The sequence below is a fragment of the Emys orbicularis genome, chromosome 24, assembly GCF_028017835.1.
Source record: "Emys orbicularis isolate rEmyOrb1 chromosome 24, rEmyOrb1.hap1, whole genome shotgun sequence".
In the NCBI taxonomy this organism is placed as follows: domain Eukaryota; kingdom Metazoa; phylum Chordata; order Testudines; family Emydidae; genus Emys; species Emys orbicularis.
The window spans coordinates 18,078,013-18,136,638 of NC_088706.1; the positions used below are offsets into that span (position 1 = coordinate 18,078,013).

Genomic DNA, 58,626 nt, shown 5'->3' on the forward strand with positions numbered 1-58,626 from the left:
GGTTTAGCCCACAGTCCAAACTCTGGAATCCATATTCTGCAAAAGCCTGCCATGCCCAGGAATGCTCTAAGCCGTTTACGATTGCTGGGGATGGGAACTTGGCAGATAGCCTCCTTTCTTTCGTTTGAGAGCTGTCTCTCTCCCTGCCTGATGTGAAATCCCAGATATTGAACCTCTGTAAGAGCAATTTGGGCTTTGTTTTGAGATACCCTGTATCCTCGCAATCCAATAAAGTTTAGGAGACTCACAGTAGCTCTGAGACAAGGGATTAGACCCACAGCAGCAATTAACAAGTCATCTACATATTGCAGCAGGAGGGCTCTGTCTGAATTATCCCACTCCTCCAAGTCTCTGGCCAAAGCCTGTCCAAACAGAGTGGGGGAATTTTTAAATCCTTGAGCCAATACGGTCCAACAAAGCTGCTTTTTAACCCTTCTGTTGTCCTCATTATGCCTTGCAGTATTTTGCTGATCTCACATTGCTTGGGCACATTCAGGCCCCCCCCCCCTTTCTCTTGGTGGTCAGCCAAGTTTTCGCTGTCCTTGGATGAGCTTGCTAGCTGTATTTTCCTCTCAGTTAACTCATTTTGTGCTTTTTCCTCTTCTTCCTTTCTCGGCTTCTTCTAACTTCCAAAGGAACCTTCCACTCTTCACTCATACACCTTTCTCCAACCATTAACACATACTCATTGCCATCATACACCTTTCCAGTAACATAACTTCTGTACAGAGCCTTGAAGCAACAAACCAGGACGAGCACACTCACTTCTGAGGATTCCACTCTGTACAACCTCTGGAGTCCAATAGCTTTCCCTTTAAACCTTAAATGCCTTCTCTGTCTTCCTTCTTAGCCTTGGCTATAACCTGAATCCGCTCCACTTCAGACAACAAGGTTCTCATAAGTATATTACAATCTTCCCAGTCAGGCTTATGGCTAGCTAGACATCCTTCAAAGATTTCTTGTGTTCCTGGACGGGCTACCACACTCTCAGTAATCAACGGATACAATCCCACGGGGGGGGGGGGTACTCTCTAAAGCCTGTGGGGGTGGAGGAGCCGAAGGGGACACCGATTCTGGCATTACAACAGTGGGAGGGTTCTGGGGTTTAGCAGCGCATACTACCGAGCCTGTCGGAGTCAAATGGCACTTGAGCAAAATATCAGTCCTATTTCTTAACACCATAAACGTATACGCATAGAGATGTTCATTCCATTTACCTGTTCTCTGACAAAACAAAAGCAACTGAAGGATCGTGTTGTAATTAAGTGATCCTTCCGGTGGCCACCTTTCTTGGCACTCCAGCTGGTACTGAGGCCAATCAACTGTACAGAACCTTTTCAATTTACTTTTAATCAACTGATCAGATCCAAACACCTTCCAGTTCACCAGAATGCATTCTAAGGGTGTACACTGTACCCTGACGGCTGTACTCTGTCCCTGCCCCATACTGAGGGAGACTCTGGGCGTCCCCAAGTCACAACAGGTAGACCTCTGGGCGTCCCCAGGTCAAGACAGATAAAGTCCCCACTGGACTGTTCCTACCTTATCCACGGGACCGGTTCCTCACCATCGCCCGCAGCTGCTTCTCCACTGTCTGTGTGCGTTGCACCGTTGTGCCCTCCGGGGTTGAACAAACCACGTCTCTGCCGAGGCCCCCGATGAAGTCACCGGTGAGCGCTCTGGGCGTCGGTCGTCGTCGTAATCCGTCGGCCACCAGGAGGGATCCGGGCAAGGCTAAATTTCAGCCTCGAGCCCACCCAGGGACGCCAAAACTGTTACCGCCCAAGTGCTCGAGGCGGACTTCAAATGGTCCGTCGCCCGGTGTGCTTGGCACCAATAAAGACACCGAGGGGAGAAAGCAAGCCAAGTTTATTTCAGAGCTCTGAAATGGCACTAGACCAGCATGTCTCAAATCCAGTGCAACAAATACAAATAACTTCTTTTATACCCCAAACTGTTTCTGTGTAAGCCTTTGTCTGTTACTCCCTCTTACACCTCCCACCCCTCCCTTCTCTAGCAGTTACAATTAGAAAAGTTCCCATACGTCTGCTTATCTTTTGGCCTTGCAAGGCCTGTTTACAGCAGTCTGCCTGCTAGAAAAGCTGACCCTTACATTTCTGCTTCAGCTTGCTACAAAGCCTGTAAGCAGTGAACACAGAAGTAGGTGAGAGTTCACAAGATGGGGTCTGGGGGTTTCAGATAGGCCCAGAGCAAAAGAGCTTCATCGACACTTTGGCCTTCCACTCTCCCGAGTTACCTGGTAGCTATGCCTAGTGGCCCCCAACAATCGTGTCCCAGGGTTTTTATACATTTCCAGCAGCCTTTCGGCCTGAGAAAACAATAGGCCTAACTCTCCTTCTCCCAAACATCCTGGCAATTAGCACAGGGTCATTTATCCATTAAACAGTTCAGATACAGGTTACCACAACCTTCAAAGAGACATAGAGACAATAATACTATTTCACTCAAGTGTCTTCCTAAATGTTAATATTCCTTTTTTGATCTTTGAATTTAAAACTATAGCAATAGATAAGACTTGTTTGCTTACATCACAAGCCCTGAGCAAACATCTACCCTTCGATCTCTAACAATGCAGACTTGCATTTCAAAGGTCTATTCATTTACAGATCTTCCTAACCAGTCTAGGTTCACCCATGGGTCAGGTCAGTCTGAGTTAATTAACTCTTTCTGGCCCTGTCACCCTCCAATGAAATATTATATTACATTCATAACGTCACAGGGGGCTGGACTGAAGGTGAAGGATATTTACTGATCTTTGTGCAGGGAGAAATCTCAGCTGCAAAGGACACGGCCAGCAGCTCGGACGGGATCAGGCAGGACCCAGCCTGCGCCTTTGGCCAGGGAACCCTGAGCCAGCACCCCCAGAAACCAGCCTGCTCCCCCGGCTACATCCCCCAGCACCCCCAGAAACCAGCCTGCTCCCCCGGCTAGGAATCCCCCCTTGCAGGATCCCAAGGGGCCCCTATCCCGAAGCAGGACTCCCCACCCCGCACCTTGGCATGGCAGCGCCAGAGAACTACACTAAGGTCTTGCAGGAATCCCAGGACGTCTTCCACCGCTTCCCCCTCCAGCTGGTCCACAGGATCCCGCTCATGGAGCCCATCGCCCAGCAGTGGGGCCCCATCGAGAACTTCCAGGCCCGGCCTGATGACCTCCTCATCTCCACCTACCCCAAGGCAGGTAAGAGACCTGCCTCGGCCTCACCCACAGGGGGTGCTGTGGGGAGGGGGAGGGGCACGGGAGGGGCACTGGCTGTGGGGGGAGCTCCCGGCTACTCCAGCCCTGACCTCCCCCAGCAGGGGGCGCCGTGGGGAGGGGGAGGGGCACTGCTCCCCTAAGAACATAAGAATGGCCGTGCCGGGTCAGACCAAACGTCCATCCAGCCCAGTATCCTGTCTACCGACAGTGGCCAATGCCAGGTGCCCCAGAGGGAGTGAACCTAACAGGCGATGATCAAGTGATCTCTCTCCTGCCATCCATCTCCACCCTCTGACAAACAGAGGCTAGGGACACCATTCCTTACCCATCCTGGCTAATAGCCATTAATGGACTTAACCTCCATGAATTTATCCAGTTCTCTTTTAAACGCTGTTATAGTCCTAACCTTGACAACCTCCTCAGGCAAGGAGTTCCACAGGTTGACTGTGCCCTGTGTGAAGAACATCATCCTTTTATTTGTTTTAAACCTGCTGCCCATTAATTTCATTTGGTGGCCCCTAGTTCTTGTATTATGGGAACAAGTAAATAACTTTTCCTTATCCACTTTCTCCACACCACTCATGATTTTATAGACCTCTATCCTATCCCCCCTTAGTCTCCTCTTTTCCAAGCTGAAAAGTCCCAGTCTCATTAATCTCTCCTCATATGGGACCTGTTCCAAACCCCTAAACTCCCAGCAGGGGGCGCTGTAGCATCATAGCCAACAACTGCCCCTTGCCAAGGGTTCTGGACCATGCCGCCTGGGCGTGAGCGCGGATTGGGGTGTCTCTCTCTGTGACTGTCTCTCTGCAGGGACCACATGGATGCAGGAGATCGTGGACCTGATCCTGGTCCAAGGAGATGTGGAAAAAGCCTGTCGAGCCCCGACCCACATCCGGATCCCCTTCCTGGAGATCTGCTCCCCTCCCCCAGTGCCCTCAGGTGGGTGCCTCCGATCTGCCTGCCTGGGGGCAGGGCAAGGCTGCAACCCCACCACGGCCTTGCTGGGCTCCCCCCCAGGGCTGACGCCCCCTCTGGTCCCATCTCTCACAGGCGTGCAGCAGCTGGCGAATGTTCCTTCCCCCCGAGTCATCAAGACCCACTTGCCCTTCCAGCTGGTTCCCAAGTCCTTCTGGGAGAACAGATGCAAGGCAAGAGACCCCCCCCTGTCCTCCCTCACAGCCCTGCCGGTGCCCCTCACTCCCGACCCGCAGTCCCCTGCTGTCCCAGCCCTGGGCTCCCCCGTCACAGCCCTGCCGGTGCCCCTCACTCCCGACCCGCAGTCCCCTGCTGTCCCAGCCCTGGGCTCCCCCCTCACAGCCCTGCCGGTGCCCCTCACTCCCGACCCGCAGTCCCCTGCCGTCCCAGCCGTGAGCTCCCCCTCACAGCCCTGCCGGTGCCCCTCACTCCTGACCCACAGTCACGTTGTTCTCTCTTCCCCAGGTGATCTACGTGGCCCGAAATGCCAAGGATAACGTGGTCTCTTATTACTTCTTTGACCAGATGAACAAGACGCAGCCCGAGCCGGGGCCCTGGGAGCTCTATCTGCAGAAGTTCATGGATGGGAAACGTTAGTAGTGGGCCAGAGGGTTCAGAGCTCCACCTCCCTCCCCACCCCTTCCTAGGCTGTGGGGGGCCTAAGGGATTGTGGGTGTGATGAAGCTCCATTGGTTCCAGACCTGAGGTTTCCCCCATCAGAGTATACGGACCGGTCCTTACCTGCTGGGGGAGGCTAGCAAGGCATTCTGGCAGGAGTCCATACGGTGACCACATCCTGTGACCTCTGCCCCAGGGGATTATGGTCATGTCAGCTTGCCCTCTCTCCCCACAGTGGCCTGGGGCTCGTGGTATGACCACGTCTGTCGATACTGGGCCGAACGGGCCAATCACTGCATCCTCTACGTCTTCTATGAGGACATGAAAGAGGTGAGTGTGGAAGGAGGGGACGGGGGGCGAGGAGCAGTGACGCTGCCCAGGGGTCTGAGTCACCTCGCTGCCGCCTGCCCTTAGCATGACGGAGTCGTGTCTGGCCCCGCCGTGGGTCGGCTCCCTGAGACCACCAGCCTCTATCAGCACAAGCTCTGCCGTCCCAGCCTCCGCCGGCCGCACTCTGTCCAGGTTAGCGAGAGGCCGGCGCAGACCCTGACCCCTTAGAGCACCTCTCTGGAGTTACCAGCCCCGATCCCCTGCACACTCCCAGCGCTTACCGACCCCCGAGTCAGAACCCCCCGGCTTGTCAAATCCCCTCCGGCTCCCCGCTCCGCTCCGCTCCGCTTCGCTCGGCTCGGCCCGTGTAGACACAGCGATAGTGAGAACAACTTTAGCATCGAAGACGAGAGAGTCGTGATAGAATGAGAATATTGGAAACAGCTACAGACTGAAAAAAGCATAACCTGCTTTCTCAGGGGCGGCTCCAGGCACCAGCAAAGCAAGCACCTGCTTGGGGCAGCCCATTTGCAGGGGCGGCAGGGATCCAGCCTGGGAGCTGAGAACCAACAGGGGGCCCTGGGAGCTGTAGTTCCTTGGTTAGCTCCCTGCCTATAGAGCCAGCCCTGGAGCAGGGAAAGAACTACATTTCCCAGCATTCCCTCGGCCACTACCAACAGGAAAGAGGGGGAGGGAGGGAGGAAGCTGAGACCTCATGCTGCACTGTGAGTAGGGATACCATATTTTAACATTCAAAAAATAGGACACTCCACGGGGAGGGAGGGTAGCCCCACCCTGCCCCCATCCACTCCCTCCGACTGCCCCCCACAGAAACCCCAACCCATCCAACCCCCCCTGCTCCCTGTCCCCTGATCACCCCCTCCCGGGACCCCTGCCCCAACTGCCCCCCAGGCCTCCACCCCCTATCTAAGCCTCCCTTCTCCTTGTCCCCAACTGCCCCCTCCTGAGACCCCCCCCAAGTTCCCCCCAGGACCCCACCCCCGACCTGTCCCCTGACAAACCCCTGGGACTCCCATGCCTATCCAACTGCTGCCTGTCCCCTGACTGCCCCCCCAAACCCCTGACCCATCTAACCCCCCCTTCTCCCTGCCCCTGACTGCCCCCCTGAACCTCCGCCCCATCCAACCCCCCCCCTTCTCCCTGTCCCTTCGCGCAGCGCCAGACACGCTGCTGCATACATTCTGCCGTGCTCCCCTGCGGAGCCACAGCCCCCTCCCCCCCCCAGCACCTGCCTTCCAGATTTGAACACCTCAAAATTCAGGAGTGCTCAAGCTCAGTTACTTCATTTCTCCCAAATCAACTATACTGATCCACTGTAACTTGCTGTAGAAAAAGTAGGCTAAAACTGAGCAAGAAATGCTTCCCAGTGGTTATTAGGACTGGAATTGCTATTTTCAACAGCCATTGCCTTTTGTTTGTTTGGCAAATTCCCCATAGAAAGAAAGAATGGAACAAAAGAATAATAAAGGCATTTTCCTCATTTATGTAGGACAGTCTTATAATATGCATCCAGACATCCTCCAATCACACAATCTGAAAATTGTTCCACTTTACTGCAGTTCTGTAACCATATGGGAACCGATCCTGTCTGTGTTCTGTGCACATCCAAAATTCCTGCTGAATGATCCACCCTGGGAGCGAGTTACCAGTGACCCAGGGCTGCGGCGGAAGGAGGGTGCAGGTGGCGGGGGAGGAGAGAGCCCAGGGCTGGGGCGGCAGGAGGTGTGTGTGGGAGGCAATGGTGGGGGGGAATGAGGGAGCCCAGAGCTGGGGCAGCAGGGGGTGTAGGTGGTGGGAGGAGAGCCCAGGGCTGGGGCAGCATGGGGGTGCGGCGAGGAGCCCAGGGCTGGGACGGGGGGCAGCCAAAATATTTTTTGCTTGGGGCGGCAAAAAACCTAGAGCCGGCCCTGTGCTTTCTAGCGCCTCAGTTGACCTCACAAGGCATTCCCCTGCCTGTCCCCTGCAGGGTCGTTAATTCCAAGTCCTTCTCCCCGCACTTTCAATCAGTTTGGCATCACCCAAGAGTTCTGAAGAAACTCAAATATGACATTGCAGAACTGCTAAATGTGGCAGGTCACTTACTGCTTAAATCAGCCTCTGCCCCAGCTGACTGGAGGGTAGCTAACGTGACGCTGGTTTTTAAGAGAGGCTCCAGAGGCGATTCTGGCAATCACAGGCCGGGAAACCTGACTTCAGTACCAGGCAAGCTGGTTGAAACTATAGTAAAGAACAGAATTTATCAGACACACAGATGCACATGCTCTACTGGGGAAGAGTCAACATGGTTTTAGTAAAGGGAAATCATGCCTCACCAATCTACTAGAATTCTTTGAGGGGGTCAGGAAACATGTGGACAAGGGGGAGCCAGTGGATCTGGGACCTGGACTTTCCGGGTAGTTCTGCACTGCAATAAAATACCCCTGGGTGGCTCGTGTCGCTGACTCGGGCTCATGGGGCTTGGGCTCCAGCCCAGGCTCTGGAACATCCCCCCCCCCCCCCCCCCCCGTGAGGCCCAGAATCCGGGTGTGACGAACTGGGACTGTTCTTAATGTGGTCTTTGAATGCTGACAGGGGAGTGTGGCTAGGATAGTCTGCACTGGGGAATGGGAGACTGACCTACGGAGAATACCTGAGCATGTAACATGAGAACCCAGGAAGGGGTTAAAGGCCAGGTGACACCTTTCCCCGGGGAAACTGAACAAAGGCTGTGGGAGGGGTCGCTGAAGGCAGAGTTTCAGGAGCTGGCTGGTGATGTGGCTGGGAGGCAGACAGGGCTCTGACCTCCCAAGGGGGCTGGGGCGCCCTGGGACCCCAAGATGGACCTAACTGAGGGGGGTCCTGTTGTCTGTGCCTGCAAGACCTGTCTCGGACTGTATTCCCGTCGTCTAAATAAACCTTCTGCTTTACTGGCTGGCTGAGAGTCATGGTGAATCGCAGGAAGCCGGGGGTGCAGGGCCCTGAGTCCCCCATACTCCGTGACACCGGGCTCCAGCCCGAGCCCGAATGTCTCCGCTGCAGCTTTATAGCCACAGCCCGAGCCCTGCAAGCCCGTCAGCAGATGCAGGTATTTTACTGCAGCGGAGACATGCTCAGAAAACCTTTCACAAGGTCCCTCGCCAATGGCTCTTACACCAAGTGAGCTGTGATGGGATAAGAGGGAAGCTCCTCTCATGGGTTGGTAACTGGTTAAAAGACAGGAAACAAAGGGCAGGAAGAAATGGTCAGTTTTCACAGTGGGGCGGGATGAATAGTGGGGTCCCCCAGGGGTCTGTACTGGGACCAGCGCTGCTCAATATATTAATAGATTATCTGGGAAAAGGGTAACCAGTGAGGTGACAATGTTCAGTGTCTATACATATCTCGTTACCTATCTCCATACGCCCATGGCCAGTGCAACACAGGCATTCAGTAAAGACCTCACACCACGTCCCTGGGCGAACTCGTATGTAGCTACCAGACCCAAGGGACCCCTGTAACCCCATATGCCCCCCTGGGCCCTTGGCCAGTTGCCATCGGGAGGCCGCTGGGTCAGCATCCTTCTCCCCCACCAGGACCCGGCCCGGGAGATCCGCAGGGTCATGGACTTCTTGGAGGTGGAGCTGCCCCTGCAGGTGCTGGAAAAAATTGTCCAGCAAACGTCCTTCCAGATCATGAAGGAGAACCCCATGACCAACTACAGCAGTGTCCCCAGCACCATCCTCGACCAGACCGTCAGCCCCTTCATGCGCAAGGGTGAGTGGGGGGAAAGGGGACCTGGGGGTTGTGGGGAACCCGCCCCGCCCCCACCACTGGCTTTGTCTGGAAAGTTCCCTGTACCCTCGTCTGTAGCCCGTTGGTACAGGGCCTGGGCGACTTGAGCAAGGTACTGTGGGTAATGCCTGCTTGGTCTGAAGCCATGCCTCATTACCCATAGTCCCTTGCAGGGGGCCATGCTCACTTGGCATTAGCTCCCCCTAATGTCACAGGCGGGGGGCGAGGGGGGGTGTCGTGTCCTTGCGGCTCTTCCCAGGGATTCTGGGTAAGTCCTGTTGGGCTGGGTCCCCATGGCGTTCTTCCCGGCGGTCCTGTCCTGGGCCCAGTCGGCTGCGGCGCATGGTACGGGGGGGGGGGGGGGGGGCTCCCTGGAGCTGGGGTCCCCTGCCTGGGGGTGGAAGGCACTTCCTGGGGAAGGGGCAGCTGCTGCTGCTGGTGGGGGGGGGGTCTCACCACTAATACCCCCCTCTCCTCCCCAGGCCAGGTTGGCGACTGGAAAAACCATTTCACCGTGGCGCAGAGCGAGGCGTTCGACGCCCATTACCAGCGCCGCATGGAGGGGACCGGCCTGCACTTCCGGACCCAGATCTAGGCCCCGCCCTGCGGGTGCGGACAGCCCCCCATGAACAGTGCTGCAATAAAAGTTTACCTCCTGACCACGGACATTGTGATACCTGGGAGGGGGTATCACAGGGTGGGGGTGGGGGTGGGGGCTGGTGCCGCAGGAAACTTCCCCTTCAGCCCGAGACAGGATGTCCCACCAGGGCCACCCTGGCCCCAATGGCGCCCCCCCTCCAAGTGTCCATCCCCCTTCCCCCCCCCGGGGCACAGGTGCTGCTGGGAGCGTGAGTCGCACCGCAGAGCTCACACGCCAGGAAGGGAAGTCCGGGGCACACTGTGGGGGTGGGGTCAGTGTACACACAGATCGATATGGGGGTGGGGGGGCCGAGCTGCATTTCCTCCATGGTGCTGTGTAAATAGCAGTGAACTCAAGGTTGTTCTCTGTGAGCCAGGGAAAGGGAAAAGGGGCTTGGCTGGGAGGCCCTGCCAGCCCCACAGGAAAAGAGGGCGACTCTGGGGGGACAGATTCCATGGGGCTGGGGATCTCCGCAGCCCCCTCGTCCCCAGACCCGCTAGCAAGCACAGGAGTGTAACCCTTTGACCTGAGCAGCTAGCCCCAAATCCAGCAGCTTGTTCCCGTTCGGAGCAGAACTCGGCGGCCGTCGGGGAGTTCTTTGATGCAGTTTTGTTTATTTAAAGACTGGACAAAGTCCTGTGTCGCGGAACGCAGAGAGACGCAAATCGCAGGAAGCTGTGGGGGTTGGCGGAGGGGGTGTGTGTTTGCTCAGAGCACCAAGACCGCTCTTCTCAGCCTGCACCCCACCCAAAAGCCTCTCCGCCTCTTTCTTCCAGGGGCAGACACCGCGCTGCGGCTGCTCCTCCAAGCTGGCTCTGACTCTCGCAGGCCTGGTCTACACTAGGACTTTACTCCGGCCTAGCTACAGCCCTCAGAGGTGTGAAAATCGACACCCTTGAGCGCCCGTTATACCAACCTCACCCCCAGCGTAGACAGTGCTAGGTCGAGGGATGAACTCTCCAAGCGACCTGGCTACTGCCTCTCGGGGAGGTGGATACCGACGCCGATGGGCCAAGTCCTGGCGCACGCAGCGTCTTCACTGACGCGCTGGTTAGATAAGCCCCCAGCCTTTCAGTTTTGGGTCTGTTCTGGCTTCCCACAGCCACAGGCGCCCCCGACCCAAAACCATCCTCGGCACCACTCGGGCAGGCTGCCTTCGCCTTTGTCCTGTCCTGGCAGCCACTAACCGAAGGGTGAGTTCGCACCTGTCAATCTCAATAAGAATTGAAATCAACCCCTAAGGTGGTTTCACCCAACTGCTGTACTACGCCCCAGTGAAACGGACTAGCCACCCCCTGGGAAAGCCCCCCCCCATCCTGACACCCTTACGCAGGTCTGTAACTCCCCCCCCCCCCCCGACTTCAGAGTGACGAAAGCGTCCAAGGGGATATTCGGGTGTTCAGAATGAAGCACGTCCTTAAGCAGTTGCACCATCAAGGGCTGAAATTGCATTACTGCTACAGACGGCTCTCGCTGGCATAAACTACAGCCGGGCTTTACGCTGCAGTGGTGTCGAGCTCATCATGGAGATGTTGGTTGCTAGTTCACACTGGAATAATTCTGGGCAGTTCTCTGGCCTGCACTATACAGACTAGACGCCAGGGGTCCCTTCTGGTCTTGGCAATCTATGAATGAAACCCCGGCGCTTGTCCTTTGCAGCGGCGTTCAGCCTTGTAAGTGTGAAACTTCTTAGCAGAAACATCTCCAAGTAAAATCTACAAACCTGCTCACCGTTAGAAACCTGGTTAAAGCAGCTAGGACCAGACACTACAGCCACTTCGGCAATTTCACACCGTCAATGGGAAGAAACAAATAAAATGTTAAGACAATTTTGTGCAGTTACAATTGTTACCCACCCCGGACTCAGCTGATGAGCTCTAGAAACTGCACCAGCTGGGGGGGGGCGTGGAGCAGCATTGGCACCACACCGAGAACTGGGCCAGGCCGGGGCCGAGTGCCAGCGGGGATCCAGCGAATCGTGTGTGCGTCGGCTGGGGCAATACAAACAGCACAAATCAGTCAGGACTCTAGTGCAGACAAGGCCTTACAGCAGCCTGCCTGGGGCCGTGTGTTGTCATCGACATTATCGATTCCCAGCCAATGGGAGCTGCGGAGCCGGCGCTCGGGGCGGGGGCATTGCACGGAGCCTCCCTGGCTGCCCCTGCACCTAGGAGCCGGAGGGACGTGTCACCGCTTCCGAGAGCTGCACGGAGCCGGGAAGGGAGCCTGCCAGCCCCGCGCCGACCCGACTTTTAATGGCCCAGTCAGCAGTGCAGGGGGTGGGGCCAGCACAGGGCAGGGGGTGGGGCAGTGCAGGGCAGGGGCGGAGCCAGCATGGGGCAGGAGGTGGGCAGGTGGCCATGAGGGGCAGAACTGTGGGGCAGTGGGGAGTTACGGGGGGACCATAGAAGGTTACGAGACGAAGGCCATGATGGGAGGAGGGGAGCAGGGGGTCACGGGGAGGGGTCATGGGGGGCTGACGGGGCAGGAGAGCAGGGCAGGGCCATACAAAGGGGCAGAGAGCCGGCTCATGGGGAGACATTCAGCGTCCCACCCCGCAGCTGGGGTCGGGAGCAGCTAGCAGTTTGGGGGCGGCAACATCGTCGCTGAGAACAGACACCACCGGGGCACGGAGAGGTTTAGGGGAAAGTTCCCGGTTTATTGGGACGGTTTTATGCCCACACCATGATCCCAGGTGTGGACAGAGACAGGGGCCCCGGCACGGTGGTGGATGTGGGGCTGTGACGTCCCCGGGTTCACCAGGAAGGTTCACACTCACAAATATTTACAAGCCCCTAAACAATGGGGGAGGCTGCGGGCGCGTTTGTCCCGGCCGGGGGAGGTGTGGGGAAGACGACAGGGCTGTGCCTGCCCCCGTCCCACAGCACCGTCCCCTCCCGCACAGGGCTGGGCCGATCCCTCCGCAGGTCCCCTTCCGGACCGGGCTGCACCGGCCAAGCCAGACCTGCTGCTCAGATTAGAGAGCCCAGCCCCTGTGCTGTGGGGCAGGGTACTCGGCCCCGCTGGGGAGCCCAGAACCAGGCTAGCGCGGCGGCGAGGGCCACGTCTCCTTATCTGGGGCTCTCCGAGAGCCCCCGCCCGCAGCCAGGGCCCCATGGAGGGACCCGCCAGGGGGCAGAGACAGAGGCGGCTGGTCCCTGGCCCCACGCAGCTACGGCACGTTGACATAGTCGTAGTCGGCCTTCTGCTCGTCCAGCGAGGCTGAGAGAGAGAGAGAGAGAGAGAACTGTGGGCTCACCCCCAGGGAGAGGGGAGCAGGCGTCGGGACTCGGGGCTGGGGGTCCCCGCCGGTCTGGGGGGCTCTGGCTGCCTGGTGCACCCGGCCTGGGGCTTCTTCCCATGGCACAGCAGACAGTGCATGTCCGGTGCCTGCGGGGTCAGGGAGAACCCCACAGGGTCTGGGGGCGGCTGGGTCACACTCGGGGGGTGGGGGGGGGCAGAGCTCTTACGGGGTTTCGGCTCCTTGTCGTCCACGTTCGCATAGGAGACATTCTCACCTGCCCGGGAGAAAGGAAGGGGACTGTGGGTGAGTGAAGTGTGCCCGCCCGGGGGCAGGACTGGAGTGACGCGGACCGGGCTCCCCTGTGGGCCTCAGGCCCCGTCGTGGCGCCTTCTGGCAGGGCAGGAAATGTTCCCGTGGGACCCGGAGGGGGCAGCGTGCTTGGGAATGCACACCTGCACAGTCTCCCTTGTGCGTGCAAACCGTGCGTGCATGTGAAAGGGACACGTGTGCCCACGCTGGCGAGGGCGAGTCACATGGTGCGTCCTCACAGGCGGCACGCACGAGGCATGAATGCGGGACCCCGGCGACCCCAGCCCGGCCAGCCCCGGCCAGCCGCAGCCTCGTGAGCCTGTCGCATGGAGCAGCCGCTTGGGGGCACGTTCCCACCCAGGGAACAATGCACATGCCAGTCAACGCACGCCCTGCAGGAGTCACACACACACACAGGGGCTGCGTGTGCACACACACACACTCACGCACACAGGGGCTGCACACGCACTCACACGCCAGGGTGTGCACACACACTCGCACACACACTCACACACCTACAGGTGCTGCACACACGCACTCACACTCCAGGGTGTGCACACATGCACACTCACATACTCACACGCACACAGGAGCTGCACACACGCACACACACCAGGGTGTGCACACACACACTCACACACACAAAGGGGCTGCACACACGCACTCACATGTCAGGGTGTGCACACACACTCACACACACACAGGTGCTGCACACACGCACTCACACTCCAGGGTGTGCACACATGCACACTCACATACTCACACGCACACAGGGGCTGCACACACGCACACACACACCAGGGTGTGCACACACACACTCACACGCACAAAGGGGCTGCACACATGCACTCACATGCCAGGGTGTACACACACACTCACATGCACACAGGGGCTGCACACGCACTCACATGCCAGGGTGTGTACACACACACGTACACAGGCACTGCACACATGCACTCACACAACAGGGTGTGCACACATGCACACACACACTCACACGCACACAGGGGCTGCACACACACACACCAGGGTGTGCACACACACACTCATGCACTCACACGCACACAGGGGCTGCACACACATGCATACACACACTCACACACAGGCGCTGCACACATGCACTCACACACATGGGTGTGCACACGCACGCACTCACACGCACACATGCACTCACACAACAGGGTGTGCACACATGCACACACACACGCACACAGGGGCTGCACACACACACACACACCAGGGTGTGCACACACACACTCATGCACTCACACGCACACAGGGGCTGCACACACACACTCACACGCCAGGGTGTGCGCACACACACACACAGGGGCTGCACACACATGCATACACACACTCACACACAGGCGCTGCACACATGCACTCACACACATGGGTGTGCACACGCATGCACTCACACGCACACAGGGGCTGCACACACACACTCACACGCCAGGGTGTGCACACACACACACACAGGGGCTGCACACACATGCACACACACACTCACACACAGGTGCTGCACACACGCACTCACACTCCAGGGTGTGCACACATGCACACTCACATACTCACACACACACAGGGGCTGCATTCACACGCACACATGCACTTACCCTGGTCGTGACTGGGGCCCTTCTGCCTGTGGGGCCCGGTTCTCTCGGCCCCCAACGGAAGCACCTCCCTGCAGATGGGGAGGGAGCAGAGGGGTGACCGTGCGGATGGGGCAGGGGCCCAGCCCCCCCCTTCCCCCCTCCCAGGGTGATGTGCTCAGGAAGGGGTCAGGGCCTACACACACCTGAGGGCCTAGAGCCCCCCCCCCCCTCGAGCTGAGTGCCCCCCCCCCAGCTCACGCTGTCCCCCTGCCCGGCCAGGGCGCAGCCCCCAGTACTCACAGATACTCCTTGTCCTTCTCCACGGAGCCTGCAAAGCACAAGGCACAGGAGCGGGGTGAGAGGCCGCGGCTGGGAACACGGATCGGGGGGGCCCGTCAGCACCCGCACACAGCGCCCCGCCCCAGGGCGAGCCGTCCCCAGGCTGCCCCCCAGCAGTGTAACGTGGGGCACTGGCCAGCCTGTGGCCACCTGGGCTCAGCGTGTGGGGCGTTCCCCTTGGCTCAGCGTGGGCCAAACTCGCGCCACCCCCCATGGCTGCCCCCAGCCCCAAGGGGCCTTTGCTGAGGTGCCCTCAGTGGGGAACATTCCCACTTGGGGGTGTTAGTAACTGAGGAGACCCCAAAACTCTGCTTTAGCAGGGATCTAGGGTGGGGCGTGTGGGTGCACCATGGATGGATGGAGGGGGGTGTCTGGGGATGGATGATGGGTAAACAAAGGGATGTGGCTGTGGGGCAGGGTCTCTCTCAGAAGGGCCGGAGAGGGGTTTCTAACAGGAGGGGGGCAGGGCAGTGGGCAGGGTCTCTATGGGGCAGACCAGTGGGGCAGGGTCTCACAGGGGGCCCGGCTGGAATCCATGTCTCACTTACTTCCCCCCTTGGCACCCTGCAGATTCACATAGTCCTCCTCGGAGCCTGAGAGAGAGACGCAGTCTGAGTCGCCCGGCCACACGGCCTGGGGGGCAGAGCAAAGTGCTCCCGCCCCACCCTCACCCCCACCCCACCCCCTCCACTGCCCCCCACCCCACTCTCCCGTTCCCTCACCCCTGCACCCCTCCCGCCAACCTCAGGCTCCCCCCGCAGCGCTGGGCTGGGGACAGCACTTGGGGTGCAGAGCCAGGAGGGCCCCGCCCATCGCATCCTGCCCCCCCCACACGACCCCCCCACGCCCCTGGCACTCACTGATGTTCACATAGCTCCCGTGGCTGTCCACATCTGCCGAGAAACACAGGGGGTTAGAGACAGACACGGGGGGGCACGGGGAGGGGGGCGGGCGCAGACTGGGGGCTGGCACCGCCTGGTGCTGCCCCCCACCCAGCACGGGCCGGGTCTCCATTCCCCCAGGCCCCACTCACCGGTGCCAGATTCCCGGGCCTGCTTCAGGGGCTCAAAGACTCTGTGGGGAGGAAGGAGTGGGGTCAGAGCGAGGGAGTTCCCGGCCCCCCGGCCCTAGAAGGGACCCCCTCCCTGCCCCATCCGGGACCCCCTCCTCTTCCCGCCCCCGCCGGGACCCCCTCCCTGCCCCCGCTGGGACCCCCTCCCCACCTCAGCCGGGATCCCCTCCTCTTCCCGCCCCAGCCGGGACCCCCACCCCTCCCTAGCCGGGATCCCCTTCTCTTCCCGCCCCAGCCGGGACCCCCTCCCCTCCCTAGCCGGGATCCCCTCCTCTTCCCACCCCAGCTGGGACCCCCTCCCCACCTCAGCCCGGACCCCCTCCCCTCCCTAGCCGGGATCCCCTCCCCACCCCAGCTGGGATCCCCTCCTCTTCCCGCCCCAGCCAGGAACCCCTCCCCACCCCTGCCCAGCCAGAGCCCTCCCGGCTAACTGGGACCCCACACCAATTACCCAGCTCCCCCTTAGCAATGTGGGTAGGGCCGGTGGCCCCCCTTGGGGAGGTGACCCCTAGACGGAGCACCAATCCCAATCCCAGAGCTGGGGAAGGTCTGGGGGGAGCCCAGGTGTGGGCAGGGATTTGACACCTACGGGGTCTGCCGCGACTCTGTCCACGGGGCAGGAGCTGTGAGGAGAGAGGGGGAGAGAGGGTGACTCTGACGCACAGACAGCCCCCTCCCCCCCCCCCGCCGCACACGGGGGTATGGCAGCCGGCCGGGCAGGCTCTATGCCAGACACTGGCTGCCACCTCTGGGTCCCGGCCTAGGGCAGCTCCGTCCCGTTCTGCCGCGCTGCAGGTGGTGGCAGCGGTGGGGGGCTGCAGTGCGGGGGGGGGGCTGCAGTGCAGGGCTGCAGTGCGGGCGGGGGGCTGCGCAGTGCGTTTCAGGCCTGTTGTCTGGGGTGGGTGTGTCTCAGGGGCGTGTATTGCGGGGGGTGAGATGCAGGGGTGCGTGTCTGGGGGTGCGTAGTGCAGGGTGCGTGTCTCAGGGCAGTGTGTTTCAGGGTGCGTAGTGCAGGGGGTGCAATGCAGGATGCATGTCTGAGTGTGTGTGTCTGGGGGTGCGTAGTGCAGGGCTGTGGTGCAGGATGTGTGTTTCGGGGTGCATAGTGCCGGGGTGCGTGTCTGGGGGTGCATAGTGCAGGGCTGTGGTGCAGGATGTGTGTTTCGGGGTGCATAGTGCCGGGGTGCGTGTCTGGGGGGTGCGTGTCTCTGAGGCGTGTCACATGGGGACGCGCTGTGTGTCCCAGGGTTGCCCAAGATGTTTGGTCTCCGCCTGTGGCCGTGGTACTTACGATACTGGAAATCATCCTCGTCCTCGTCTAGAGAGAGGGGAAACGCGCCTGTGACACCAGCCCCGCAGCCCTCCATCCCCCCGCCCCGGCCGGGCCGCCCCGTGCCCCAGGTCACATGTCTGGGCGAGGGGCCGGCCCTGCGATTTAGGAGAGCTGGAGACAGGCGGGAGAGGCCAGAGGGGAGCCCCAGACCCGGCCTGGGGGGGCGGTTAAACCTGGGTGCTCAGTGCAGAGACGAGACGACTGGGGGGGCGTTCAGGTCGGTTACAGGCGGCTGTAACCAGGACGGGGCCCGTTGTTGTGGCCCCTGAGGCAGGACAAGCAGCGATGGGCGTCGTGGGCAGCCAGGGCGCGCCATCGGACGTTAGCAAACCTGGTAACGTTCAGCCCCGGGACGGGCTGGGGGGGCCCCGTCACTGGGGGGTTCTCGGAGCTGCTCTGGGGTTCCTGGCCCTGCCTCGGCGCCAGGGCTGGACGCGGTGGCGGCCTCTCGAGGTCCCCTCCAGCCCCACATCTCTATGATTCTCCGTCCAGCCTGACCCCCATCTCACCCCGCTCCCCGGGGGTACTCACTGTCCGTGCTCCTGGGGCCCACAGGAGGCCGTGGGCTTGCGGCGACACTGGTGCCAGCGGTAGGATCTGGGGGGAACAGGAGGGTGAGTTGTGCTGGGGGGCTCTGGCCCCCCCAGGGTAAGGGGCGGGGCAGCGGCCCTGCACCGGGGACTCACCTGAGATGTAGCGTGGCCCCAGCTCCGGAGGCGAGTCCCTGCAATACACAACGGGCAGAGGGGCAGCGTCTGGGGGGCAGGGGCAGCTCCGCGGGGGGGGGGGGGGGGGGGGGGGACACGGGGAGGGGCAGTGTCTGGGGGGCGGGAGCAGCTCTGCGGGGATGGGGGTGGGGGTGGGGAATGGGGAGATCACGGGGGAGCAGGGGCAGCTCCGTGGGGGGGGGGGAGACGGGGAGCGGGAGGGGCAGCGTTTGGGGGGTGGGAGCAGCTCCGCGGGGGTGTGTGTGTGTAAAGCACTTACCTGGGTTGTGGGCCCCATGCGGGGAAAACAGGCAGCTCTAGGGGAGTGGGTGGGGGAGATGGGTCAGTGATGTCACCTCATTAACAAACAGCCCAACCTCCATCCCTCACCACCCTTCCCCGCTCCTTGTACCCCCCTGCTCCCCATTTCCCTTCCCCCACCCCAGCCCCATCTCCCCTTCCCTGCCCCTTGTACCCCCTGCTCCCCATCTCCCTTCCCCCACCCCCAGCTCCCCAGCCCCAAAGCCCCGTCTCCCCTCCCCTGCCCCTTGTACCCCCCTGCTCCCCATCTCCCTTCCCCCACCCCTAGCCCCCAACCCCCAGCCCCCCAGCCCCGTCTCCCCTCCCCCGCCCCTTGTACCCCCCTGCTCCCCCATCTCCCTTCCCCCACCCCCAGCCCCCCAGCCCCGTCTCCCCTCCCCCGCCCCTTGTACCCCCCTGCTCCCCCATCTCCCTTCCCCCACCCCTAGCCCCCCAGGCCCATCTCCCCTCCCCCGTCCCTTGTACCCCCCTGCTCCCCCGTCTCCCTTCCCCCACCCCTAGCCCCCAGCCCCATCTCCCCTCCCCCACCCCTTGTACCCCCATGCTTCCCCGTCTCCCCTCCCCCCCGAACACCCAGCCCCATCTCCCCTTGTACCCCCCTGCTCCCCCATCTCCCTTCCCCCCCCAGCCCTCAGCTCCCCAGTCCCATCTTCCCCCCCCCCCCGGTCCCCCATCACTCACTTCTCCGGCAGAGTCCGCAGAGCAGCAGGCAGCCCCCCAGGGGGACGAGCGCCCAGCCCCCCACCCAGCCGCTCGCCGTGCCCTCGGCCCAGGCCATGGGCAGCTCTGTGGGGAGAGAAATGGGCGAGAGGTTAGAACAGCAGAGGACCCTCCCCTCCCCCGCCTGGACAGAGGGACAGCCAGACATAGCCCCCCCACAGCTGGCACAGCCCCCAGCCCCCTGTGACGAAGTGGGGATTTTCTCGTGATGTTGTACGGGAGCCAAAGTGAGTCTTACTGCTTGGCATGAATGCTGTGTGTGCCTCAGTTTCCCTGTGTGCTGCACCAGTGTCCAGGAGGTGGGAATAAGGGGGGGTGACGTGCGGGGTCGCTCCAGCTGCCTGCACCGATGCTGTGGCCGCCCCTTCGTAACCTGAGCCCCGGGGGGGTGGGGGGGGACGCGACCAGGTGACTCTTGGCCCGGAAAGCGAGACAAAGGCCAGAGGAGGAGCAAGGGCCGGGCAGGGGCCAGGCAGCTGGAAGCGAGTCGGTCTCGGCTGGTTTGGGGCGCAGGGGGAGGGCAGAGCCCTGGCTCTGGGCTCCCATCCCCGCAAGATGAACTTGGCTGAAAGTCACTGATTTCTGTGCTAACAAGCTCTGCCCTACGCCGTGTTCCTGTCGGCTAATAAACCTTCTGTGTTACCGGCTGAGAGTCACGTCTGACTGTGAAGTTGGGGGTGCGTGTGTGACAAAGTGGGGGGATTTCTTGGTTTTTTCCCCCGTGGTTTTCCAGTGGTTTGCATGCGGAGGGGGTGGGACTCAGTTTCCCTGGGTGTTACTGGTTTAACGAGGTGAGGGGAGAGGGAGTGTGTTTTGCAGAGGACCGGAGAGAGGACGTGGGGACCCAGCCGATGGCCGGGAGGATGGATACCCCAGCGACCGGTGACCTGGCGACCTGGCGACCCGGAGACCCAGCTGAGGAGTCGCAGCTGGTTCTGGCCAGTGGGGGGACAATGGGCGGCGGGGAGAGGACCCCGGTGACCGGACCAGCCGGTTCCAGCCCGAGGGGGACAGAGACGGGCAGAGAGGAGATGAGGCCCAGGCGACCCCGTTTACGACCCTGTTTCCCTGGAGAGAAGACAATGGACAGAGAGGGGCTTGGGGCCGGGGATCTCAGATGCCCAGCTGGGAAGCAGGGGGGCTTGGGGCTGGAGAGGGGGAGCAGGCAGAGCCCACCTGGATGCAGGGAGACTGGGATGTGCTGGGCTGAGGGAGGCCAGGCCTGAGGCCCTGAGAGTTTCCTGTGCTGTGTTCAACTCTCAATAAATCCTCCTGTTTTATGCTGGCGGAGAGTCACTCCAGTCTAGAGAACAGGGGGCATCAACCCCTTCGGGGGCGGAGGCCCGGGGCGTCCAGAGCGAGGGGACTCCCTGAGGGGGCCCACGGCAGAGACAGACGTGCTCAGGCTCAGAGAGGTGCGGCTCCAGGAGGTGGAGGGGCCTGACCCCGAGAGAGAGTGGACCCCCGAGAAGGGCTGTCTCACTAAAAGGGGCACCCCCCACGGACCGCACGGGGCCAGGAGTGGGCACGATCTGTGAGTCCGTGACAGGTGCTCCTGTTGTCTAATAAACCTATTGTGTCCCCGGCGGGCTGAGAGTCACGTCTGACTGCGAAGTGGGGGTGCAGGACCCTCTGACTTCCCCAGGACCCCGCCTGGGCGGACTCGCTGTGGGAAGCACACGGAGGGGCATATGCTGAATGCTCCGAGGTCAGACCCAGGAGGTAAAGCCGTGTGAGCTTCTTGCCCTGGAGACAGTCTGCTCCGAGGGAGAGGAGGCTCCCCAAAGTCCTGACTGGCTTTGTGGGGAGCAGTTCCAGCGCATCGCCCGGGGACCCCATTACACCCCCGGCCCTGCAGTAGGCCCCAGCCCCAGAGCAGCCAGGGGCAGGTGCTGCTACCCCACAGGTTGCCCCAGGGCAGGCAGCTCCCTGGCAGGGCCCGTGGGCACCGCAGCCAGCTCAGGGGCCGGGCATCGTTACCCCCATGGGTGCCGAACAGAAACAGGGCTCAGGGCTGGGCCGGGCGAGGGGAACGGGGCCGGGCGGGAAGCACTAGTGACACACTGAGGGGGCTGCCCCCATTACGGGGGTGAAGGGCAGCGCCCCGGCCTGGCCCTGAGCCCCTCGATTCTGGTCCTCCCCTCCCCCACACGTTTCCACTGCCCGGCGGTGCAGGATGTGGTGAGGCGGGGGGGGGGGGGCAGACGGGAAGCGAGCGGGGGCCATCGGCCCTGCTCTATTAGCATCAATGGGGCCAGACCCCAGGCTGGCATCACTTGGCTGTAGCTCCATTGGATTCAGTGGGGCCTGTTCCTGGTCTGTGCCCCCTATGCCCCCCCCCCCCATGTGAGGCCTGGCTCCCTGCCCCGCTCCGGCACTGAGCTACCCCCACATCCTTCCTGCATGGTGTCGCCTGAGCTCCAGGACACAGACGCCCCCCCCCGCCCCGCCCCTGTGCTGTGGGGCAGGACAGCAGGGACAGGGCAGCTCCCCCCACTCGTGCTGTGGGGCAGGACGGTAAGGACAGGGCAGCCCCCTCCCTGCGCTGTAGGGCAGGACAGCAGGGACAGGGCAGCTCCCCCAACTCATGCTGTGGGGCAGGACGGCAGGGACAGGACAGCCCCCTTCCCATGCTGTGGGGCAGGACGGTAAGGACAGGGCAGCCCCCTCCCTGTGCTGTGGGGCAGGACGGCAGGGACAGGGCCCCCCCAGTCCCCCACTCTGGCCCAGCGGGTCGCTCACCTGCGCTCAGGGGTCCAGCTGTGAGGCTGTGGCAGGCGGGTGTGATAGCGCATCGCCTGTACTGGGGCTTCCTGTCAGAGCGTCACCTCCCCCTGCCCCACAGCCGCCTGCCACTTCCGACAGGGCCCCCAGCCCCCCCTCCCTCCCCCGGCCAGCACCCAGCGGGGCTCCATTGCCTTCTCTTGCCCTATCCTACCTCCTCCCTGCCACACCACAGCCCCCCACTGCTCCCCACAGCCTCGGGCCGCCTGCGGCCTCCCCCATCACCGCAGCCCCCCAGTTGCTATGAGGCACGGCAGCCCCTCTGGCTGTGGGGCTGTGTTTCGTTGTGTGCAGTGCCTGGTCCAATGGGGCCCTGATTTGGGGTCTGCAAACCTCCCCCTACCCCCGTGTACGCCCTATGGTCTGGGTGCTGCCCTCCCGGTGTGCCATGCCCTGACCCCCACGGGCCGTGGGGCAAGGCCAGGACCCCAGGTTTCAGCTGCACCAACCTGCACAGTGCCCCTGACAAACGCTCCTGGCGCAGTGCCCTGGGGGTACCAGCACCGTCCCCCTGCCCCACATTGCCCTGTGGGGCGCTGATGTGACGAAGTGGGACTGTTCTTAATGTTTCCTCTGAATACTGTGTGGGTGCCTCAGTTTCCCCCCATGCATTTCTTAAGTATCTAGGTCAGGAGTCAGCAACCTCTCAGAAGTGGGGCGCCGAGGCTTCCTATATTCACTCTGATTTAAGGTTTTGTGTGCCAGTCATACATTTTAACGTTTTTAGAAGGTCTCTTTCTATACGTCTATAATATAGAACTAAACTATTGTTGTATGTAAAGTAAATAAGGGTTTTTAAATGTTGAAGAAGCTTCATTTAAAATTAAATTAAAATGCAGAGCCCCTTGGACCAGTGGCCAGGACCCAGGCAGTGTGAGAGCCACTGAAAATCAACTCACGTGCCGCCTTCGGCACACGTGCCATAGGTTGCCTACCCCTGTACTAGGTGGGGGGATCAGAGGGAGTGATTGTTGCAGAGCCCAAGTGGGCCCCTGTGATGCTGTCTGCACAGAAAATGGCCGACACCCTGTCTCCTGATGGCCTGGGCCCCTCCCCTGCAAAGGTGCCAGCTGAAGGTGTTGGAGAACAAAGAGATCAGGTGACCTCCTGGCCCGGGAAAGAGACAAAGCCCAGAGGAGGAGGGGCTGGAGGGTTTCAGAGTTGGAGCTACCTGGGGACTAGGAGTGAGGACAGACTTGGGTGTCTGGCTCTCTGAACCCCAGAATGGACCCGGCCGTGGGGTCCCGTTCGCCGCTGTACCTACAAGCTCTGGTTTAGACCGTGTTCCTGTCGTCTAATAAACCTCTGTGTCCCCGGCTGGCTGAGAGTCACGTCTGACTGCGAAGTGGGGGGTGCAGAACTCTTTGGCTTCCCCAGGACCCCGCCGGGGCGGACTCGCTGTGGGAAGCGCATGGAGGGGCATATGCTGAATGCTCTAAGGTCAGACCCAGGAGGTGAAGCCGTGTGAGCTTCTTGCCCTGAAGACAGTCTGCTCCAAGGGAGAGGAGGCTCCCCAGAGTCCTGACTGGCTTTGTGGGGAGCAGTTCCAGAGCATCGCCCGGGGACTCCGTGACACTGGCGTGGGGACCCGTTCACCATGTCTTATGGGGACAGTGCGGCTCCCGCACGGCGGGGCAGGGTGGCTCCAGGGGGGATGGGGCAGCGCAGCGAAGATCCCAGTCACTCCCGCTGCCGGGCACACAGAGAAAACAGCTCCTGGCGGGGATGGGGGGGCGCTCGGCTGGGTGTGCAGAACTGCCCATGTCCCGCTGCCCACCCTGGCGAGAGCCAGTGGGGGTCCCGGCCCCAGGCTCCTGGCTGGGCCCAGCAGGCCCCCTGCAGTGACGCCCCTGCCCCCCGCGTTGTGTAACCCGGCAATGTGGGTCCCCTCCCCGGGCTCTCGGCCGGTTCCGCCCCGTGGGGCCAGGGCCTGACCCCCCTCCCCGCTCAGCGCACAGACCCCAGGGCGGCCGGTGCCCCCCACGGCCAGGCAGCTCCGAGCTGGGACAGCGGGGCGGGCAAGGGCCAGCCCAGCCCCTCGGCGGGAGAATAAAGACAGGCCCTGGGACAGACGGACACAGGCGGCACCTACGGCTTTATTCAGCGACGGGACGCGCTAGGGTCGCTCAGCGCAGCAGAGGGTGGGGGGCTCCCTGTGCGGCCCAGTGACCACGCCCCCCGTGGTATCTGGGGGCCCAGGCTGCCCCCCAGGGGTGGGAGACATGTGGGGGGGGGGGAGACCTTAAAGGATGCTGGGAAATTCTCAGGCTATGTCAGAAAAGGTGCAGAACCAGCATTGATTGGGGGAAGGGCAATAAATTAACGATGGTGGCTGGGGGGAGGGGAGCCCGGGGGGGGATCTCAGGTGGCAGAAGGAGCCCCCACGTGGGGCTTTCACAGGTGGTTTCTCAGGATGTGGGGTGCAGGGGTGGGGCCAGCAGGGGGGGTTTCTCAGGCCCCCCTGTGGCAAGGCTCCTCGGGGCTCATCCAGCTGTTGGTTCGCTCCTCGAAGGCGGGTTCCCCGCAGGGGGGCGGGGGTGTCGCTCTCCAGAGCTGGGGGTCTGCCTGCAACAGAGAGTCGGGGGGTCATGGGGGGGAACGGGCCCGACCTGGGCCCCTGCGCTGGGGGGACCCAGGCAGTCCAGGGTAACGGGGACCCAGGGTGGAGAGACAAATGGGGACCCAGCCCCTCCTGCACGGGACGACTGCTACCACAGCCATGGGGGGGCGGGAGGTGGGGGGGGCTCTTCCCCTCCCAGAGTCCTTTGTGGAGGCTCCCACGTGGTGCAGCCCGAGCAGGTGGCCCTGGGAGTGCTGGTGAGGGTGGAGAAGGGTCAGGGTTTGGGGTGCAGGGCACAGGGCGGAGGTGGGGCAGGGCAGGCGTGGGGGGGCCGGGGCAGGGAAGGCGTGGGGGGGGCGGGGCGGGGCAGGGCAGGTGTGTGTGGGGGGGCCGGGGGCATCAGTACCTCGCGCTCAGCGGTGCAGGTTCTCGTAGTCGGGCCCGTCGTCCTCGCTCTCCCGGTCGCTGGCGCCTGTGACAGGAGCCGGAGGGGGTGAGACGGGGCTTCCCCAGAACCGCCCCCCCGGCCCTCTCCACGAGGCTGTCCCAGAAACCCCCCCAAACCCCACCCTTGGGGCTCCCCAGAACCCCTTCGGCCCCCCGGGGCTTTCCCAGAACCGGCCCCCCGGCCCTCCCCATGGGGCTGTCCCAGAAACCCCCCCAAACCCCACCCTTGGGGCTCCCCAGAACCCCTTCGGCCCCCCGGGGCTTTCCCAGAACCGGCCCCCCGGCCCTCCCCACGGGGCTGTCCCAGAACTGCTCCAGCCCCCCCCCCCCCCCGTGCTCCCCAGAACTCCCCCCAGGCTCCTCACAATCCTCCCAGGCCCCACCCTCAGGGCTCCTCAGAACTGCCCCACACACGGGGCCTCCCCACAGCCCAGCCCCCTTGGGTGCTACTCATACACCTGGCTTGTAAGGAGGTTCCTGGGTCCCCAGCGAGGTGGGTTCCTGGGAGGACGGGTCCCCCAGGCTTGGGGACCCCCCCACTCATGATAGCGGGGGAGGGGCAGGTACCCCCCCAAACACACTCACCGTAGTGGGCGTCAGGGAGGCCGGATACAGGCTCTGGCATGTTGACGTACTCCAGGCTGTCAGCTGTGGGGAGCGATCGGGGGCAGTGAGCCACGGGGGGTGCAGGGGGACCCCCGACTGGGGATGGAGGAACTGCTCCAGGGGATCCCCGTGCACTGGCCCCTGGGGGGTTCAGTCCCCACTACCCCCCCCCATGCACTGGGATCCCGACCCGGCCCCTGGGGATCCCGGGGGGGGGGGTTCAGTCTCATCTCCTCCCCCCAACCCCTCCCCTGCTGCTCCTCCCCATGGGCCCTGCCCGGGAATCGCTCTCTTCCCCCCGTCAGCCCCAGTTCCAGGATCCCCCCTCCCTGAGCTGGGCCAGGCACGGACAGACAGACGGGGCTGGGGGTCCCGCACTCACCCAGCGACTCCCTCTGGGCCTCCGGCATGTTCTCGTACTCATCCCCCATTCCCACTGCCAGAGAGCGAGAGAAGGGGTCAGTGAGGGGGGAGGGCCTGCCCTCCAACTTCTCCCCACAGCAGGGACCTGGGAACCCCCCAGGCCCCACCCCCCAGGCTCCAATCCGGGACCCACCCAGAGATGTTCGGGTCGCCCCTCTCCCTATAGATTACACCTGGATCCCAATACAGCTGGGTGACTGGGGGCCGGGGACACACCCAAATGGGGCGCGAGGGATGAGATAGTGACCAGGGCAACAAGGGGTCAGTTGGCTGTTTCCCCCCTCCAGCGCAATGCCAGGGGGCAGAGAGTGGTTAATGCTGATTGCAGGGGACAGTGGAACTGCCTGACACTAGATCCACTCAAAAACGGTCCCGGGACAGTATGGGCCCAAGCCAAGGCTGGGGGACAGGTACCCAGAGTGGCCCTCTGCGGGGTCTCTGCTCCGGCCCTGTGGGAGATGGGTGGGCTGGGCGGTGGCCCCGACTCACCTGAGGACGCGCTGTCCCTGAGCTCTGGCCCCGAGGTGACCAGCTCCGTGGGGGACGTCTCAGTGACGCTGTCGGGAAGCACCTCACTGTAGGGGGTGGAATGGGAAGGGTGAGACTGGCCAGCCAGAGCATGCACCACACTCCTGCCTCTGACCCTGCCCCGACCCCCCCCATAGCAATAACCCCTGTGACACCCTGACACCCCCATATTCACCACTGTCATGTCACTAGGGTAGGTTTGTACAAAGTCTGCCTTGTGAGGTGTCATTCTAAAAGTCCTGATCTGCTAGATATTAATATTTCGTTAGATTGTATGTGCTATCGTCGTATGTGAAGTTATGAAGTTTGGCTGTGTATGTGTTACTGAAACACATTGTGAGGTTGAGAACACCCACAAGCAGTCTTTCAGGTACAACAACATTAATGGCTTGTTGAGGAAATGCACAAGCACAAGGATCACCCCAGGAACTGCGCACAATAGAATCACAGAATATCAGGGCTGGAAGGGACCTCAGGAGGTCATCTAGTCCAACCCCTTGCTCAAAGCAGGACCAACCCCAACTAAATCATCCCAGCCAGGGCTTTGTCAAGCCGGGCCTTAAAAACCTCTCAGGGATAGCACCACACAATGGGGACTGTCTGACCCAGGCCACAGCAAAAGAGCTTTCCAGCAAGTGGGGAGAAGATAGAAAAGGGGGAAATGACATCCTGGGGGGACCTCACCCCCCCCACAACGACACACCTGGAAACGCCTGAGGGGCAAGGACTGAACTGTGGGAAGTGATGGGCCCAGGCTAGAACGCTCTTTAGCCTGTGAATGAAAACCTGGGAAAGCCAAGGCAGCTTGTGCCTTAAGAGTCTGCCAGGCTGTTTATCACTCAGGGTGAGAATTTACTAATTTATATCCCACCTATCTCGTGTGTTAAGCTCAGTTTGCGGTTTTACTAAGGTAATCTGCCTTGATCTGTTTGCTATCCCTTATAATCACTTCACATCTATCCTTTGTGGTTAATAAACTTGTTTTTGTTTTCTCTAAACCAGTTTGTGGGATTCATAGCTGGGGGGCAGAAAGCTGCGCAGATCTTCCTCCACACTGAAGAGGGGGCGGATTTCAGGAGCTTGCGCTCTGCAGGTCTCTGGGCAGCGCCAGACGATACAATTTGGGGGTTACTCTTCAGAGGGGGTTTGCCCTTGAGTGCTGGGCAATCTCCGTGTCTGTGTCTGGCCCTATCTGTGTGTGGGCTGGAGGCGGCTTGAGGGCCTGGCTCAGCAGGGCAGGGTGAGGGAGCCCAGGCGGGTGGAACCGGGGGGCTCAGTGGGACCCCAGTACATCAGGTGGCCCCCCGGAAGGGGGGGCAACCTGTCACAACTCCCATCCATGACCTTTGACCCCCCAGGCTTGGACCCAGTGTCACGCCCAGTCCTGCCACCCCATGGGCTGTCCCCCCAGGCCTCCCCGGCCCATCTCCCCCCCCCCAGTCCGTCTCCCCCCTCTCATCTCCCTGCCCATCTTCCCCCAACAGCTCCTCCCCCACAGCCCGTACACGTAGCCGGGGGTGTAGATCTCGTTGTTATAGTCGTTGTCGTCGTCGTCGTCCCCACGGGGTCGCTCTGCAACCGAGACACGGGGGGGGGTTAGCATGGGGGGGCACCGGCTGCTCTGACCCCTTCTCTCCCTGCCCCTTCCCCTCCTGCCTGCCCCCCACCACCCCTCCCCCCTCCTGCCCCACCCTCTGCCCACCCCATCCCCTCCCACCACCCCATCCCTCGCATCGTCCTGCCCCCCAACCTGGCAGCGGTTCTGACACTGGCCCCTGCCCCCGCCACGCTTCCTGGGGGGGGGAGGGGTCCAGACTCACCCTCGTTCTCGTAGCTGGGGACGCTGTCTAGAGGGGGAGGGGAGAAAAAGGTGTCAGTCACCCCCAAAGACCAACGACCCCTCCTCCCCCTCCCCATATCTTTGCCTGTCACTCCCCCCTCCTCCATCCTCCCCATCCGTCTGTCTGTCCATCACTGATATCCCGGCCGTCCATCCCCCATCCCCCTGTCCCCCCGTCCGTCTGTCTGTCCATCACTGCTATCCCATCTGCCCGTCCCCCCAGCCGTCTGCCCATCCCCCGAACCGTCCATCCAGTCCCCATTTGCCCGTCCCCCTGTCTGTCTGTCTGTCCATCACGACTATCTCGTCCATCCCCCCCAGCCGTCTGTCCATCCCCCTGTCTGTCTCCCCGTGTTTCTGTCTGCACGTCCCCATTTCTCTCACCCCCCCCACTCACCGTTGTCGGTCTCTGTCCTGGTGAAGGAGACTTGGCGGCTCTGGGGCGCCTGTGGGGATCGCCTGAAATGGATGGGGGGCTGGATTAGGAGGGGCAGGCCAGGCCTGAGCTCCCCCAGCCAGCACACGGACACCCCTGCCATCCCCAACATGTCCTGCCCCATCCAGAGCACACGCCCACCATACCCCCGGACGGAGAGGAATTTTCTGTAAGATTTTGGGTGAATACGGTGTGTGCCTCAGTTTCCCTGGACGCTGCATTGTTCACTAGCGGGTGGGAAGGGCCCTGTGCTCTCTGCAGAGGCCCAGCGATGCAGGTGTGAGGGTTTGGGCCAGGTCCACGGAGCGTGTGTGAAGTCAATGGCAAATCTAATCACCGGGACGTTTGCTAACGATTGCCTGGCGCCCCCCACACCCGCAGGCAGCCAGCCAGGCGTGCCCCGCCGGGGAGTTCAGAGGACAGAGGAGCCAGGCGGGGCTGGTACGTGTTGGCTGGGGGGGCGGCTTGGCTGGGGGGGAGCCAGGGAGCGGACAGGGCTCAGAGCGGGAGCCAGGGGGTCTCTGCAGCGGGCTGGGCCGGGCTGGGCTTTAACCTGCTTCTCTCTGGGCTACCCGAGGGCTGTGCCCGGCCAGTCCCACAGGGGCCCGGCTGTGTCTGCAGCCGCTGCCTGGCCCCACAGGAGCTGGCGCTGGGGGCGACCCGTCTCCCTCGGGCTCCGACTCAGGGGGACTCGTGGGGCTCACCCTGGAGGAAGAGTGGGACCCCTGGGGTCTGTTCCAAAGCTGGGGGCTGTAGCCCCGACCCTGTGGCTCTGTGACACCAGCACACGCCCTGACACGCTCTGACATGCTTGCACCAACACACGCCCTGACTTATCCCTGCTGACACACCACAGCAAGGGGACTGCAGCGCTCCCCCCCGCCCCCAAAAGTGTCTGTGGGGCCCGGCCGGCACCCACCAGCCCAAGAGACTGGACCTGGGGCCGCCAAGGCCTGTGGGGTGGACTCATGGGGCACTGGGGGAGCCATGGGTTCTGGGCAGGGACCGGGGGCAAGCCCCATGGGGTGGAAGGATTGGGGGGAAGTCAGCGATGTACAGGAACTGCTCAGGGTGGGGGTGTCCTGGGGGTGGGGGGCAGGGCAAGAAGGGGGGGTTGCTGGGGTACTCACGGGATGGACAGGAACTGCTCAGCGGGCGGCACCGGTTGCTGTTTGATCTGGTTCCTGGAGGGATCTGGGGAGACAGGACAATGGCGTGACTGGGGGGCAGGGGGCGGGAAGATGGGGGTTCAGGGTGTGGAGGTGCAGTGGGGCACAGGGCCGGGGATGGGGGAGCAGGGAGTACAGGGTGGGGGTGGGGAATAGGGGATGGGTGCAGGGGATACGAGGGGTCACAGGGGTACAGGGTGGGGGTGGGGAATAGGGGATGGGGTGCAGGGGATACGAAGGGTCACAGGGGTACAGGGTGGGGGTGGGGAATAGGGGATGGGTGCAGGGGATACGAGGGATCACAGGGGTACAGGGTGGGGAATAGGGGATGGGGTGCAGGGGATACGAGGGGTCACAGGGGTACAGGGTGGGGAATAGGAGATGGGGTGCAGGGGATATGAGGGGTCACAGGGGTACAGAGTGGGGGTGGGGAATAGGGGATGGGTGTAGAGGATATGAAGGGTCACAGGGGTACAGGGTGGGGGTGGGGAATAGGGGATGGGTGCAGGGGATATGAGGGGTCACAGGGGTACAGGGTGGGGGTGGGGAATAGGGGATGGGTGCAGGGGATATGAGGGGTCACAGGGGTACAGGGTGGGGGTGGGGAATAGGGGATGGGGTGCAGGGGATACGAGGGGTCACAGGGGTTACGAGGGGTCACAGGGGTACAGGGTGGGGGTGGGAGTGGGGAATAGGGGATGGGATGCAGGGGATACGAGGGGTCACAGGGGTACAGGGTGGGGAATAGGGGATGGGGTACAGGGGATACGAGGGGTCACAGGGGTTCAGGGTGGGGGTGGGGAATAGGGGATGGGGTGCAGGGGAGACGAGGGGTCACAGAGGTACAGGGTGGGTAATAGGGGATGGGTGCAGGGGTCACAGGGGTACAGGGTGGGGAATAGGGGATGGGGTGCAGGGGATACGAGGGGTCACAGGGGTACAGGGTGGGGAATAGGAGATGGGGTGCAGGGGATATGAGGGATCACAGGGGTACAGGGTGGGGGTGGGGAATAGGGGATGGGTGTAGGGGATATGAAGGGTCACAGGGGTACAGGGTGGGGGTGGGGAATAGGGGATGGGTGCAGGGGATATGAGGGGTCACAGGGGTACAGGGTGGGGAATAGGGGATGGGGTGCAGGGGATACGAGGGGTCACAGGGGTACAGGGTGGGGGTGGGGAATAGGGGATGGGGTACAGGGGATACGAGGGGTCACAGGGGTTCAGGGTGGGGGTGGGGAATAGGGGATGGGGTGCAGGGGAGATGAGGGGTCACAGGGGTACAGGGTGGGGAATAGGGGATGGGTGCAGGGGATATGAGGGGTCTCAGGGGTACAGGGTGGGGGTGGGGAATAGGGGATGGGGTGCAGGGGATACGAGGGGTCACAGGGGTACAGGGTGGGGGTGGGGAATAGGGGATGGGTGCAGGGGATATGAGGGATCACAGGAGTACAGGGTGGGGGTGGGGAATAGGGGATGGGTGCAGGGGATATGAGGGGTCACAAGGGTACAGGGTGGGGGTGGGGAATAGGGGATGGGGTGCAGGGGATACGAGGGGTCACAGGGGTACAGGGTGGGGGTGGGGAATAGGGGATGGGTGCAGGGAATACGAGGGGTCACAGGGGTACAGGGTGGTGGTGGGACTGGGGAATAGGGGATGGGGTGCAGGGGATACGAGGGGTCACAGGGGTACAGGGTGGGGAATAGGGGATGGGGTACAGGGGATACGAGGAGTCACAGGGGTTCAGGGTGGGGGTGGGGAATAGGGGATGGGGTGCAGGGGAGATGAGGGGTCACAGGGGTACAGGGTGGGGAATAGGGGATGGGTGCAGGGGATATGAGGGGTCTCAGGGGTACAGGGTGGGGGTGGGGAATAGGGGATGGGGTGCAGGGGATACGAGGGGTCACAGGGGTACAGGGTGGGGGTGGGGAATAGGGGATGGGTGCAAGGAATACAAGGGGTCACAGGGGTACAGGGTGGGGTGCATGGGGGTACTCACAGTTGGCTCTGGTCAGCACCATGAAGCTGTTGGGGGGGACACAAGGTGGGGGTCTGTGGGGGGCAGAGGAGATGCCATTAGAGCCAGGCAAGGTCCCCCCTCAGCACCTGCCAGATACCCACAGGGAGCCCCCCTGCCCCTCCAAACTCACCCCAAGGGAGCCCCCCTATGCCCAGACTCCCCTGCCCCCTGGCCAATCCCAGCCCTTAACACCCCACCCCACTGCCCCGCCCTTCGTCCCTCCCCCGGGGACCCCAAGCCCCTGCCCGGCAGCTCCCTCGCTGTGCGACAGACAGACACGGGGACAGACGGACTCACTTGTACTCGTAGTCCCCGACCGCCTGGGCTCCGTGGGCTGGCGAGAGAGCAGGGCGCAGCATTAGGGGTGGGGGCAGGGGGGGTCCGTCCCACTCTGCTCCTGCGGGGGATGGGAGAGATTGAGGGGACAGGACCCCCCATGGTAGCCCAGCACGGGGGAGGGGGCTGGCGTGGGGTCTGGGGGGAAGCAGGGTGTATGTTGGGGGGGCTCAGGGGGGGAGGAACATGTGGGAGTTTCCCTGGGGGGAGCAGGGTGTTTGTGGGGGGGGCTCTGGGGAGGGCAGGGGTGGGGGTAAGGGGGTACCTGGGGGGGCAGAAAGGCATGGGGGGCAGGTGCTGGGTCCCCTTGTGCGTTGGGGTGAATGTCACGCTGCCCCCATGGCTGGAGCTGGGGCCGCCCATGTGCAGGCCCCCAGGCCCGGCCACGCTGGATGGGGGCGGGGGGGGGGGCGCTGGACTTACCAGGAGAGCCCGTGTCCCGGCAGCCGATGCAGAGAGCCGTGGCCAGCACCGCGGGGAGAACCAGCACGAAGGCCCAGAGCACCCCGGCCAGAGAGACGGCCTCCATCGCACCTGGGGGGGGAGAGAGGGGGTTAGGGGGGGCCTGGCCAGAGAGATGGCCTCCATCGCACCTGGGGGGGGGGAGAGAGGGGGTTGGGGGGGGCCCGGCCAGAGAGACGGCCTCCATCGCACCTGGGGGGGGAGAGAGGGGGTTAGGGGGGGCCCGGCCAGAGAGACGGCCTCCATCGCACCTGGGGGGGGGGGAGAGAGGGGGTTGGGGGGGGCCCGGCCAGAGAGACGGCCTCCATCGCACCTGGGGGGGGGGAGAGAGGGGGTTGGGGGGGGCCCGGCCAGAGAGACGGCCTCCATCGCACCTGGGGGGGGGGGGGGAGAGGGGGTTGGGGGGGGCCCGGCCAGAGAGACGGCCTCCATCGCACCTGGGAGGGGAGAGAGTGGGTTGGGGGGGCGCCAGCCAGAGAGACGGCCTCCATCGCACCTGGGGGGAGAGAGAGGGGGTTGGGGGGGGCCCGGCCAGAGAGACGGCCTCCATCGCACCTGGGGGGGGAGAGAGGGGGTTGGGGGGGGGCCGGCCAGAGAGACGGCCTCCATCGCACCTGGGGGGAGAGAGAGTGGGTTGGGGGGGCCCCGGCCAGAGAGACGGCCTCCATCGCACCTGGGGGGAGAGAGGGGGTTGGGGGGGGGATCCCAGCCAGAGAGACGGCCTCCATTGCACCTGGGGGTGTAGGGGAGGGGAGCCAGGACTCCTGGGTTTCTCTTCCCAGCTCAGGGAGTGGGTGTCACGGAGTGTGGGGGGACACCAGGCCCTGCGCCCCCGGCTTCCTGCGATTCACCATGACTCTCAGCCAGCCAGTAAAGCAGAAGGTTTATTTAGACGACAGGAACACAGTCCAAGACAGGTTTTGCAGGTACAGACAACAGGACCCCCCCAGTTAGGTCCATTTTGGGGTCCTAGGGCATCCCAGCCCCCTTGGGGGGTCAGAGTCCCATCTGGGCTCCCCTCCATTACACCAGCCAGCTCCTGACAACTCCAACTCCCTCCAGCGTCTCTCACCCAGCCTCCCCTGGCTCCTCCCCCTGCCTTTGTCCAGCTTCCCAGGCAGAGGTGTCACCTGGCTCCAACCCCCCTCCTGGGTTCTCACGTTACATGCTCAGGTATTCTCCCTCGGCCAGTCTCCCATCCCCCAATGCAGACTATCCTAGACACACTCCCCACTCAGCATTCACAGACCACATTAAGAACAGTCCCAGTTCGTCACATCTCCCCCCTTCGAGACCGAACTGAGCGGGGTCACTTTAGCCAGTGACCCGGGGAAGTTCGAACCTACCCCCGTTCCCATGGATGCCCCCGCATCCCTCCCATTTCTTGGTGAGAATTACACCAGGCCCCTCCAGTTTTACGCCCCCCCTTAGGTCGGGGGTGCTCGATGGCACTCGTAGTTCGCATGTGGGAAGGTTTATGGGGCCTGTGACTGCGGGTCACAACCAGTGCACCCTGGGGGTTGCTGGGCCAGTCCTCCAGGTCCCCCCCCCATCAACACCTCAGTGGGCAAATACGGGTGTACCCCCACATCCTTGGGGCCCTCCTTGGGCCCCCACTTCAGGTGTACCCTCGCCACAGGCACCTTGAATGGGGTCCCACCCACCCCCGTCAGGGTCAGGTAGGTGTTGGGCACCACCCGATCTGGGGCCACCACCTCGGGCAGGGCCAGCGTCACCTCTGCGCCCGTATCCCAGTATCCATTGACCTTCCTCCCATCCACCTCCAGGGGAACAAGGTACTCTCTCCGGAGGGACAGCCCCGCGCCCACCCTGTAAACCGAAAACCCTGAGTCCGGAGCATCCAGCCCCCCAGAGGAGCTGGCCTGGGCCACTCCTCCCTCCTGAGCCGTTGGGAAGCTGTCAGCCCCTCTTGCCTGGGCCGTTTTTTCCTTGTCCGGCTGGGCCTTTACCAAGTTGACCCTTTGTGGGTTTGGTCTGCTCAGTCTGTCCTTGAGCTTGGGGCAGTGGGTCCGTATGTGGCCTCTCTGGCCACAGTGATAGCAGCACATGTCCCGTGGGTCCCCTCGAGCGGGTCGGATGGCCCTGACGCTGGGTGTTCCCCTTGGGAGGGGGTTCGCCATGTTTCCCCTTTGGGAGGTCCCATGATGACTCTCTGTCTGCGTTGTGGCGGGCCTGTTCCTTTGGGACTCCTCCCTGTTATCCCAACTGGCCTGCGTGCTGCGGGTTCTCTGGCTTTTGGTCCATCAACCATCGCCTCAGGTCGGATGGGCACTGCTCATACACGTGCTCCAGTACGAATAGATCAAGCAGGTCCTCTTTAGCTTGGACCCCAGCTGCCCACTTGCGGGCATACCCCTGCGCCCGGTTGGCCAGTTGTAGGTATGTGACCTCACGGGTTTTACGCTGACTCCGGAACCTTTTCCGGTACATCTCAGGGGTCAGCCCAAACTCGCGGAGCAGGGCCTTTTTGAACAGTTCGTAGTCCCCTGTCTCCGCCCCTTTCAGTCGGCTGTACACCTCCCTGGCTGTGGGGTCCAGTGAGGGGATGAGAAACTGGAGACTGTCTGCAGGGTCAACCTGGAGCAGCTCGCAGGTATTCTCAAAGGCCGTCAGGAAGGTATCCATGTCCTCCCCCTCCTTACGCTGGGCCAGGAAGCACTTATCAAAGCTCTTTGCAGTCTTGGGTCTCCCCTCACTCACCGCAGCCGGGGCCTCACTGCTCCTCAGCCTGGCCAGTTCCAGCTCATGCTGACGCTGGTTCTCCTCATGCTGACGCTGTTTCTTTTTATGCTGACGCTGCTTTTTCCGTTCTTTTCGCTTCTGCTTCAGTTCTTGCTTCCTTAACTCAAGCTCGTCTCATTTTCCATTCATATTCCAGCCGCCTCTGCTCCAGGGACAGGGAGCTCTGCCGGGACGATCCCCTGCTGGCTGCCGGGGTCGGGGTGCCCTCGGTATTCGCTGGGCTTCCCCCAACCCCTCCCCTAGGTATAGGTAGGCAGGGTCTCGGGATGTCCTCGGCAGCAGTCTGACCCCCCCCCAGCCATGTCAGGCCCCGGGGCCCACGCTGCATCCGCCGGGCGGCTTCCCTCAGGCACAGGGCTCGGTTCATCCAAGCGATCCCTCTCCTCCAGCTGGGCAATGAGCTGTTCTTTGGTGGACCTCCCAATGCGCAGCCCCCTCTGCCTGCACAGCTCCACCAGGTCACTCTTGAGGCGTTTAGCATACATCCTCCTGCTGGCCACTCGCCGGCCTGTGCTCTCCGCTTTCCACCGTTCCAGGGGGACCCCTAGTGTGCCAGCCCCTCTTCAGGTCACCTCCTCTCTGCCAGGGTCGAGCTGCAGACTCCTCCGCCCCGGGACCGCTCGCTGCGACTCCCCGGGGGACCCTGTTACTGCAACAGTCCTTCTCTCTGGTCACACACTCCCAGGGGTTAATCACCCCCTGAACCGTCTCTCTCTGACTCTTCAGCCCACCTGGTCCCCGTCGATCCCCCTTCATTTTACTGCTCCCCAGTCACTTATTGCAGGAAGCGCCATCCACGGGGCGCAGTAGATCCCACTGCTGCCACCAGTTGTCACAGAGTGTGGGGGGACACAAGGCCCTGCACCCCCAGCTTCCTGCGATTTACCATGACTCTCAGCCAGCCAGTAAAGCATTTAAAGACCACCTTAAGAACAGTCCCAGTTCGTCACAGTGGGGTTTAGTATTTAGGGGAGGGGCGGGGAACCCCAACTTCTGGGTTCTCTCCCAGACTCTGGGAGGGGAGTGGGGCCTGGTGGGTTAGAGCAGGGTGGGCGAGTCTGGGAGCCAGGACTCATAGAAGATCAGGGTTGGAAGGGACCTCAAGAGGTATCTAGTCCAACCCCCTGCTCAAAGCAGGACCAACCCCAACTAAATCATCCCAGCCAGGGCTTTGTCAAGCTTGACCTTAAAAACCTCTAAGGAAGGAGATTCCACCACCTCCCTAGGTAACCCATTCCAGTGCTTCACCACCCTCCCAGTGAAATAGTGTTTCCTAATATCCAACCTAAACATCCCCCACTGCAACTTGAGACCTTTGCTCCTTGTTCTGTCATCTGCCACCACTGAGAACAGCCGAGCTCCATCCTCTTTGGAACCCCCTTTCTGGTAGTTGAAAGCAGCTATCAAATCCCCCCTCATTCTTCTCTTCTGCAGACTAAACAACCCCAGTTCCCTCAGCCTCTCCTCATAAGTCATGTGCTCCAGCCCCCTAATCATTTTTGTTGCCCTCCGCTGGACTCTTTCCAATTTTTTCACGTCCTTCTTGTAGAGTGGGGCCCAAAACTGGACACAATACTCCAGATGAGGCCTCACCAATGCCGAACAGAGGGGAATGATCACGTCCCTCAATCTGCTGGCAATGCCCCTACTTATACAGCCCAAAATGCCGTTAGCCTTCTTGGCAACAAGGGCACACTGTCAACTCATATCCAGCTTCTCCTCCACTGTGACCCCTAGGTCCTTTTCTGCAGAACTGCTGCCTAGCCCCTCGGTCCCTAGTCTGCAGCAGTGCCTGGGATCTCTCCAGATTCCTGGGTTCTCTCCCCGGCTCTGGGAGGGGGGTGCGGGCTGGTGGGTTAGAGCAGGGGCTGGGAGCCAGGACTCCTGGGTTCCATCCCTGGCTCTGCTGCTGCCCGGCTGTGTGATCTGCACCAGGCCCTCGGCCCTTGAGCCTGGCATCGCTGAGCCCGTCTCTCGCGGGGTCTGTGCAGCGCCCAGCGCGCCGGGTCCCAGGCTTGGCTGATGGTGGGACCGGATCCTGCCGGTTCCTGGGGGGGGCGAGGCTGAGTCACCGGGGTGGGGGAGGCCGGATCTGCTGCTGCAGCAGGTGGGTGGAGGGAGCGGGGCTGCTGGCTCAGGCGCCGCTCGGCTCCGTCTCTGCAGCTGCGGTTTCCACCCCAGCGGCGCCCGGCTCTCGCTGCAGCTGCCGCCCCCGGGGAGCCTCGGCTGGGGCCTGCACCAAGCTCCCGGCAAAGCAGCCGCAGCGGGGCCCAGCTCACACGCAGGCCAGGCCCCTGCGCCAGAGACCCCGTGGTGCGCCAGGCTCCCGCTGCCCCAGCCATCTGCACCATCCCCACACACGCCAGAGTCACACCTCTCTTATTGTCCCTCATTATAGTAGGACCTACCCAAACTCCCTGGGCTCTGCCCAGTCGCTCCTCCCCCACTGCCCAGATCAAAGGCCCATGAGTTCAGGTGCTGCCCAGACACAGAGGAAGAGACAGTCCCAGCCCCACAGCGCTCGCAGCCCAAACACACAAAGGGTGAGAAAGGAAACTGACGCTCCGCTGGGGGCAGGGACCAGCCCCAAGTCACACAGATAGAACCCAGGAGTCCTGGCTCCCAGCCGGGCCCCAATCCCCTCCCAGAGCTAGGGAGAGAACCCAGGAGTCCTGGCTCCCAGCCCCCCCTGCTCTAACCCACCAGCCCCCACTCCCCTCCCAGAGCCGGGGAAAGAACCCAGGAGTCCTGGTTCCCAGGCCCCCCCCCACTCCCCTCCCAGAGCAGGGGAGAGAACCCAGGAGTCCTGGCTCCCAGCCCCCCCTGCTCTAACCCACCAGTCCCCAGTCCCCTCCCAGAGCTGGGGAGAGAACCCAGGAGTCCTGACCCCCAGCCCCTCCTACTCTACCCACTAGACCCCCCACCCCCGAACCACGACAGAACCCGGAGTCCTGGCTCCCAGTCACGACCCCCATCCTGCGCCTGTCCCAGTCCCCATGCGTCAGAGGGGCACAGCCCCACACAGGGCTGGACACGTCTCCCCGGCAGGCCCCCATCCAGGCCAGCCCCTGCCAGTGCCGCTCCTGCAAACAGGCCCTGGCCGGGCAGCCTGAGCCCTGGAGCGTGGCCAAGGGGCGACCACAAACCACCGGGTCGGTTAGGGGCGGAAACCGGCAGCGCTTGGGAACTCACTCGAGAGGAACCTGGGGGGGGGGTAGGGGAGCTGGAGAACAAGATGGGGGGGACCCTCATCAAGGTCAGGATTCAGGGGCACCAGCAGGAGTAGGGTGGGGAGCCCAGGGCTGACGGGGTCACTGGAGAGGTGGGGGGGAAGTGGGGGAGCACAGGGCTAACGGGGGCTGTGGGTCGGGGTTGAGGGGCACTGGAGGGGGGGCAGTAGGGGAGCCCAGGGCTAATGGGGGCTGTGGCTCAGGGTTGAGGGGTACTGGAGAGGTGGGGGGGCAGGGGGGAGCCCAGGGCTAACAGGGGCTGTGGGTCGGGGTTGAGGGGCAGTGGAGAGGTGGGGGGGAAGTGGGGGAGCCCAGGGCTAATGGGGGTTGTGGGTCGGGGTTGAGGGGCACCGGAGAGGTGGGGGGCAGCAGAGGAGCCCAGGGCTAATGGGGGTGTGGGTCAGGGTTGAGGGGTACTGAAGACGTGGGGGCAGGGGGGAGCCCAGGGCTAACAGGGGCTGTGGGTCGGGGTTCAGGGGCAGTGGAGAGGTGTGGGGGGAGCCCAGGGCTAACGAGGGCTGTGGATCAGGGTTGAGGGGTACTGGAGAGGTGGGGGGGAGCAGTGGGGGAGCCCAGGGCTAATGGGGGTTGTGGGTCGGGGTTGAGGGGCACCGGAGAGGTGGGGGGGGCAGCGGAGCTCAGGGTTAATGGGGGTGTGGGTCAGGGTTGAGGGGTACTGGAGAGGTGGGGGGCAGGGGGGAGCCCAGGGCTAACAGGGGCTGTTGGTCGGGGTTGAGGGGCAGTGGAGAGGTGTGGGGGGAGCCCAGGGCTAATGAGGGCTGTGGATCAGGGTTGAGGGGTACTGGAGAGGTGGGGGGGGAGCAGTGGGGGAGCCCAGGGCGAACGGGGGCTGTGGGTCAGGGTTGAGGGGCAGTGGAGAGGTGGGGGGGAGTGGGGGAGCCCAGGGCTAATGGGGGTTGTGGGGCACCGGAGAGTTGGGGGGGCAGCGGAGGAGCTCAGGACTAATGGGGGTGTGGGTCAGGGTTGAGGGGTACTGGAGAGGTGGGGGGCAGGGGGGAGCCCAGGGCTAACAGGGGCTGTGGGTCGGGGTTCAGGGGCAGTGGAGAGGTGTGGGGGGAGCCCAGGGCTAACGAGGGCTGTGGATCGGGGTTGAGGGATACTGGAGAGGTGGGGGGGAGCAGTGGGGGAGGCCAGGGCTAACGAGGGCTGTGGATCGGGGTTGAGGGGTACTGGAGAAGTAGGGGGAGCAGTGGGGGAGCCCAGGGCTAATGGGGGTGTGGGTCAGGGTTGAGGGGTACTGGAGAGGTGGGGGGCAGGGGGGAGGCCAGGGCTAACAAGGGCTGTGGATCGGGGTTGAGGGGTACTGGAGAAGTGGGGGGAGCAGTGGGGGAGCCCAGGGCTAATGGGGGTTGTGGGTCAGGGTTGAGGGACACCGGATAGGTGGGGGAGCAGCAGGGGAGCCCAGGGCTAACGGTGGGTTGGGGTTGAGGGCCCCCAGCCCCACGGCGCAGTTGAGTGACCAGCCGGCTCCGCGTGGGCCCTGGCCGCATGCTCGCGCTGCCCGTCCCGGCCTGAGGGGGACGCTGTGCCCGCACCAACGCCCCGCGGATGGAGCTCGCGCTCGAGGCAGCAAAACAGGAAAAGCCGAGATGGTATCGGGGGGCGCGGCACACCCTGGAGACGCTGCCCCCCAGTGCCCAGCCCCACCATGCCCCACGGCGACATCTGCTCCGGGCAGCCCCCTAGGGTCACCACTGGCCCCTTCGTGACCTCATCTGCGAACCCCAGCGGGCCCCAGAGGGGAGATGCCTGGTCCAGGCCCCGTCTCCGGCCAGCGCCCAAGGCCCCCACTGAGCCTCGCCCCCACCTCCGTCCCTGCAGGGGTCACAGGCACAAGCCCTGGCTGGAGGGCCACAGCCCCCCGTCTCCGGGAGTGGCCGCGCGGGGTCCAGGGAATAGCGCCGTGGGTCTGGGCCAGGCACTGGAGATTTGGGGGAGCTGAGAGGCCCCCCACTCCCACTCCCCCCAGGAGAAGGGGGGGGATTTCACAGGCAGGGGGCCAAGCAGAGTCTGGCTCAGCCCCACAGGACAGGCTGGAGACCCCCCAGTCCAGGGCCCTCGCCCGGCCCCCGAGAGGGCCCCAGCCCCGAATCCAGCGCACAATAGGGTCACCCAGATGGCAGGCTGATGCTAGCAGCTGGGGGCGGAGGGGAGCGTCCGTGCATCTGGCCAGCCCCGGGGGACAGACGCCACGTCCGGCTTCCTGTGGCTGCAGCCGGGTGGGGGGGGGGGGCCGGCACCTACCTGGGCCGTGGCGCGTCCGGCGCTGGCTCCTCCGGCGCTGCCACCCACGCCGCGCTGCTCGCGCTCTCCCCCCGGCAGGAAGCTGTGGCGGGCAATGAGCTCCCGGCAGGAAGTCGTAGCGCTGAGTGAGCGGCAGGTGTGCGAGGTTCGGAGGGCCCCCCCCACAGGGGCACGAGGGCTCACGCTCTTGTGCAAGGGGGCAAGTGGCTCACCAAGGAGCAGAGCTCACACCCAGGGTAGGGGGGCGGAGTGGGGGGCAAATGCCTTCCCAGGGGGGAGCCGGGCCCGGCAGCACGGCCCGGAGTCCTGCCCCCCGGGACAGAGACCAGCAGCAGGAGACGTAACAAAGAGTTTAATGGGGTGAAAATATGGTGGCTGGACAGGGGCAGGACCCCAGCCCCCCACAATGCAATGGGGACCTGTATGACCTTGGGGGGCCTCACAGCCCACCCCCCCAAGGAATCCAAGGGCCCCCCCTCAGTCCCTAAGCCCCTCCCTGTGCCAGGGGCCTGGGGGTGTTCAGTTGGGGGTCCCTGGCTTGTCCCAGTCCAGGGTGCCCCATCCATGTCCCTGACCCCGTTTCCTTCACGGGGGGCTCCACGCCCACATAAAAACCAGCCCCCCAAACTGGCACAGTTCTGCCCGCCCTGAGTCCGGCCCGTGGGGGGCAGTGAGAGTCTCTGCCCGGCCGGCGGCGCCCGGCCCCAGCGCCGGGGGGGTGTGTGGGTCTCAGATGAGGACACTGGAGACGGGCACTTTGGTGGATCGGCCGCGCTTCGGCACCACAATCCGCTCCTCCGGCTCGGTCTCCTCTGGCAGCAGGCCTGGCGGAGGGAGGGGGGAGAGTCAGGGGGGCTGACACGGTGGGCAGTGGGGCAGGGCTGGGGCAGGGCTCGATGTGGGGGCACCGGGGCTGCAGCCTGGGCAAAGAGCTGCAGGTGCCATGGGGGACGGGGGGGATCTTGATTACCAAGATTTCGGGGCAGTGGGGGGCAGTGTGGGGCTGTATGTGTCCTGGGCGCTCAGCTCGGCGGCAGCGTGGGGGGCTGGGGGTGCAGCAGGAGGTGACGGGGTTAGGGGGAAGCGGGAGGAGATGGGGTTAGGGGGGAGTGGCAAGAGGTGACGGGGTTAGGGGGCTGCGGGGGGCTGGGGGGATGTACCCTGGCTGCTCAACTCGGCGGCAGCGTGGGGCGGCGGGGGTGCAGCAGGAAGTGATGGGGTTAGGGGGCAGCGGGAGGTGACGGGGTTAGGGGTCTGGGGGGCGCTGGGGGTCAGGGGGACGTACCCTGGGCGCTGAGCTCGGCCCGCTTGCAGTCGCCCTGGATGAAGAGGGCGGGTGTGGGAGGTCGGGGGGAGCTGCGGGAGGCGACGGGGTTAGGGGGCAGCGGGAGGCTGGGGGGCGCTGGGCGGCGCTGGGGGTCGGGGGACGTACCCTGGACACTGAGCTCCGCCCGCTTGCGGTTGCCCTGGATGAAGAGAGCGGGTGTGGGGGTCGGGGGGAGCTGCGGGAGGTGACGGAGTCAGGGGGCAGCAGGAGGCAACGGGGTTAGGGGTCTGGGGGGCGCTGGGGGTCGGGGGACGTACCCTGGGCGCTGAGCTCCGCCCGCTTGCGGTCGCCCCGGATGAAGAGGGCGGGTGTGGGGGCCGGGGGGAGCCGCAGGAGGTGACGGGATCAGGGGGCAGCGGGAGACGACGGGGTTAGGGGTCTGGGGGGCACTGGGGGTCCGGGGACGTACCCTGGGCGCTGAGGTCCGCCCGCTTGCGGTCGCCCTGGATGAAGAGGGCGGATGTGGGGTCCGGGGGGAGCTGCGGGAGGCGATGGGGTTAGGGGGCAGCGGGAGGTGACAGGGTTAGGGGTCTGGGGGGTGGCTGGGGGTCGGGGGACGTACCCTGGGCGCTGAGCTCCGCCCGCTTGCGGTCGCCCAGGATGAAGAGGGCGGGTGTGGGGGCCGGGGGGAGCTGCGGGAGGCGACGGGGTTAGGGGGCAGTGGGAGGAAATGGGGTTAGGGGGTGCTGGGGGTCGGGGGGACGTACCCTGGGTGCTGAGCTCCGCCCGCTTGCGGTCGCCCTGGATGAAGAGGGCGGATGTGGGGTCCGGGGGGAGCTGCGGGAGGCGATGGGGTTAGGGGGCAGCGGGAGGTGACAGGGTTAGGGGTCTGGGGGGTGGCTGGGGGTCGGGGGACATACCCTGGGCGCTGAGCTCCGCCCGCTTGCGGTCGCCCAGGATGAAGAGGGCGGGTGTGGGGGCCGGGGGGAGCTGCGGGAGGCGACGGGGTTAGGGGGCAGTGGGAGGAAATGGGGTTAGGGGGTGCTGGGGGTCGGGGGGACGTACCCTGGGTGCTGAGCTCCGCCCGCTTGCGGTCGCCCTGGATGAAGAGGGCGGGTATGGGGTCCAGGGGGAGCTGCGGGAGGCGACGGGGTTAGGGGGCAGTGGGAGGAAATGGGGTTAGGGGGTGCTGGGGGTCGGGGGACGTACCCTGGGCGCTGAGCTCCGCCCGCTTGCGGTCGCCCTGGATGAAGAGGGCAGGTGTGGGGGCTGGGGGGAGCCGCAGGAGGTGACGGGGGCAGGGGGCAGCGGGAGGCGACGGGGTTAGGGGGCAGCAGGAGGCGCTGGTGGTCGGGGGACGTACCCTGGGTGCTGAGCTCCGCCCGCTTGCGGTCGCCCTGGATGAAGAGGGCGGGTTTGGGGGGCCGGGGGGAGCTGCGGGAGGCGATGGGGTTAGGGGGCAGTGGGAGGCGATGGGGTTAGGGGGCAGCGGGAGGTGACAGGGTTAGAGGGCTGGGGGGCGGCTGGGGGTCGGGGGACGTACCCTGGGTGCTGAGCTCCGCCCGCTTGCGGTCGCCCTGGATGAAGAGGGCAGGTGTGGGGGGCCGGGGGGAGCTGCGGGAGGCGACGGGGTTAGGGGGCAGTGGGAGGAAATGGGGTTAGGGGGTGCTGGGGGTCGGGGGGACGTACCCTGGGTGCTGAGCTCCGCCCGCTTGCGGTCGCCCTGGATGAAGAGGGCAGTGGCGAGGAAGAAGCCGCCCCCCAGCACCCCGGCGAAGGCGCTCAGCATCAGGGCGTACTGCAGGCTGTGGAACTCCAGCAGGTAGGATGGGGGGCGGCCCCGCTGGATCCTGTCGCTGATCTGGGGGGCAGAGAGGGTGAGCGGAGCCGTCCCACAATCCCCAGCACCCCCCCGGCGCTGCGAGCTTCCCCCCAGCAGTGCCGCTACCGCGCACTCACCACGCCGATGAGGTAGGGGCTGCCGGCGTCGCCCAGCAGGTGGGACATGACGATCTGGAAGGACTCGGCCGTGGAGCGGCGTGTGGGGACCACGACGTACTGCGGGCGAGAGGGGCCGGGTCAGCACAGGCTCGGGGGGCCCTGCCCCCCATCCACCCCGCTGTGTGTCTGTCTGCCCCTGCCCCCTCCCCCGCTCTGTGTCCATCTGTCTGTCCCTGCCGCCCCAGGTCGCTCCCACGGGCCGGCTAAGGGCCGCACTGGGTGGGGGGTCACTCCCAGGGGCCGGGGCAGCGCTGGCCCTGTGGCTCCGGACACGCGGCCGCAGGACGGACTCACCAGCAGGATGTCCGCCACGATGGCCCAGTTGAGGGACAGCAGCGTCTCCCCAATGAAGATAAACACCTGCGGGGGGAGGGAGCCGGTTACTGAGGCTAAGGACTCCCCCTGCCCTTCCCTGAGTCCTCCCTCCCCGGCCAACGCTGGGCACCAGGCTCACGAGTGTGTGGGGTGTCCACCCCCCAGCCCTGCTCCCCCCGGCCCCGGCCACCCCCCGGCCCCGGGCAGCCCCGGCTCCAGGCACCTCCCAGCCCACGCCCCCCACAGCCCCAGCCCCCCCCAGCCCTGGGTAAATCTGGGTGCTGGAGACAGGTGACCTGCTGAGCAGTTTTTGGTTAAAGCCTGCAGCTTTGGGGGCGTGGACAACAAGACAGGGTTCTGGAGTCCCGGGCACCCCCTGGCCCCGGGCACCCCCGGCTCCAGGACCCCCCAGCCCTGCTCCCCTCAGCCCTGCTCCCCCCGGCCCCGGCTAAATCTGGGTGCTGGAGATAGGTGACCTGCTGAGCAGTTTTTGGTTAAAGCCTGCAGCTTTGGGGGCGTGGACCAGACCTGGGTCTGTGTTGCAGCAGGCTAGCATGTCTGGCTCAACAAGACAGGGTTCTGGAGTCCCGGGCACCCCCCTGGCCCCGGGCACCCCCCGGCTCCAGGCACTCCCCGGCCCTGCTCCCCTCAGCCCTGCTCTCCCTGGCCCCTCCGGGACTCACGTAGGTGGCGACGCTGCTGCCCTGGCCCCCCCCCCAGCCCCCCCCCCAGCTCCAGGCACCCCCAGCCCGCCCCCCCCCCCCCCCCGGGACTCACGTAGGTGGCGACGCTGCTGCCCTGGGCACACACCAGGGCCAGGAAGAGGAAGGGCGCAGAGCCCAGCAGGCCGGCGGCGCAGACCAGGGGGTCGGCCCGGGGGTTGGTTCTGCGGAGGCGCTTGGAGATCTCCACGCCCGCCCCCACGCCCAGGAACCCCGTCACACAGGTGATGAGCCCGAAGATCAGGCTGTGAAGACAGGGGGGTCAGAGGTCACCAGGGAGAGAACGGCCCCAATACCTGGGGGTCAGAGTTCAGGGGTCACCAGGGAGAGAACGGTCCCGACACCGGGGGTCAGAGTTCAGGGGTCACTGGGGAGGGAACGGCCCTGACACCAGGGGGTCAGAATTCAGGGGTCATTGGGGAGGGAATGACCCCAATATTGGGGGGGGTCAGAGTGCAGGGGTCACGGCAAGAGAACGGCCCCGACATTGGGGGGGAGTCAGAGTTGAGGGGTCATTGCGGGAGAGAACAGCCCTGCCACCAGGGGTCAGAGTTTGGGGGTCACCAGGGAGGGAATGGCCCTGACACCAGGGGGTCAGAGTTCAGGGGTCATTGGGGGAGATAACAGCTCTGATACCAGGGTTCAGAGGTCACTGGGGAGAGACCGGCCCCAGCATTGGGGGTCAGAGTTCAGGGGTCACTGGGGAGGGAACGGCCCCAACATTGGGGGTCTGAGTTCAGGGGTCACTGTGGAGGGAACGACTCTGACACCAGGGGTCAGAGTTCAGGGGTCACAGGGGAGGGAACAGCCCCAACATTGGGGGTCAGAGTTCAGGGGTCACAGGGGAGGGAACGGCCCCAGCATTGGGGGTTAGAGTTCGGGGGTCACTGGGTGACTCCCTTTCCCAGAGTGGAGCTCAGGGCCGAGCCCCCCAGCGGCACTCACCTCTGCTGGGAGCTGCAGGTGTCCCCGTCGGGGCAGGGCCGGCACTGCCCCGTGGCCAGGCAGGAGCGGTAAAGAAACGCCGGGGCCCACAGCGCCAGCGACCCCGTCACGAACGCCACCGCCGTGAAGCCCAGCGACGACAGCACGAAGCTGCGGCTGCCGGGGGAGGGGGAGGAGAGAGGTGAGAGCCCCCCCAAGCACCGATCCCATCCTGCTCCTCCCAGCCCCCCCACTAATCCCCAGCCCCGATCCCATCCTGCTCCTCCCAGCCCCCCCACTAATCCCCAGCCCCGATCCCATCCTGCTCCTCCAGCCCTTCACTGACCCACAGTCCCACCCCTCCCAGCCCCCTGGCCCCACCCCACTCCTCCCAGTCCCCTGCCAATCCCCAGCTCAGCCCCACTCCTCACAGCTGCACACTGACCCCCAGTGCCTCTCACCCCTCCCCATCTCCACCCCTCCCAGCCCTATACCCTGCTCCTCCCAGCCCCACCTCCTCCTGACCCCTTCTTTGTTTGACACCCCCGCACTTCCTGCTCCTCCCATCCCTGGCCCCTGCCGAGCACCCACAGTTCTCTCATCACCGGCCCCGCTGCACCGCCCCACTCACTTGCGGCTCAGTGCCCGGACGTCGGCGGCCCAGGAGGTGTAGCGCAGGGGGGAGTCGGAGTGACGCTCCACGGCCCCCCGCGGCGGCTCCCGCAGCACCGTGACCAGCAGCACCACAGCCACCACGCCCAGCGCCGGTGTCACCTGGGGGGCAGAGAGGGTGACCCCGTGTCACCATGGGAGGATTTTCTTAATGGTTGGTATGAATCTTGTGTGCGCCTCGGTTTCCCCTGTGTGTTGCAGCTGAATTTCAGACAGAGCTGCAGAAGGATCCCTCCTTAGACAAGCTGAAGGGCCTTGCTGGCTGCAGTGCCGAGGAACCCTTAAGGGGGGCTGCAGGGAAACATTCCCTTCGGGGGCTGGTGGAGAGGTTCAATGGGACCCTGAAGATGATGCTGAAGACTTTCCTGGGCCAGCATCTGCAGGACGGGGACACGTATTTACCCCACCTGCTGTTCGCATTCAGGGAAGTGCCCCAGGAACCCACGGGGTTCTCCCCTTTGCAGCTGCTGTATGGGAGGGGAGTGAGGGGAGGGACGGATGGGCGGGGAAGGCTCCCCCGAGGGAGAACCAATGCTGGAGCATGTACTGACTTTCTGGGAAAAGCTCGCTGAGCTCATGGGTCCGGCCAGGGGGAACCCAGCCAGGGCCCCAGGGAGGCAGAAGCTCTGGTACGACCACTCAGCCTATGGCACCGGGGACCAGGTGAGGGGTCTCGTCCCGGTGAGGAAGAACAAGCCACAAGCTGCCTGGGACGGGCCCTTCGAGGTCATCCAGTGGCTGAGTGAGGAGAACAATGTGGTGGAACTTCCCAGCCGGGCTCACAGCCACCAAGTGAACCAGGTCAACGTGATGGAGCTGAACTGTGACAGGGAGAGGCTGGTCCTGGCCGTGTGTGGCCAATGGGAGAAGGGGGAAGATCCCCTGGTAGGTCTCTTCCCTGAGCCAGGAGCCAGCCCCTTGTTGGAATCAGCTCCCCTCTCTGACCAGCCAACCCCTGCCCAGCAGGCAGAGATCAGAGAGGTGCCACGTGTGACAAAGTGGGAGGTTTCTTCTTGAGGTTTTGCACGAATACGGTGTGTGCCTCAGTTTCCCCGTGTGTTACACAAGACCGAGGTGGTGGGGCTGCCTCTGGCTGCCTGCCCAGAGAATGGCGGAAGCACTCCGTAACCTGGCAACGGCGCCTGCAGCAAGGTGGAGCCGGGGGAGGGGTGCAGACCAGGTGACCCTTTTGCCCGGGAAAGGGACAAAGGACATAGGAGGGGCAATGGGCGTGTCTGAGGCTGGGCTGGCTGGAGTCTGGGGGGGCAGGGCGTGAGGCCCTGCATCCCCCCACGATGGACTTTGCTGAATGTCCCTGATGTCTGTGCTAACAAGCCCTGTTGTATGCTGGGTTCCTGTCGACTAACCTGCCTGCGTCACACGCTGGCTGGGAGTCCCGGCTGGCTGCGGAGTGGGGGGACCCCTTTGAGGGGCATGTGAGGCTTCCCCAGGGGTCCCATGGCTGCGGGGAGCTCACGGGGTGAACGGGGCTGAACGCTCCGAGGTCAGACCCAGGGAGGCCGAAGCCAAGCAGGCTTCTTGCGCTGGTGAGAGTGAGCGGAGTCATGCTGCCCCGGAGACCTGCCAGACTTCATTAAGAGCGGCCAGGAGACTGACTTGTGACCCCGTGTTCCTACCCACAGCTGTTCTCCAGCCGGCCGAGGCTCACTAACCTGGCTGGCCACCACGTGGGGACAGGAGCCCACCCTCCCATCAGGTGCTCCCTGTTCAGAGTCACTGGGAACACAGCCCAGGGCCTGGAGAGAGAGGTCGGGGACATGCTGGCTTTGGGGCTGATCCAGCCGTCCTCCAGCCCCTCGGCCTCGCCCGTGGTGCTGGTCTCCAGGAAAGACGGGTCGATCCGAGACTGTGTGGACTATCGGAAGCTCAGTGCCATCACCAAGTCCGATGCCTGCCCCATGCCTAGGCCTGACGAGACCCTAGACAAGTGTGTGTGTGTGTGGGGCGCATTACCTCACTACTATGGATCTTACCTAGGGTTACCATCCGTCCGGGTTTCCCCGGACATGTCCGGCTTTTTCAGCCTTAAATGGCCGTCCGGGGGGGATTTCTAATGAAGTAGAAATGTCCGGGATTTCCCCTCCTGCGGAGTGCGGCGCGGCTGATTGGACGCCTGGCCTGATTGAAAGCCGCTCGCAGCCACTAGGGCCTCTAGCAGCCAGAGTCCCTCCCGCTCCCTTCTCCCCCACAGAGCAGCTCGGAAGTGTTTGAGTCCACGTGGAGCCCGCATTTCTCCCTCTGCCGGGTGAGCGGGGGGAGCAGGGCAGGCGGCGGGGGGGTGTGTGTGGGGAGCAGGGGGCACAGAGGCTGCAGGGCGAGTGGGGAGCAGGGGGCACAGAGGCTGCAGGGGCGGGGGGGTGCAGAGGCTGCAGGGCAAGGAGGAGCAGGGCAGGCAGGGGCATAGAGGCTGCAGGGCGAGTGGGGAGCAGGGAAGCACTTAGCAACCCCCAACCAAGATCAGAGCGGGAGGGAGGAGGGGGAATGCGGGGTGCTCAGAGGAGGGGGCAGAGTTGGGGCAGGGACTTTGGGGAAGGGGTTGGAATGGGGGCAGAGAAGGGGTGGGGTGGGGGCGGGGAAGGGGCGGAGTTGGGGCAGGGCCGGGGCCCCGTGGAGTGTCCTCTTTTTTAAATGTTTGAATATGGTAACCCTATCTTACCAAGGGCTACTGGCAGGTGCCTTTGGATGCAGAGGCCAGGCTGAAATCTGCTCCTATCACCCCCTGGGCTCTGTGCGCTCCTGGTCCTGCCTTTTGGCCTCAAGGGGATGCCGGTCACCTGCCAGCGCCAGGGGGATCAGTTACTGAGGGGTGGAGAGTTTTGCCCTGGCGTACATCATGGATGATAGCTGTGTCGTTAGCCAGACCTGGGAGGACCAGGTGCAGAGGGGGCTGGGTCACCTCCAGGATGCAGGGCTGGCTTTAAAAGCTGGGAAGTGCAAGGTGGGGATGGCAGAGGCGTCGTACCTGGGCCACAAGGTGGGGAGCGGCTGCCTAAAGCCAGAGCCGGCCAAGGTGGGGGCAATCAGAGACTGGCCGCTCCCCAGACTGAGAACCAGGTTAAGAAGTCATTATTCCCCTCTATTCGACATTGGTGAGGCCTCATCTGGAGTACTGTGTCCAGTTTTAGGCCCGACACTACAAGGATGTGGAAAAATTGGAAAGAGTCCAGCGGAGGGCAACAAAAATGATTAGGGGGCTGGAGCGCATGACTTATGAGGAGAGGCTGAGAGAACTGGGATTGTTTAGTCTGCAGAAGAGAAGAGTGAGGGGGGATTTGATAGCTGCTTTCAACTATCTGAAAGGGGATTCCAAAGAGGATGGATCTAGACTGTTCTCAGTGGTAGCAGATGACAGAACAAGGAGTAATGGTCTCAAGTTGCAGTGGGGGTGGTCTAGGTTGGATATTAGGAAACACTACTTCACTAGGAGGGTGGTGAAGCACTGGAATGGGTTACCTAGGGAGGTGGTGGAATCTCCATCCTTAAGAGGTTTTTAAGGCCTGGCTTGACAAAGCCCTGGCTGGGATGATTTAGTTGGGGTTGGTCCTGCTTTGAGCAGGGGGTTGGACTAGATGACCTCCTGAGGGCCCTCCCAACCCTGATATTCTATGAGTCTATGAAACGGGCCCAGGCCTTTACTGGGATGGCGGGGCACTGCCGGAGGTTTGTGCCCCACTTTATCTCCCTGGCAGCTCCCAGCACTGAGCTATGCGAGAAGGGGAAGCCAGACAAGCTGGTCTGGACCAGGCCGTACCGGGGGCTCTCCGGGCGCTGAAGGAGGCTCTGGTCAGGGGCCCAGTGCTGGGAAACCCAGACTTTGACAAGCACTTTATGGTGTTCACCAATGCCCCAGACGCAGAGCTGGGCACGGTGCTGAAGCTAAGTGGGAGAGACACCCCAGTGGGTACCTGAGCAGGACACTGCTGCCCCGGGAGCAGGGCTATGGGGCCACAGAGAAGCAATGCCTGGCCCTGGGGTGGGCTCTTAAAAAGCTGCAGCCGGATCTATTTGGGTGGCGCTTTACTGTGTACCCGGACCACTCGCCCTGCCACGGCTGCACCAGATGAGAGGGGCCAACGCCAAGCTCCTGAGGTGGAGCCTGATCCTGCAGGATTATGAGATGGAGGTGGTCCATGTTAAGGGGAGTGCAAACGTTACAGCCGATGCTTTGTCGCGGAGAGGGGGGCCTGAACTTCCCCAGGTCACAGGCTGAAGCAACCCCCACTCAGTTCAGTCTCGAAGGTGGGAGAGATCTGACAAAGTGGGGGATTTTCTTAATATTTTGTATGAATGTTCGATGTGCCTCGGTTTCCCCTATGTATTGCACAATTCATTCTGTGGTGGGGCAAGAGCGTTGGATTTTGCAGACTCCCCTGAAAGGGGCACAGGAGTCTGGAAAGGGGCACAGGAGAACCCCTGCCTAAGACCAGGTGTGACTGTCACCTAGCAGCTGCCTGGGCCCAGCCAATGATCAGACACTTTGTAACTTAGCAACTGATGGCGGGAGTGGGGGGGGAACCTTGGGATGGAGAACAAAGGTCTGCCTGGGAAAGACGACAAAGGACAAGAAGGGGCAACTCTGGATGTGACGGAGGGTCCTTGGTCTGGAGGGGAGAACCCGGGCTCGACCAAGATGGACTTTGCTGACAGTTCCTGCTTTCTGTGCTGACAAGCTCTGTTCTACGCTGTGGTCCTGACGACAAACTGGGAATGTGACAAAGTGGGAATGGTCTTCATGTTTTCTCTGAATACTGTGCATGCCTCAGTTTCCCCTATGTGTTACTCAAGTGTCTGGTGGTGGGATGAGGGTGTGTGATCGTTGCAGCGACCCCTAGCGGGCAGGTGTGACTGCAACTGGCTGCCTGGGACAGAGAACGGCCGACACTGTCACCTGGCAGGCGATGGCCGGGCCCATCCTCTGCAAGGACCAGCCAGAGGTGGGAGGTGTCGGTGCCGACCAGGTGACCTGCTGGCATGGGAAAGAGACAAAAGGATGGAGGGGGGAACAGGAGGTCTGGGGCCAGGCAGCTGGAACTGGGCAGGCGCCTGTTTGGGACTCGGAGGGGAGAGTCCAGGACTCAGGGTCCCCCCCGAGATGGGGTTAGCTGGAAGTCCCTGATGTCTGTGCGAAGAAGCCCTGTTCTACGCTGGGTTCCGGAGGGCTGATAACCCGTCTGTGTCACACGCTGGCTGGGAGTCCCGGCTGGCTGTGGAGTGGGGGGGCAGGGCCCCTCCGCCTGCCCCAAGGCCCCGTCCAGGGGGACTCGCTGCGGGGAGCTCATGGGGCGAACGGGGGGCCGGACGCTACGAGGTCAGACCCAGGACGCTCCCCCTACTGATAATGTTCCCCGAGGGGTATCACAGGACAAGAGGGTCCTGTCAGCATGTCACTCAGGGGGGCTCCAGAGCCCCGAGCCAGCCCCCGTGACACCCCGCCCCCGCCCAGCCCCCCAGACTCACCCGCAGGGCCCAGTGCCAGTCCTCAGCCAAGTCCTTCACCTTCGAGCCCACGATGTAGCCCAACCCGCTGCAGGGGAGGGGGAGGTTAGAGCTGGGACCCGCACCCCCACCCCAACACCCGCCCCTTACCCCCACTGCCCCAAAACCTGCCCCCCGCCCCAACACCCGCCCCTTACCCCCACTGCCCCAAAACCTGTCCCCCGCCCCAACACCCGCGCCATACCCCCACTGCCCCAAAACCTGTCCCCCGCCCCAACACCCGCCCCTTACCCCCACTGCCCCAAAACCTGCCCCCCGCCCCAACACCCACGCCATACCCCCACTGCCCCAAAACCTGCCCCCCGCCCCAACACCCACGCCATACCCCCACTGCCCCAAAACCTGTCCCCCGCCCCAACACCCGCCCCTTACCCCCACTGCCCCAAAACCTGTCCCCCAACACCCACGCCATACCCCCACTGCCCCCAACTCCAGGCTCCCACCCCCACCCTGCCCCTGGGCTCCCATCCCACCCCCACTGCTTCCACCGACTCCTCCACACTGCCTGCTCTGACCCCAACACCCCTTACCCAGCCCCCTACCTGTCCCTCAACATCCCCAACCCCGCCCCCACTGACCTCAACACCCCACACACCTACCTCCTTACACTGACCCCCGGAGGAGGGGAGGTGAGAACTGGGACTCCCACCCCCTTCCCCGGCTTGCCCCGTGCCCCCCAGCGCCCCTCACCTGCCGACGGGGATGGCGAAGTAGAAGAAGGCCAGCATGCGGCTGCGCTGGTCGCTAACGAACAGGTCGGCGATGATGGTGGGGGCGATGGTGGAGTAGCTGGCCTCCCCCACCCCCACCAGCCCCCGCGTCACCAGCAGCAGCCAGAACCGCTGTTGGGGGGGAGAGGGAGAGACGGCTTAGAGACGGTGACGCACCCCAGCCTGCTGAGGGGTTGAGATGCCAAGGAATGGGGAATTCACCCCCCAGCTCCCCACGAGCCACAGGTCCAGTCCGGCCACCCCACGACCGTAAACTCCCCATCACGCTGAGGAACCTGGAGATGGGGGAACCCAGTACGGGAGACAACTCCATCTGTAACGATTCACCCCGAGCGCCATGGGGAGCAGCCTGCGCCCTACGCCCTGCACAGCTCCCCCCACGCACAGCCCCCAGCCCCTCTTCACTGCTCCAGCTCTCACCCCCTCCACCCCGCACCCACCCTGCACTCACAGCCCCCTGCCCAGCTCCAGCCCCTCACCCCCCTGTGCACACAGCTCCCACCACGCACAGCCCCCAGCCCCTCTTCACTGCTCCAGCTCTCACCCCCTCCACCCCGCACCTGCCCTGCACTCACAGTCCCCTGCCCAGCTCCAGCCCCTCACCCCCCTGTGCGCACAGCTCCCCCCACGCACAGCCCCCAGCCCCTCTGCACCGCTCCAGCTCTCACCCCCTCCACTCCGCACCCACCCTGCACTCACAGCCCCCTGCCCAGCTCCAGCCCCTCACCCCCCTGTGCACACAGCTCCCCCCACGCACAGCCCCCAGCCCCTCACCCCCCTGTGCGCACAGCTCCCCCCACGCACAGCCCCCAGCCCCTCTGCACCGCTCCAGCTCTCACCCCCTCCACCCCGCACCCACCCTACACTCACAGCCCCCTGCCCAGCTCCAGCCCCTCACCCCCCTGTGCACACAGCTCCCCCCACGCACAGCCCCCAGCCCCTCTGCACCGCTCCAGCTCTCACCCCCTCCACCCCGCACCCACCCTGCACTCACAGCCCCCTGCCCAGCTCCAGCCCCTCACCCCCCTGTGCACACAGCTCCCCCCACGCACAGCCCCCAGCCCCTCACCACCCTGTGCGCACAGCTCCCCCCACGCACAGCCCCCAGCCCCTCTGCACCCCCTTAGTCCTGGGGGAATTCTGCACCAAAAAATTAAAAATTATGCGCACAATCTTTTGAAGTTCTGCAAATTTTATTTGTCAAAATAACACTACATAATCATGCCAGTTTCAATTATTTTGGTAATTTATGTCAACATACCTGTCAGCAAGTACGTCTGAAACAATACAGACGCACACAAAAATCCCCCCGGGAGCAGAGAGTTAAAGAAACCCCTCTGACAACCCAGTTCCTGTTTCTCTGCCCCCTTCCCCCACCCAGAGCCCAGCCGGGGGGCCAGACACCCACAACACCTCCCCGCAAAGCCCAACCACCGGGTCCCCCGGCCCAGATACCGGCACCCCTTCTGCCGCAGAACCCAGCCGCAGGCCCCCCTGGCCCAGGTACCCTCCCCCCCAGAGCCCAGCCAGGGGGCCAGACACTCACAACACCTCCCTCCCCAGAGGCCAGCCGCAGGGCCCTCCTTGCTCAGATACCTGCACCCCCTCCCGAGCCCAGCCGTGGCCCCCCCAGCCCAGGCACCTGCCCTCCTCCTCCCAAGAACTCAGCCACAGGCCCCTTGCCCAGACACTCACCCCCCTCCGCCCCAAAGCCCAGAGGGAGAAACAGCCTGATGTTCAGTCCCAGGTTTGCATGGAGTTTCCTGCACACCACCATCTCCTTCCCCCAAGGCATGCTGGGAACTGCAGCTGCCAGGAGCCCTCCAGCTCCCTCCCCTTCCCCCCAGCAGTGTCCTCTATGTGCGAGCTGGACTCTGTGGGTCCAGCAGCCCCTAGTGGCGGCCTGAAGCCCTGCAGCCCATTTCTGTGGGGGAAAGGAAATTCTGCGCACACGTTAATTTCTGCAAAATTGACTCCTGGGGGAATTCTCTGCTAGTTATCCCAGCATTACTGCGCATGCACATAATTAATAAGCCGCGCATATTTTAATTTTTTTATGCAGAAAAAAAGCTTCTGCCAAAACGTTGCTGCAGTTCCGCCTTTTGCCCACCAGAGGCTGCTGTGGCACAAGAACAACAGTAGCTCCCAGCAGACAATAACTTCCACAGTTCCACCTTTGGCCCATCAGAGGGTGCTGTGGCGATAGAACACAGCAGCAGCTCCTGGCCAGCAAGGAAAGAGAAAGAGCCGGCCTTCTTTGCAGCAGGCCAGGTCAGGAGACAGGGGCTATGGGGAAACAAACAGCATGGGGTGCTGGGGGGTCAGAAAGGGGCTCATAAGGGCTTGAGAGGGAGGACAGACTGGGGCAGAGGCTGAATGGGAGTGGAGGCACAGGCACACATGGTAATGGGGGAGCAGGTACAGGGACACATGGGGCAGGGGGTGGCTGAGTGGGGGCACACAGACACATGGGGGAGGGAGTACAGGGACACACAAGTGACAGGGGAAGGGGGTGCATAACCACATGGGGATGGGGGAGTGGGTGTCTGAGTGGGGGTGGAGGGAAACATGTGGACAGGGGCTGCAAGGACACATGGGGGTGGCGGGGACAGGGGCAGATGTGCCTGACTGAATGGGAGAGGCTAGGGGTCAGCCAGGGTCTGCATGGGGGAAGCTCCCTAACAATCCCTCCCCGTCCCCCCCACAAAAACCTGTTCCAGACTTTTCCCACCCACACCCAACAACCCTCCAAGTTCACACCCAGGCTCCTTCCCTCTCCCTCAGCTCCTCCGTTACCCCTGACTCCCCCCAGCCTTTGCCCTGCTTCTGAGGGGGGCGGGAAATACGGTTCCGTATGGTAGTTTACATGAATTGTTACTGTGTTAATATGCCTAGTAAGGAATCTACTTGTCAAAAGAGATTTTCTGAATCTTTGTTGTTGTCTGTATTGTTTCAGACGTACTTGCCGACAGTATTTTAAAATAAATGACCAAAAATAATTGAAACTGGTGTGATTACATGGTGTTATTTTGACAAATACAATATGCAGAATTTTAAGATATTGTGCACAGAATTTTAAATTTTTGGTGCAGAATTCCCCCAGGAGTAAAAATTCTGCATTGAGCAGTGGCACAGAATTCGCCTAGGAGTACCCCCTGCACCGCTCCAGCCCCTCATCTCCACAGCACCCCCCGGCCTGCGCGCACAGCTCCCCCCACGCACAGCCCACAGCCCCTCCCCCCCGCGCGCGGCCTGCCAGCCGGTACCTCCTTGGGGATGAAGCTGGAGCCCAGCGTGACGGCCGACCAGAAGGCGATGCCCAGGCAGAGCAGCCGCTTGCGGTGGTAGCGGTCGCCCAGGTACCCGAAGATCGGGGCCAGCACCATGTAGCTGCTGATGAACACTGCGGGGGTAGGGGGGTGTTAGAACTGGTGCACTGCGCGGGGCACAGCCCCTCCCGCCCCAACCCTCCCCTCCCCACCGGAGAAGACGCCGCCCCAGCCCCCAGAGGGTGTCACCCCACATACCCGGTGCGTCCCTTCCCCCATCGCTATGGGATCCCCTCCCTCCCCCTGCCCCCATACCTGTCTGGAGGAGCCCGGAGCTGCTGTCTCCAATGCGAAAGAACGACTCAATGTCGGGCAGGATGCCTGGGGAAAGGGGGGGTGGAGGGGTGTTAGAAAGTGGGGAGAGCCCCCCATGGACCCTGCAGCCCCCTACCTCTGCCAACCCCTAGCCCACCTCCCACGGCAGATCTCCACACCCCATGCAGTCCCCCCGACCTCCACTGGCCCCAAACCCCCACTGCTCACACAATCCTCTCCATCATGCAGCCCCAACCCCCCACAGCTCCCACCCCGTCCCCCAATACCCCCCACAACCTTCCCACGCGCGCGCGCACACACACAGGGCCGCCCCGCACAGCCCTCACCGGCCACGGTGAAGCGGTCCATGTAGTTGAGCAGGTTGATGTAGCAGAGAACGGCGACGATCATCACCGAGCGGGGGTATGAGATCCCGGTGACGGCCTGCACCCCCACTTCCGGCTGCCCCCCACCCGCCCACAACCCCCCCTCCGCCGCCTCCTCCTCCGTCTCGTCCGCCTGGCTCAGGAATGGGGCAGCGTCGGGGTGGGGGCCATGCCGGGTCGCCATGGCCGGGAGTTGTGCAGCTGCCTAACGGGTAGCCCGGCTCCGGAGTGGGGCCTGCGGAGGGCAGAGAGAGGGGGGTTAGTTACCCCAGCACTACAGCTTTCCCTGCCAGTCACAACCTCCCATCCCCACATATTCCCAGCCCCATGACCTCCCATCCCCCCATAACCTCGCTCCCATGACCACCCATCCCCACATATCCCCAGCCCCATGACCTCCCACCCCCACATAACCCTGCCCCTATCACCTTCCCAACCCCCAACAGCCCCGCCCCATGATATCCCATCCCCACATATCCCTGCCCCCATGAACACCCATCCCAAGAGCCCCATCCCATGATCTCCCATCCAAGCAATAGCCATCCCCCCATGACTTCCCAGCCCCCCAAGAGCCCAGCCCACCGTAACCCCAACCCCACAGCTCCCCCCCGATCCCCTGTAACCTCAACCCCACAGCTCCCCCCGCCCCCATAACCCCAACCTTGCAACTCCCCCATCCCCCTGCCCCCCATAACCCCATAGCTCCCCCCCATCCCCTGTAACCCCAACCCCACAGCTCCCCCCACGGATCCCCCCACCCCCGTAACCTCAACCCCACAGCTCCCCCCGCAGATCCCCCCACCCCCATAACCCCAACCTTGCAACTCCCCCATCCCCCTGCCCCCTGTAACCCCACAGCTCCCCCCCACCGATCCCCCCGCCTCCATAGTTCTCCCTGCAGCTCCCCCTGGCCCCCATAACCCCATAGCTCCCCCCCATCCCCTGTAACCCCAACCCCACAGCTCCCCCCACGGATCCCCCCGCCCCCGTAACCCCAACCCCACAGCTCCCCCCGCAGATCCCGCCACCCCATAACCCCAACCTCGCAGCTCCCCCATCCCCCTGCCCCCCGTAACCCCCCAGCTCACCCCACCGATCCCCCCGCCTCCATAGTTCTCCCTGCAGCTCCCCCTGGTCCCCATAACCCCATAGCTCCCCCCCATCCCCTGTAACCCCAACCCCACAACTCCCCCCACGGATCCCCCCGCCCCCATAACCCCAACCCCACAGCTCCCCCCGCAGATCCCTCCACCCCCATAACCCCAACCTCGCAGCTCCCCCATCCCCCTGCCCCCCGTAACCCCCCAGCTCCCCCCACCGATCCCCCCACCTCCATAGTTCTCCCTGCAGCTCCCCCTGGCCCCCATAACCCCATAGCTCCCCCCCATCCCCTGTAACCCCAACCCCACAGCTCCCCCCACGGATCCCCCCGCCCCCATAACCC

At 63.5% G+C, this 58,626-nt stretch overlaps 3 protein-coding genes across 5 annotated transcripts; 1 reads left to right on the forward strand and 2 right to left on the reverse strand.

The window, feature by feature from the left end:
- The first annotated feature begins 3,020 nt into the window (after positions 1-3,020).
- On the forward strand, positions 3,021-9,511 carry LOC135894024 (sulfotransferase 1B1-like). The gene is made up of 7 exons (XM_065422002.1): positions 3,021-3,201; positions 4,033-4,161; positions 4,273-4,370; positions 4,663-4,789; positions 5,051-5,145; positions 8,718-8,898; positions 9,399-9,511. The coding sequence occupies exons 1-7, from the start codon at positions 3,021-3,023 to the stop codon at positions 9,509-9,511; spliced, it is 924 nt and encodes a 307-aa protein (XP_065278074.1).
- A 15,442-nt stretch (positions 9,512-24,953) lies between these two features.
- LAT (linker for activation of T cells) lies at positions 24,954-41,105 on the reverse strand. Its single transcript, XM_065422143.1, has 12 exons — positions 41,064-41,105; positions 32,767-32,877; positions 32,305-32,404; positions 31,987-32,039; positions 29,951-30,014; positions 28,782-28,843; positions 28,365-28,391; positions 28,050-28,116; positions 26,506-26,591; positions 25,976-26,029; positions 25,573-25,635; positions 24,954-25,012 (listed from the first exon to the last, which is right to left on the reverse strand). The coding sequence occupies exons 2-12, from the start codon at positions 32,870-32,872 to the stop codon at positions 24,954-24,956; spliced, it is 741 nt and encodes a 246-aa protein (XP_065278215.1). The 5' UTR covers positions 32,873-32,877; positions 41,064-41,105.
- A 687-nt stretch (positions 41,106-41,792) lies between these two features.
- SPNS1 (SPNS lysolipid transporter 1, lysophospholipid) lies at positions 41,793-57,366 on the reverse strand. 3 transcript variants are annotated; one of them, XM_065422140.1, is made up of 12 exons: positions 57,144-57,366; positions 56,797-56,862; positions 56,479-56,615; positions 53,172-53,323; positions 52,443-52,509; positions 46,924-47,066; positions 46,314-46,469; positions 45,424-45,613; positions 44,626-44,691; positions 44,290-44,388; positions 44,020-44,191; positions 41,793-41,887 (listed from the first exon to the last, which is right to left on the reverse strand). In XM_065422140.1, exons 1-12 carry the CDS (start codon positions 57,364-57,366, stop codon positions 41,793-41,795), a joined length of 1,566 nt encoding a protein of 521 aa, XP_065278212.1. The 3 variants fall into 3 exon arrangements, with proteins under 3 accessions (XP_065278212.1, XP_065278213.1, XP_065278214.1); XM_065422141.1 differs by lacking the exon at positions 46,314-46,469 and having other exon boundaries at positions 57,144-57,243; XM_065422142.1 differs by lacking the exons at positions 46,314-46,469; positions 56,797-56,862 and having other exon boundaries at positions 57,144-57,243.
- Positions 57,367-58,626: the final 1,260 nt, after the last annotated feature.

Bases quoted from the DNA above. Each gene is read 5' to 3' on its own strand.
- LOC135894024 (XM_065422002.1), top strand. From the start codon at position 3,021: ATGGCAGCGCCAGAGAACTACACTAAGGTCTTGCAGGAATCCCAGGAC. The intron at 3,202-4,032 runs GTAAGAGACCTG...GTCTCTCTGCAG, and splicing joins CTCCACCTACCCCAAGGCAG to GGACCACATGGATGCAGGAG. The intron at 8,899-9,398 runs GTGAGTGGGGGG...TCTCCTCCCCAG, and splicing joins CAGCCCCTTCATGCGCAAGG to GCCAGGTTGGCGACTGGAAA.
- LAT (XM_065422143.1), bottom strand. From the start codon at position 32,872: ATGGAGGCCGTCTCTCTGGCCGGGGTGCTCTGGGCCTTCGTGCTGGTT. The intron at 26,030-26,505 runs GTGAGTCGGGGC...GCTCTCTGGCAG, and splicing joins CAGGGACAGCGCGTCCTCAG to TGGGAATGGGGGATGAGTAC. The intron at 25,636-25,975 runs GTGAGTGCGGGA...CGCTCCCCACAG, and splicing joins GGCCCAGAGGGAGTCGCTGG to CTGACAGCCTGGAGTACGTC.
- SPNS1 (XM_065422140.1), bottom strand. From the start codon at position 57,366: ATGGCGACCCGGCATGGCCCCCACCCCGACGCTGCCCCATTCCTGAGC. The intron at 46,470-46,923 runs GTGAGTGGGGCG...CTCCCCCGGCAG, and splicing joins GTCCGGGCACTGAGCCGCAA to CCGCAGCTTCGTGCTGTCGT. The intron at 44,692-45,423 runs GTGAGTCCCGGG...CTCCCCCCGCAG, and splicing joins GCAGCAGCGTCGCCACCTAC to GTGTTTATCTTCATTGGGGA.